This window comes from Pavona decussata, unplaced genomic scaffold, assembly GCF_977016875.1.
Source record: "Pavona decussata unplaced genomic scaffold, jaPavDecu1.1 SCAFFOLD_133, whole genome shotgun sequence".
NCBI classification, from domain to species: Eukaryota; Metazoa; Cnidaria; class Anthozoa; order Scleractinia; family Agariciidae; genus Pavona; species Pavona decussata.
Window position 1 is genome coordinate 2,245,032 of NW_028145546.1, and position 70,383 is coordinate 2,315,414.

Here is a 70,383-nt window from a genome sequence, read left to right on the forward strand (position 1 = left end):
GATCTGAACAGTGAAGATGCTCAGTCAGTGTAAATCAAATCATCTCAAGAGGAGTTGATTTTGTATTGGAAAATTAATTTTGCCAGGCTTGTTTTATTTTCCCTCTCAAAGTTACTAACATTATTCCATGATAAGAGATATTTTTTTCAGTGGATTCCTTATCCTTAACCTGGTGATCCTTAACCTCGCTGGTTCCACAGCATCACCATCAGTGCCGCAGGAACACGCGAGAGTTTTTGCCGAAAAAGTCAGTCGAACGGTGGTCTTGTGAAGGTAGCGCTGCTTAGTCTTATCAACAGAAGACTAGAACTACTGCCCTGTCTTAGCTTCTTCAGGTGTTCCTTCCTCACTGTGTGCAAAGAAAGTGCGACAAGCCCGAAATGTATCGGTGACTCGCTAGGGATCTACCTCTGGGGATTTAAAGAGCCGTGGAAAAGGACCACGTTTGGAGTAACCAATCAGCATACTCAGTCTTCGTCTGAATAAGAGTCTGGCGTCCACTGACAGAAGGTCAGTATTTTAAACTTGGATTTATGAACTGAGGGGGATTAATACGCAAATGAAAGGTTTTTTGGCCTATTTTTCTAGAAAAATAGCTGTGTCCTGTTCCATGATACTCAATCACGTGGTCGCTGCGATCGCAAGGCACGCTTGTATTTTAGCTCTTGGAGTGAACAGCAAGTGCAGAAATGAACTAAACAGAAAGTCACAAAGTATTGCTTGGATTTAAAATTTGTCCTTACCAACCCATGTTTGTAGAAAAATGCGATATTAATGTAATCTGAGGGCTTCAAGAGTGCTGCCCTTGAATATGGCTTACATCAATGTGCTAGAGAACGAACATTTTACGTCTTTGTAATTGTTTTCAAGTTGAACGGTAAGATCCCGTAGTACAGTACTGATGTTTAAGTTTGATTTTTCTCTTTATTGACTTGACACTAATACAACGTCACTTAAAACTGTTAAGGCCTTCGGGTTTGTTTGCGATTGTTGCAAGTCCTTTAATTTACAGAATGTGGGCGAACTAACTTGAACAATTAATATAAAACAAACTATCAAACCTTTTTGAAATTTTAATTTCAGCTGGTTGTTTATTATTATGTATTTATTTTTAAATCCTTTGACCGCTGGCAATTCGCAAGAATCATCTTAATGATGGAGGCGAATAAATTTGGTAATTAAAATTGAATCAAAATGGTAGCCTCTCGCGTGGCTCGTCACGCAATCTTTCATCCCCAACGCGAACGAGGGAAAGGAAAGATTGCGTGACAAGCCAAAAGAACCTCTACGAGGGAGGCTATACAAATGGCGGCTGAGTTGTTCAAGATAAATTTTCAGATAATGTTTTTAGACTCCAATATGCTGTTTTCAGAATGAAAACAAGCCTTTTTGAAACAGTAAATCGAAAAGAATAACTTCTAAAGAATACTCGCCAATTCATTTAAACAGTGGAAATTTGATAGTTCATGACAAAGATTTTACGCTTCCCGCTGTAGTAAGCTTATCTGATCGCAAATCATCACTAACACCTCTATTTTGAAAGTTATGTTTGTGGGATTCCACCTCACCAAAAATTACAGGTTTCATTGTCAAACCTAAACTTGACAATGATAAGTGTCACGTGCTTGAACGTAGTATAATCCCATCAGTCACACTTGATCATGACTCGTGCTTTACTTATCAAAAATGTCAACAACATTTGCACTAAACGTTCAAATTTTATACTGCAACATAACACACAATCTAAAAATAGCTCTTGGATGCTATGTGTGGCTATTTTTTGTAAAGTGGATTGACGTAAAACAAATTAAGTAGAGCAACCGACAAGCCGACCTATTTTTGAGAAAGTGAAGTGTTATTCACAATCAGATTTCTTGGTTCCTTGTGACTTACTGTTCTGTTGTTCTCTTCATTTATTGCATACTGCAGACCGAGCTTCAGATACACACAGACTCAACATTGGTTGACTTTCAGTATCGAGAATTATAGGACCCCAGGCAGACAAAATGGATCTACTGACACCCCTGCTTAAGGCAGCTGTCTAAAGGTACAGGCATGCATTAAACTTTTTTTTTAATTCTCCGATTTGATAAGCATTTTAAAATTGTTTCCTTAGCCATGGAATAATATTTGTGTCAAGATGTTGAATCAGTGTAAGTAGAATATACAGAATCATTAAGGGATTTTAGAATCACCTGTCTATGTCCTATTTCAAGACTGTATGTCAGATATATCACTAAATTTATTTTGTTCTGAACCCAATACAGTGTCAGTCCACATAGTATTTCAGATGTATGGGATAAATGCTCTAATGGTTTAAAAGACACACTTTAGTTTCTAAAATTACCTCTCTGCCAACTCCACCCTTTTTCAATAACAACAAAAAAACAAACAAACAAAATAATGGTCAAGCTGGGAATACTATTATACAGCCCACCAAACTCAAAATTGATTTCAAAAGTAGTTATGAGTTTTCGTCTCATGAATACCCGAATCATTTGTTTTGTTTTCTTCATGTTCACAGTGCCTGTCCTGCTGGTTTCCTGCTACTGATCTGTTTCCATTGTTTCCAGCGAAGGTAAGCTACTGCTGCATAGAGAATGACCTGGTGCCTATTTTTAGAAAGCCGATTAATACTAATCCACAAAATTAAAAGTTAACCGAGGTTTTCATCTTGCTCTTTAAAGTGGTAAATGGAAAGCTAATTTTAAGCTGTAATGTTAAAGAAAATTCTAAGTCAAAACTGCAGAACAGGATGTCATCCCAGAATCTTATCTAACTGCTCTCTTGTCATTTTGTTTCCAGTGTTGGTGCGAGATTTGGTATAAGCACTCGCCAAGTGAGGATTTTGGTGAAATGAAGAGCAACTTTCATCCTTGTCATGCAGTTTTCTATCCAAAGAGGTAAACGATGCAGTTTTACTGGAAATTAATAGGAATGAATTGCAATTAGTTTTCCCCTACCATAAGATGATTAAGTACATGTATGCCGTGCTGTTTTTTCAGACTGAAGTATTTAATGACACAAAATAAACAGGTTTAATTATCTTGTACACTAAACCTGCAGAAAACATTAATAACTGAAATGAAAATAGAAACAGGAAAAAAATCTGTTGTTTTAAATATCGCATCCGCTCCAGGACCAAAGTCTTCAATTTCATAACTTGTTAAAATGCATTTGCTGTAGATTTTAATTTCCCCCATTTCAAATGTTTTTTAGTTTCAGGTTCATGAATATCACGCGCTCATTTTATCATGGTGCCTATCCTGCTCATCATCTTCGACTGTCATTGGATCGCAGTCCTAACTTTTACAAACCGGTAAGCTATGCGTAATGTGAGGTGTATCATCAATGGTCAACACCGTCGTCATTTAGTATAATTATTAATAAGCTTGACAAGGATCAGTATGCCAATTTGGAGCTTCCAAGACGGCTTCAAAATGTATGATTTGGGTTCTTTCTGCAAGTAGGAAATCTTAATGAAGTGCAGTTAATGACTTGTATTTTTGCTTCTGGCTTCCATATTTCCTCATACATGTTACGTTGATACCACATCCGCGAACTTGAAACATGACACAACTTTAGATTTGATGATCATTCCATGGCGACAAGGGGCAGAATCTTATCTTTTTTGCCTTGAAATAACAAATTGTTCAGAATAATGTGATGAACATGTAGATATGTAAACTTGCAACTAATTTTTGCATTTTTGTCATTTGCTTTTAGTGCATGGAAGTCTATTAAAGCTACTGCAATCAGCATAGGAGAACATTTCAACTAGCTCCCACAAAAGTTGAGATATAGTGTTGACCAACAAAGCAGCATTAATCATCCCAGTTTAATGTAGGCGTCTGTTCTGAATCAAAAAGGTAAGCATCCTATGTAACTTAAAATTTCAATTCTTATAAGTGATCAGAAATCAAGATGTAGAAAACTCAGGAGTACCTTTCGAATGATTATGCCGCAAATTCCAGAGTCTCCTAAATATTTTATTAATACCCTATTGCAAATACAATGGCCGAAAGGACAAAAATTTCTACCCTGTGCCAAACCAATACTTTATTTGGGATTTTAGTTGAAAATTATATAGCAAAGAGCTTTACTTCATTTCAAAGGTGAGCAACTCAAAACCTCTTCCTTGCTAATGAATTTTATAGAAAGCTACAGTTCAAGGGTACTTAAATCACATTCTTTGATTTTAAAAAAAGGAATTCATTTCTTCACCTCTAAGAAGCAAGCAAGCAAGAAGTTGTTTCCACCATCACGATTCATGGATACGTAAAAAGACTATGTACATCGCTGAGGATAAAGAATGGGACTGGCCGATAAGATGTCTCCAAAAAGATATCAGTATAGCTTAATTATAACCCTTTCACTCCCCAGAACAATTAAGTTAAATCTCGAACAGCTTTGAGTCCTAATGGATAAACTGTGATGGTTCCAATATGGACTACAATAAAAGTTTCAATTTATTTGCTAAGGTTTTTCAGTAAGTGAGCGGCACAATAATGTTCCTTTCTTTTGAAACAAGGTGTTTTGGGGAGTAATGAGGTATTATTGATGGAAGTTTTTTTTATTTTGAAATGAATTGTGAAAGTAAGCAGACGGAATTGGGGCACAGCAAAGCAAAACAACTTGTATTCTATAAGCAACGTTTGTTAGTGACCATCTTTGCCACGATTATTACAGACAACCTAATTATCTGTACTCCAGTCTGACACTATTTGGAGATGCAAAAGATTTAGCAAATTAAAGAATGATACATGTATATGATTGATAGCCAATGCATTCACTGCCTGCATGTCTCTTCTACCAAAGAAGATAAAAAATATAGGGACTGTTTAATTATTATAAGTCACTTCAAAAATTAGAAAAAAAAATTTGTGCATCAGATTGCCTGTGCTTCAAGGAAATGCTAGTTTACCCTACTCACCCCTCCCCCACCCATATCCTGGACCGTTCATAATCATGAGATCATTGAGGCCATGTAAACATCATTAGCTGCTCCCTCAAGTTCCATCATAAGCTTTTGAACATGAGATCATATTATTTTATTTTCATTTTCTTTCAATCATGTGGTCATAATCCCTCGCCTTCATATTGCCAGTGGATTATTTCAAATGGATGATGCCGCTCTTTCATGCGTTGGACAATTCTACGGTTGTCATGATTGGAATGATCTGACCAACCGTTTTTACATGTTGAGCTATGAGGAAAATATGGGAGGCTTTTTAGATCTTGTGACTGAAGGGCTTATTGCAGAAAGGCCTTTACAGCATCATATTCATGTGTTCATGTACTTTACAAGGACATTTTGCTCTAACAGCCTTTCAGTTACATAACGTGTGTAAACACAGGTAAACTAGCAACTACTGAGTGAGATGGTTCCTCAAAATAGACTTTATTCGAGTTGGCATTATTCATTTTAATTCATGAGTTTTAGTCCCTCATAATCGTGCTCAATACAGGAATATGTTCATAGCCTCTCCTCCCTTGGCATTTCCTTGAGGTACTTGCAATCAAAGTGCTTCAGAACTTGTAGAATTTAATCTGGCGAATTCAGTAATTTTAGACTTGTAACCCATTGATTAATTAGACTGGCTTTGTATGCATAGGTTACCTTGATTATCAAATATTTTTTGCACATCAAATTGGACTAAATTGGTTTGGTCAGCAGCGGGTTTTAAATTTTTTTTTATTACCGTTAAGGTGTGGTCACTAACAAAGGTTTTACACAGAACTTCCCATAGTGATTAAGTTGACTCAAACTTTATTATAGTTGTCAAATTGAAATTCGGTTTGGATGTATTTTCGGGTTTTCAATTTGACTCTCAGGAATTAAAATTTCAAGTCATGACCAGCAGCCAATATGGAAATACATTTGTTCAAAGAGAGTAAATGTTATTGCTATTATTAACTTTTCTTTGTGATTATATTTCAAGATCATAAAATAATGTAAGTAGGTTAGTTGTACCCTTTCCTCAGGGTATTGTGCTGCTGCATTAGATGAGGAATACGTTTCCACATATTTTTTTGGCCACATCTAAAGAGTGGTTTTTCAGTGGTTTTTCGTATCTGGCGTAGCACAGGTTCTTTTCATAGAACCATTAGTGTTTTTTCTGTTCACATCTTAACGCTTGTATCAGGACGCTTGGATCACAAGACCGACTGACTAGTTTGAGTGTAGTCAGAATTACGTAATGGTATTCGCCGCATGGATTTCTTGTTGTGTATTAAAATAGATTTTTATTGTTTCCACGATGAAGACCAAGGTATGTTGAAGGCAATATGTTTTTTGGTTATTAAATTCTCAATGAAAAGGACGGGAACATTTTTGTACATAAAAATAGTACATTTCTAAACTAGGTTTTCCTTACTTGATATTGACTCAATCTACTGATAGAAAAAGACTTCCAAAAACTCACAGTTTTTGGATTTTTTCCTGCCTTTAAATTGAAAGTCAAATTCTTATTTGAAGTATGAGTGAAATGCAGTTTTGGATAGATGTTTCGTGACCTTGGAACACCTAAATTCTTCTTAATTTGCTTTTAATCTGAGCTGATCCTTAACCTTAACAAAGCTTGATAAACTAATCCAGGAGGGGTTCTGGGTGTTCCAAGCCAATAAATATTCACAAACGGAGCTTTACATGGAGCTTCAGTGCGAGACAAATGAACACTGTGAGGTTGGGGTAAGAAGTTAAAATCAGTAGGGTAGGAGTTAGAGGTTAGCCTTAGAGTTAGGGTTAGGGCTAGGAATTACGTCAGGATTTAGGGTTAGAAATATTAGGGTTTAGTAGTTATGGCATGAAGCTAGTGTTGCTAGGTTTAGATAACTGTCAGCGCAGTGTGCTTTGGTCTCGTACTGAGTTCCTTGAATTGCTTAGAACATTAATTAAAGAAACAACCGTGGTCATCAATAAAATTCAGTTAAAAATTCTAAAAAAATCAACAAAGTTGCTAGTAGTAAAACCTTTGATGGAGTTTTCATTGTATGAAACAAATTTAAAGATGCAATATAAAACAGAATTGGGGAGAAGTTTCATGTTTTTTTTTTAACCTGACATACTGCCTTCATTGTTATGTGTAATTAGCAAGTTCTTTCAGAGAAATTTTTGATATATTTGTTCATTAAAATAATTTCACTGGTCTTAGATTGTGAGCAAGTCGTCTTCTTTTCCTTACTTAGAATGAGCTGGCCTCACGAAACTGGGTGGGGGGAGATTGCTCACATCCCTCCTCCTTTTTTTGCCGAATTGCACAATTACTACATTTCGGCTTGCTTGTACTGGATCTTTGAGAATAAATGGTGACTGCTCGCTTGTAAACATATTGTATAAATAATAAACAATAAATGTATTTTTGTCTCGGCGGAACTAAAATGTAATGGCAATGACAGACTTTTAATTATTTACCCCACTGGATCAGTATGGAGTAAATGGACTCTTTGTGATAAACCAGATAGTTGTAAATTATCCATTTATCTACCTTAGTCCCCTAAAACTTTCAACTTTTGTTTTTGTTTTGAGATTTGCCTTGAAATAGCTTCAGACTTAATCATACCCAAACTACGTTGTGTTTTAATTGTGCCAAACACAGATGATGATGAAACTGATTTTGTCTTTCATTCCTTTACTTGCATGGTACAATGAGCGAGAATATGACATGTATTTTCTTACTGGTAACTCTTTCTCTCTACACCTTGGTTCAAGGAAGGTGGTTCTCACTTTTATGTCATAAAATCCGTAGACTTAGTCTCCAGTGTTTTGGTGATTCGTTCCTCTTTTGGATTTGGTTTATGCTGAGAAAGAAAAGGGTTGTAAGTGATGTAGTTACTGTTTATATTTCTCAATTGTAACTTTTAGTATTTGCTATATATGTACAAGCACTCGAGTCTAATTTTATAATTTAATTACCAATAGTGTATAAATAAAAGATGATTGATTGAATTGTAATAGTCTCCATATTTTTGTTGGGTAGTTGCAATCTTTAAACTTTTACTTCGTATAATGGTCGAGGGCCATATTTTTTATCAGTACTATGAACTACTTAGTGTTACCCTCTGTAATAAAGATTGATTGATTGATGGATATTGGACTGATAAACTCAGTGTCCCCTTTCCTTTATTATTTGCAGGCCACAAAAGAACGCCTTTAAGTACTCAGCACTCCTTTTGCTATTCAGCTTAGTCTTTCTTATTGGTATTGGATAATATCGACACCAAAACCTTGATAACACATTTTTCCACCCATTTACAGACCAATTTTGTATTTTTTTCTTCCAATCCGCCGTATTGAAAAAGGTGTGCATTTACCCATAATTCTTAGCACACGAAATCCCAAAATGAATATAAATATATGAAACATATTTTGAACTGCGGATGACTGATCAAAAAGAAAGATCAAAAATATAAAACACCATAAAGACGCATAGAAAAGTTCTAACATAGGGTACACAATGTTGTTGGTACAGGGACGAGTTTTGCACAAATTGATTGCTTTCAATGTGCCTCCTGGCTTTGCTTGGTTCGCAAGGTATTGTGGTAAAATGTAAAGCCGCCATTTTTCCGTCCAGTGGATTTTAAAACGTCACTACCAATCCATACCCATTTTCAGACAAAATTCGTAAATTGGTCACCAGTTTTTGACTAAACGGCTCAAAACCTATAAGAATTAGGGACGTCCCCCATACCTCCAGGCGAACTGGTTTAGGCTTCTTTTTTTTTCTTTTCTTTTTTTTTTTATTCGAGCTTCAAGCGCGTCGTGCAAAAAACGTGGGTTAAATAATTAGAACAACCCAAAAATATCAAGATATCTTGCTGATTTTATCTTGCAAAAAAGACCGGAGGCCAGATTTACGAAGCCTTTCAAAGTTACGATTTATCCTAAGTAAATATTGTTTCTCAACAATAGCCTATTGTTAACAAACAATGCTTACGATTATGGTTATGATTGTTTAATTATCGCTGGGTCTCTTGCATGATAAAATGGCTGATATCCCACTTGAACATTTTGTTAATTTATTTTGCAAAGGGCAAACGAACAAAGCAAATGAGTCGATTCATTGTGGATTAAGTCAGAAAAAATTCAGAAAACGCAACTTATGAAGAAATGCTGGCTGTACAGCTCGGGTTGTAAACCGTATATTTTTCAAAAAAAAACTGAATCATTGTGTAACGCAATTCCAGGGATTTGATTGGCTTAGCGGTCATGGTATATGAGCATTATACCATGGCCGAGAAGCAGTGACCATTTAATTGTCTTCTGGTTGTTCTTGCAAAGCGAAATCAGCAAGATCTAGCAATATTTCTCGATTGTTTTTACTAAAACGGGCGATTTTCAAGTCAAGCAATTAAGCTTTCCAAACGAACACAACGTTTCCTCCTCAGACTTCTTTGGCAGTAAATAGTAAACAAATGAGCGTGTGAATATTAAAAGAGAATCCGTATCGCAGCAAACACTCAGAGAAATTGTTTTGTCATTTCTTTCACAAGCTACTGACCAGAGTCTCTGACACTCCCGTTTTCGTGAACAAAGTCCGTTTCCCCCGCTATCTCGTTTAATTCAGTTGTAGAAACTTGCTGTGTTCTTGCATGACCAGCCCGCTGGTTTCTGACAAGGTATGATAAGATAGCTCGTCTAGCGAGGCTGAGAAGGTTTGTTCTTGTGCTGTAGGTGATCTTGAGAAGAACAAAAACCAAGCAAATACCTCCAACAATCACAAGAACATAATACCTACAGGAAATCAAACAGTGCGTTTTAGAAGTTTAATAGACACGATCAAAACCCCGGTATCATTTAGCAGAACATAATTGTGACCAATAACATTTATTTCACCAGAATGGCCAAGTCGCCCAAAATCATTCTCGGGAGAACTATACGCAGATTAGCAGATATTTCGTTTCGCCTGTTGCCTTTTTATATCAGGCTATTTCGCTTCTAGGTAAATAGCTTTGATGGACAAACCGTAAGAGAGACAAGGAAGCTTTGGAAATTGAACAGTAAAAAAGTTGAATCCAAGTCCCGGACTATGATTGTCAACAAGACAAACTACTGATTCTCGACACAAGCGGACGAAAACAACGCCGTTAAGAAATGCGCGCGTTTTGTTTCCATAGAGAAATATCAAAAGTTAGAGTGAAAAATCCTCCAACCAGATTGACTATTCAAGAAATATTAAACGAAACAGTGGGACTTCTTGATTCAGCATTACAACGAATTGAGTTTCTAACTAGTTGTAAAAAGAAAACAAAACAACAACTAACAAACTAACAAAAAAACAACAACAACAACAACAACAACAACAACAAAGGAAAAAAAAAGGAAAGGAAAAGACGTACCACTCCGTCTTGATCCAGGCCCACAGGCTGTCCATAGCCTCCCTGGAGAAAAGTCTTTTGAAGGCATCCCTGAGTTTGCGCAGTATATCATCGCTGTCCATAGTCACACAAATTCCAAACGAGTCACAATACCCGCTGTGAAGCTTGCAAGTGCTACCGGGACGTTTGAAAATTACTCGTCCCAGGAAATTTCGAGCTGAAGTGCATACACCCTGCAACGAAGGGCGCATAGTGGTTTCAGGACTGTGGGTTGTTGATTCATTTATATACTTATAAGCTCATTCACTAATCATTAGACGAAAGAAGTCTGGTAGCGAAATGTTAGCGAGGTTTTCGATTACGTGTTGTAAGAGTAAAACTAAATTAATCACTCTAACCAATCAACAAACGTAAACAACACAACGAGCCAATCAGAACTCGAGACAGGTACATGTAAATACGTCAAGGTCGTCAAACGCGGAAAAACGCGTATGCGTAGGTTGAGAAAGTGGCACAAGTTTTTTAAATCAATCAAAGAGCATAGTAAAGTAAAACAAAACTCGAACAACTTTCCACAGCTGTGTAGCAGTTCGTGATGCACACATTTGCAAAAAAGCCTGTACTGGTCGTTGGTGTTTGTTTGAGGTCGTTTTTCTTAAAAGGCAATCTAAACCTGAGTATTTGCGAAACTACTTGAGATTTTGGTTGATGAATTTTGTTGCTGTTCCTCGATTTTTTTCTCCTTAAGACCTTCTATCGTGCTGTCAATTTGAGGGACATTTTCAAAGGATGTTATAGCCTATGGACTCACGTGACTGGTGTTGCAGCACACATGGCATGTCTCATCTGTATCTTGGTGACATTCACATTCATTGAATCCATATAGCGCACATATTGGTCCAATACAGGCGCCGTCTAAGCACGTGTTGGATCCATGATTACAAGTCACGTTACTTGGTTTCGACTCCGCTGCAGGGCAACGCCCATTGCGACCAGTTTGACGAATTAAGGAAATCATCCAGCGTGTGTATAATTTAACTCGGAAATTACGTATACTCAGTTGTCTCCTGACACTCTTTCTTTAAAGCCTCCCCAAGCCTGAAAACGTTGTTGCCTAGGCATTTGAGTTTTTCTCTGAATGTTTTCTTGTTTGCACCCAATAACTCGGAACAGTAAGCGACGCAAACAAATGTTTCCTATGTGTTTCCTGGTATGGACACACGGAAAGTTTGTAACGGAAGGAACGTTTGCTTCAGAAAAGGAAAGACCTTTCTGAGTGTCTTCCAAACAATTGAAATATGTAAAAGTAAAAAAGTGAGCCAATTAGAAAGCAGCGTCAAGATGAAAGGATATTTGCAAGTCGTCTCTAGACTACATTCTGTTTCTGCTTGACACACGTGCGCTTGGGATTCTGGGATAAAGGTACAGTCTTCATTGCAACATGTTCCTGCCACGTGACTGAAAGTGAACAAAGGAAAACACTATGTTATTTAAACCATAAATTCTTTGTACTCCATTTCTGTATTCCAGAGAGGATTACTACACAACCCTAAACCAGTATTAAATACCATTATTGGTTATTGATCATCTGAGGGGAAGGGGGGCACCTTAATTCCCTAGGAAGTTTTTTGTTGTTGTTGTTGTTGCGCCATTTTTCTCGGAAAAGAGCACATTTGTCAACAGACCTGAAACAGGCTAAAGGTATTTGCCATTAACGATCATGAGCAATGGAGGGCACATTCCAACCCAAACTCACAAATTATCTCACCTGCACTGTCTTCCCGGTCTAACTGTACATCCAGGTATTCCCCGAGCGTCATCTCTCGCCACACAGCACCTGTCTTCGTCATCACACTCCTCAGGCCGCCCACAGTCGCACTCTTCACCTTCCTCAACAATCTTGTTGCCACAATACGAACCGTTGTTATGCTCTGACAAACACAACATACAAGTCAGTGCTGCTTTCTTCGAACTGATGCAGGCATCGGTGCAAAGTTTCCCGTCTAACGGCTGCACCACATATATTTTATGTCTTCACTCTAGCGAAAATAACTACCACCATTATGGACTTGTAACTGTACCTACTGCAATTTTAATCGGTTTCGTTTCATTTATTAAGTAGTTTTAAGGTGGCCGAACACAGTTTTCCAGTATACAGGTGTTAGTAAACATTATTTGAAAACTACATACTTCTGAGTACCCGAAATTAGCATGGTGCAAGATTAACTAAGAAGGAATAAATTTTGATACTTCTTGTTGAGTAAGGTGCCGTTGCCATGGCAACGCAGCAAACTATTGACCGCCCACAAAGAATGGTTTTCCTTAATTTTAAGAAAATGCACTCGTTAGATTTTTTTCCATTTTTTGTATCCAGAAAAACTCACAAAATACTGACTTAATGACGCTGCTTTCAAGTAATTTTAACAGAGGGATCTCCTTTAAATGTTGGTTTTGCACTTTAATGTTTTTTGGTTTTTTTTTGTAGGCGAGTTACGCTTTTAGAGCACTACTGTTTTGTCATATTTCACGAAATTCTAACGAGCGGTTCCTTAGAAAACAGTTCATTTCCATTAAAACAACCAGTCACAATTTTTTGGTCAAATGCGCATGTGTGACTTTCAATTAGGTTTTCACAAAGCTTGCAAAAAGGTTTAGCTCTTCGTAAACTCACTTTTTTTGTTCGGTGATAAATGAAGAAGGATTCACAAACGAGAAACTGAGGTATTTTAAGAGCTAAACTCACTAGCTTTTGTGATCCATTGGGTATAAAATCGAGGGATCGATGGTATTTGCTTACCACAACCCTAGCGCGCGCTCAATATCATCTCTAACAGAATCTGTAAAGCGCGCGCAAACTGTGTTCGGCCACTTTAAATTCACAACGCACCAGATGCCTTTACAGACATTCTTCGGAACGTAACATGTTTCTTCCCCACGAAAGTCTGATCAGTAGAGTGGTTGTTTTTGTTCCCCAAGACTGACCAATCACAGGCCGAATGACTGATTTTGTGAAATAGCACGAAACCTTGTACGGCAAAACATACTGTTTTCCACTTGATTCAAATGCACTTTGCGTTGATCTCTAACTCACTGGATATGATTATAGCTTTGAGAAATTACTTCCACTAAAGTCTAGAACGTACCTCATCAAGACAAAAAACACTGTTGGGCAGACGTTCACGAAGGAATGTGTGACAAGATCATCTTTGTTTTTAGTTTGAGAAATTAATAAATTTCAGCTCCTCGGTTAGCAGAAACGTGTTGTTCAGGGCGGGAAAAGAAAACATTAAAAAGGAAAGAATTAATTCAAAGCACCACACACGCTATCAAGAAAAAAGGCTCATTGCCATAGGTACATTACATCAGGATAAAAAAGGCTGAGAAATTTATTTCGCCGGGAAATTGAATGAACGTTCGATCCACCGAGTACATTAGTAAAAAATAAACTCATCAAGTGCACATCTATACTTCATTTAAGGACGGTGTCTACTAATAAGGAAGTATTGTTGTGTGGTCCATGACTATGCGGGAAAAGCAGATCTTAGCAAGAGCTATTGAAATCCAAAAAGAAAATTGGGGAAGCAGCGCATTTTTCGGAGACAATGAAGCGACAATTATTCTAAAAAACGGTAGAATACAAAGAAATGTATGGCGTTTTTCGTCAAAATTGAAACTTTATTATCTCTGAAAAATGCACGGTTACCCCAAATTTTCTTTTCGGATACCAAGAGCACTTGCTACGTTCTGCTTTCTCCGCTTAGCTTTAAACCGCGCAAAAATATGCACCACCCATAGAAAACCAGAGTATCTCCAGATGCGCAAAACGTATGCGCAGTAACAAAAGTAGGCACCGTCCTTAACAAACCTTTGTTACGATTTGTAACTTTCCTGTTTATTTGTTTTTTCATTTCTCTCTCATCATTTTGCAAACAAGGCAAACAACCTAAGACGTACGACCCTACCGATAAAACACGGTACTCCTTTAATGGCTATAACCGGCGCCATTTGATGCTTGCTGCACGGAGAAAACAGAAGATTGTTGGCTTTATTTCCATCGCTTGCTCGGGAATACATCACAAAGTTACCAGTATGTCCTCCTGGTGCACATAGCGCGGTATCGGGATCATGCTGTCAACGAGATCAAATTACAAAGGTTTCCAATATGCTGTCGTTAGATTATATTGAAGTACTGGCCAATGAAAACAAACGCGGGAAACTGCGCGGAAAACATCTGGGGTTTCACTTGTGCGATTATTGTCAATCATAGTTAATTCATGTTCTAAGTACAAGGGTAGTGCGTGATGGAAAACGGGCATTGTATTAGTTAAGATAGATCTTATACATGAAGTGTAAAAAAGAACTAGATCTTTGCCCTTTTCAACTGCACAAGAAAATATAACGCTTTTGAAACCTTCTTAACTATATCATTGACGTGTTTATTCCATGACAAGTTACTGGTAACAGTGATTACGTATATCGGGTTGGTCTGAGTTATATTTTTCTTGCAGTTTGAGGTCTAAAAATTATTTTGCAGCTCAAAAATCTTGTAAAATTTTTTTTTCGATTTTCATCGCTAATCGCTACACACTGTAGTGACTCATACCTCGGATCCAAAGCTATGCCCCAACTCGTGTATAACTGTAATCACAGAAGCTTTCCTGGGAACACTGACACCATAATTCTCAAAGCTCGCAACCGCCGTATTAAAGTTGAGAGCCTCGTTCTCCTCCTCAAAAAGGACCCTTTTGGAGCATATTCCGCCGGGTGTGTCCAGCTCAGGGTCTGCTACCCAGGCTAATCCTAAGGTTCCATCAGAAAAGTCCCTGTATGTGAACAGGAGAGCCAGGCAGTACTGATCGTGGTCAAGCGCGCTCCATTTAATAAGGTAAGGCATAATGTCGATATTGTCGGGACTTGCTAAAGAACCTGAGAAATAACACAACAAAAACATAATGACGTGCTTTAGGCCAAAACTTAGAGAAGAAAAGAAAAAGGAAACATTACCGATCAACTGACCACTCGACTCTTTGTTCAAAGAAAAAAAAAATTATTGATTCAAATGGGTCAAAAACGACGACTTCAAAATTAGGTCATTTTTGACCCAAACCCTGGACCTACCCCTTGGAAAAAAGTCCATTTTTAGACGGAGGACAAACATTCTTCAAAAAGCTTCCAATCGAATCAGTAAGTCCAAAAACGTCCCCTGAGACACTTTTTAGGCCTCCCAAGAGACCAGGGACAAAGAAATAGCCAACGAAAGATAAAGTCAGGGTTAGGGTCAAACAAAAAATTCTTTGTCAGGGCGTTACTTGCAGTTAACATTGATTCCCAAGGGAGTTTTACGACACGCAGAGATCCTTAGAGACATAAACAAGTGAAAAATGCCGACATCAAAATTTGCTCATTTTTTACCCAAAACAGTGGACTTACCCCTTGGAAAAAAGTAGATTTTAGGCTGCAAGTCATATATTCTTTTTAAAGCTTAAAATCGAATCAGTCTGTCCGAAAACGTCTCCTTAGACAATTGTTAGGACTCCCAAGGAATCAGGGACAAAAAAATTGCCCAAAAAAAGATGAAGTCAGGATGGGAGTTAAACCAAAAATTCTCTGTCAGGGCGTAATTTGAACTTAACAATGATTCCCAAGTGAGTTTTACGACAAGCCGAGATCTCTTCGGACATAAACAAGAGAAACATGCCGACTTGAGAAACGTTTTAGGTCTCTCAAGGGACCAGGGACAAAGAAAAAGCCCAGAAAAAATTGAGTCAGGATAAAGGCAAAATAGAAAATTCTTTCAATTCTTTGCCAAAGCGTTATTTGCACTTCGAAATCATTCCTAAGGGAGTTTTACGACACGCTGAGATCCCCAGGGACAAAAAGGAGTAAAAAAAAATGCCGACTTGAAAATTTGGTCATTTTTCACCCAAAATCGTCGGCTTACCCCTTGGCAAAAAGTCGATTTTTGGACAAAAAACACATATTCTTTTAAAGGCTTCCAATCGAATCAGTAGATTTGCAAACGTCCCCTGAGACACGTTGTAGGTCTCTCAAGGGACCAGGGACAAAGAAATAGCCCAGAAAAGATTGAGACAGGATAAAGACAAAAAGGAAAATTCTTTAGATTCTTTGCCAAGGCGTTATTTGCACTTCACAATCAATCCTAAGGGAGTTTTACGACACGTCGGGATCCCTAGGGACATAAAGGAGTGAAATATGTCGACTTGAAAATTTGGTCATTTTTGACACAAACCCGTGGGCTTACCCCTTACAAAAAGGTCGATTTTAAACGAAAAACCAAGTAGTCTTTTTAAAAAAGCTTCCAATTGACTCAGTAGATCCGAAAACATTCCCTAAGACACGTTTATTGTCTCCAAAGGAACCAGGGACAAAGAAATAGCCGAGAAAAAGATGGAGTCAGGATAAGGGCAAAAAAGAAAATTCTTTCAATTCTTTACCAGGGCGTTATTTGCACATTCCTATGAGAGCTTTACGAGACGCCGACATCCCTAGGGACATAAAGGAGTGAAAAATGCCTACTTGAAAATTCGGTCATTTTTGACCCACACGTTTTTTGGACGAAACGACACGCAGAGACCCCTAGGGACATAAACAAGTGAAAAATGCCGACATCAAAATTTGCTCATTTTTTTTACCCAAAACAGTGGACTTACCCCTTGGAAAAAAGTCGATTTTAGGCTGCAAGTCGAATCAGTCTGTCCGAAAACGTCTCCTTAGACAATTGTTAGGACTCCCAAGGGACCAGGGACAAAGAAATTGCACAAAAAAGATGAAGTCAGGATGGGAGTTAAACCAAAAATTCTCTGTCAGGGCGTAATTTGAACTTAACAATGATTCCCAAGGGCGTTTTACGACAACCCGAGATCCCTAGGGACATAAACAAGAGAAACATGCCTACTTGAGACACGTTTTAGGTCTCCCAAGGGACCAGAGACAAAGAAATAGCCCAGAAAAGATGGAGTCAGGATAAGGGCAAAAAAAAAATTCTTTCAATTCTTTGCCAGGGCGTTATATGCACTTCAAAATCATTCCTAAGGCAGTTTTACGACACGCCGAGATCCCTAGGGACATAAAGGAGTAAAAAATGCCGACTTTAAAATTTGGTCATTTTTCACCCAAAACCGTGGGCTTACCCCTTGGCAAAAAGTTGATTTTTTGACAAAAAACAAATATTTTTTTTAAAGCTTCCAATCGAATCAGAAGAACCGAAATTGTCCCCTAAGACACGTTTTAGGTCTCCCAACGGACCAGGGACAAAGAAAAAGCCCAGAAAACATGGAGTCAGGATAAGGGCAAAAAAGAAAATTCTTTTAATTCTTTGCCAGGGCGTTATATGAACTTAAAAATAATTGCTAAAGACGTTGAACGATACGCCCAGATCCCAACGGGCATGAAGTAGTCACAAATGCCGAATTAATAATTTGGTCATTTTTGACCCAAACCGTGGGCCTACCTCTTGGCAAAAACTCAATTTTTCGACAAAAAACAAATATTCTTTTAAAACCTTTCAATTGAGTCAGTAGATTTTAAAACGTATCCTGAGACACGTTGAAGGTCTCCCAAGGGACCAGGGAGAAAGAAATAGCCCCAAAAAGATGGAGTCAGGATAAGGGCAAAAAAGAAAATTCTTTCAATTCTTTGCCAGGGCGTTATATGCACTTCAAAATCATTCCTAAGGGAGTTTTAAGACACGCCGAGATCCCCAAAGACATAAAGTGGTCAAAAATGCTGAATTAAAAATTAGGTCATTTTTGACCAAAAACCGTGGCTAACCCCTTGACAAAAAGTCGATTTTTGGACAAAAAACAAATATTCTTTGAAAAGCTTCTAATGGAATCATAAGATCCTAAAACGTCCCCCGAGACACGTTTTAAGTTTCCCAAGGGACCAGGAACAAAGAAATAGGCCAAAAAAGATGGAGTCAGGATAAGGGCAAAAAAGAAAATTCTTTCAATTCTTTGCCAGGGCGTTATATGCACTTCAAAATCATTCCTAAGGGAGTTTTAAGACACGCCGAGATCCCCAAAGACATAAAGTGGTCAAAAATGCTGAATTAAAAATTAGGTCATTTTTGACCAAAAACCGTGGCTAACCCCTTGACAAAAAGTCGATTTTTGGACAAAAAACAAATATTCTTTGAAAAGCTTCTAATGGAATCATAAGATCCTAAAACGTCCCCCGAGACACGTTTTAAGTTTCCCAAGGGACCAGGAACAAAGAAATAGGCCAAAAAAGATGGAGTCAGGATAAGGGCAAAAAAGAAAATTCTTTCAATTCTTTGCCAGGGCGTTATATGCACTTCAAAATCATTCCTAAGGGAGTTTTAAGACACGCCGAGATCCCCAAAGACATAAAGTAGTCAAAAATGCCGAATTAAAAATTAGGTCATTTTTGACCAAAAACCGTGGCTAACCCCTTGACAAAAAGTCGATTTTTGGACAAAAAACAAATATTCTTTGAAAAGCTTCTAATGGAATCATAAGATCCTAAAACGTCCCCGAGACACGTTTTAAGTTTCCCAAGGGACCAGGAACAAAGAAATAGGCCAAAGAAGATGGAGTCAGGATAAGGGCAAAAAAGAAAATTCTTTCAATTCCTTGCCAGGGCGTTATATAAACTTCAAAATCATTCCTAAGGGAGTTTTACGACACGCAGAGATCCCTAAGGACATAAAGCAGTGAAAAATGCCGAATTGAAAATTTGGTCATATTTGACCCAAAATCGTGGGCTTACCCGTTGGCAAAAAGTCGATTTTTGAACAAAAAACAAATATTCTTTAACAAGTTTCCAATCAAATCAGTAGATCCAAAGACGTCCAATAAGACACGTTTTAGGTCTCCCGAGGGACCAGAGAGAAAATAAAAACCCAGAAAAGATGGAGTCAGGATAACGGCAAAAAGAAACTTCTTTCAATTCTTGGTCAGGGCGTTATATGCACCTGAAAATTATTCTTAACGGAGTTAAACGACACGCTGAGATCCCTAGGGACATAAACGAGTAAAAAATGCCGACTTAAAAATTTGGTCATTTTTGACCCAAGACAGTGGGCTTACCACCTGGCAAAAAGTTGATTTTTGGACGAACAACAAATATTCTTTTAAAAGCTTCCAATCTAATCAGTAGATCCGAAAACGTACCCTGAGACACGTTTTAGGTCTCCCAAGGGCCCAAGGAGAAAGAAATAGCCCAGAAAAGATAAAGTCAGGATAAGGGCAAAAAAGAAAATTCTTTTAATTCTTTGCCAGGGCGTTATATGCACTTCAAAATCATTCCTAAGGGAGTTTTACGACACGCCGAGATCCCTAGGGACATAAAGAAGTCAAAAATGCCGAAAATGAAAATTTGGTCATTTTTGACCGAGAATCGTGGGCTTACCCCTTGGCAAAAAGTCGATTTTTCGACAAAAAACAAGTATTCTTTTAAAAGCTTCTAATCGAATCAGTAGATCCAAAAACGTCCCCTGAGACACGTGTTAGGACTGCCTAGGGAAATAGCCCAGAGAAAATTGAGTCAGGATAAAGGCAAAGAAGAAAATTCTTTCATATCTTTGCCAGGGCGTTATATGCACTTGAAAATCATTCCTAAGGGAGTTTTACCACATACCGGGATCCCTAGGGACATAAAAGAGTCAAAAATGCCGACTAAAAAATTCGGTCATTTTTGACCCAAAACCGTGGGCTTACCTCTTGGCAAAAACTCAATTTTTCGACAAAAAACAAATATTCTTTAAAAACCTTTCAATCGAGTCAGTAGATTTGAAAACGTCCCCTGAAACACGTTTTAGGTCTCCCAAAAGAAGAGGGACAAGGAAATAGCCCAGAAAAGATTGAGTCAGGATAAGGGGAAAGAAGAAAATTCTTTCAATTCTTTGCCAGGGCGTTATATGCACTTCAAAATCATTCTTAAAGGATATTTACGACATGCCGAGATACCTAGGGACATTAAAGAGTGAAAAATGCCGAATTAAAAATTTCGTCAGTTTTGACCCAAAACCGTGGGCTTACCCCTTGGCAAAAAGTCGATTTTTGAACAAAAAACAAATATTCTTTTAAAAGCTTCCAATCGAATCAGAAGATCCAAAAACGTCTCCTGAGACACGTTTTAGGTCTCCCAAGGGACAAGGGACAAAAAAATAGCCCAGAAAAGATGGAGTTAGGTAAAGGGTAAAAAAGAAAATTCTTTCAATTCTTTGCCAGGGCGTTATATGCACTTCAAAATCATTCCTAAGGAAGTTTCACGACAGGCCGAGATCCTTAAGGACATGAAGAAGTCAAAAATGCCGACTTGAAAATTTGGTCGTTTTTTGCCCAAAACCGTGGGCTTATTACCTCTTGGAAAAAGTCGATTTTTGGACAAAAAAAAATATTCTTTTAAAAGCTTCCAATCAAATCAGTAGATCTTAAAACGTCCCCTAAGACACGTCTTAGGTCTCCCAAGGGACCAGGGACAAAGAAATAACCAAGAAAAGAGAGAGTCAGGATAAGGGCAAAAACGAAAATTCCTTTATATCTTTGCCAGGGCGCTATATGCACTCCAAAATCATTCCTAAAAAAGTTTTACAACACGCAGGGATCCCTAGGGACATAAAGGAGTCTAAAATGCCGACTTTAAAATTTGGTCGTTTTTGACCCATAACCATGGGCTTATTACCTCTTGGAAAAACGTCGATTTTTGGACAAAAAACAAATATTCTTTGAAAAGCTTCCAATCGAATCAGAAGAACCGAATTTGTCTCCTGAGACACGTTTAAGGTCTCCCAAGGGACAAGGGACAAAGAAATAGCCCAGAAAAGATGGAGTGAGGTAAAGAGTAAAAAAGAAAATTCTTTTAATTCTTTGCCAGGGCGTTATATGCACTTTAAAATAATTCCTAAGGGAGTTTTACGGCACGCCGAGATCCCTAGGGACATAAACGAGTACAAAATGCCGACTTGAAAATTTGGTCATTTTTGACTCAAGACCGTGGGCTTATCCTTTCGCAAAAAGTCGATTTTTGGACAAAAAACAAATATTCTTTTAAAAGCTTCTAATCTAATCAGTAGATCCAAAAACGTCCCGTGAGACACGTGTTAGGACTGCCAAGGGACCAGGGACAATGAAAAAGCCCAGTAAAGATGGAGTCAGGATAAAGGCAAAAAAAAAATTCTTTTAATTCCTTGCCAGGGCGTTATATCCACTTCAAAATCATTCCTAAGGGAGTTTTACGACACGCCAAGATCCCTAGGGACATAATGTAGTCAAAAATGCCGACTTAAAACTTTGGTCGATTTTGACCCAAAACCGTGGGCTTACCCCTTGGAAAAAAGGCGATTATTGCACCAAAAACAAATATTCTTTTAAAAGCGTCCACTCAAATTACTAGATCCGGAAACGTCCTCTAAGACACGTTTTAGGTCTCCCAAAGGACTGAGGACAAAGAAATACCCAAAAAAGATGGAGTCATGATAAGGGCAAAAAAGAAAATTCTTTCAATTCCTCACCAGGGCGTTATATGCACTTCAATATCATTCCTAAGGGAGTTTTACGACACGCCAAGATCCCAAGGGAAATGAAGAAGTCAAAAATGCCGACTTGAAAATTTGGTCATTTTTGACCCAAAATCGTGGGCTTACCCCTTGGTAAAAAGTCGATTTTTAGACAAAAAAACAAATATTCATTTTAAAGCTTCCAATCGAATCAGTAGATCCAAAAACGTCCCCTAAGACACGTTTTAGGTCTCCCAAAAGACCAGAGAGTAAATAAAGACCCAGAAAAGATGGAGTCATGATAAGGGCAAAAAAGAAAATTCTTTCAATTCTTAGCCAGGGCGTTATATACCCTTGGCAAAAAGTCGTTTTTTGGACAAAAAACAAATATTCCTTTAAAAGATTCTAATCGAATCAGTAGATCCGAAAACGTCCCCTGACAGACGTTTCAGGTCTCCCAACGGACAAGGGACAATGAAATAGCGCGGGTAAAGATGGAGTCAGAATAAAGGCAGAACAAAAAATTATTTCAATTCTTTGCCAGGGCGTTATATGCACTTCAAAATCACTTTCAAAAGAGATTTACGAAACGTTGAGATCCCTAGGGCCATACCAGAGTAAAAAATGCCGAATTGAAAATGTGGTCATTTTTGACCCAAAACTGTGGCCTAACCCCTTGGCAAAAAGTCGATTTTTGGACAAAAAAAGGAATATTTTTTTAAAAGCTTCCAATCGAATCAGGAGATCCGAAATTGTCTCCTAAGACACGTTTTAGGTCTCCCAAGGGTCCAGGGACAAAGAAAAAGCCAAGAAAAGATGGAGTCAGGTCAAGGGCAAAAAAGAAAATTCTTTTAATTCTTTGCCAGGGCGTTATATGCACCTCAAAATCTATCCTAAGGGAGTTTTACGACACGCCGAGATCCTTAGGGACATAAAGAACTCAAAAATGCCGACTTGAAAATTTGGTCATTTTTGACCCAAAATCGTGGGCTTACCCCTCGGTAAAAAGTCGATTTTTGGACAAAAAACACATATTCTTTTAAAAGCTTCCAATCAAATCAGTAGATCTAAAAACGTCCCCTAAGACACGTTTTAGGTCTCCCAAGGGACCAGGGACAAAGAAATAACCAAGAAAAGATAGAGTCAGGATAAGGGCAAAAAAGAAAATTCCTTTATATCTTTGCTAGGGCGCTATATGCACTCCAAAATCATTCCTAAAAGAGTTTTACAACACGCAGGGATCCCTAGGGACATAAAGGAGTCTAAAATGCCCACTTTAAAATTCGGTCGTTTTTGGCCCAAAACCGTGGGCTTATTATCTCTTGAAAAAAGTCGATTTTTGGACAAAAAACAAATATTCTTTTAAAACCTTTAATCGAATCAGTAGATCCGTAAACGTCTCCTGAGACACGTTTTAGGTCTCCCAAGAGACCAGGGAGAAAAAAATAGCCGAGAAAAGATGGAGTCAGGTTAAGGGCAAAAAAGAAACTTCTTTCAATTCCTTGTCAGGGCGTTATATGCACTTCAAAATTATTCCTAATGGAGTTAAACAACACGCCTAGATCTCTAAGGACATAAACGAGTAAGAAATGCAGACTTGAAAATTTGGTCATTTTTAACCAAAAACCGTGGGCTTACTCCTTGAAAAAAGGCAATTTTTGGACAAAAACAAATTTTCTTTTAAAACCTTCAAATCGAGACAGTAGATCCAAAAACGTTCCCTGAGACACGTTTTAGGTCTCCCAAGGGACGAGGGAAAATGAAATAGCCCAGTAAAGATGAAGTCAGGATAAAGGCAGAAAAAAAGATTCTTTCAATTCCTTGCCAGGGCGTTATATCCACTTCAAAATCATTCCTAAGGGAGTTTTACGACACGCCAAGATCCCTAGGGACATAATGTAGTCAAAAATGCCGACTTAAAACTTTGGTCGATTTTGACCCAAAACCGTGGGCTTACCCCTTGGAAAAAAGTCGATTATTGCACCAAAAACGAATATTCTTTTAAAAGCGTCCACTCAAATTACTAGATCCGGAAACGTCCTCTAAGACACGTTTTAGGTCTCCCAAAGGACTGAGGACAAAGAAATACCCAAAAAAGATGGAGTCATGATAAGGGCAAAAAAGAAAATTCTTTCAATTCCTCGCCAGGGCGTTATATGCACTTCAAAATCATTCCTAAGGGAGTTTTACGACACGCCGAGATCCCAAGGGAAATGAAGAAGTCAAAAATGCCGACTTGAAAATTTGGTCATTTTTGACCCAAAATCGTGGGCTTACCCCTTGGTAAAAAGTCGATTTTTAGACAAAAAACAAATATTCTTTTAAAAGCTTCCAATCGAATCAGTAGATCCAAAAACGTCCCCTAAGACACGTTTTAGGTCTCCCAAAGGACCAGAGAGAGAATAAAAACCCAGAAAAGATGGAGTCATGATAAGGGCAAAAAAGAAAGTTCTTACCCTTGCCCTTGAAAATAAAAACCCAGAAAAGATGGAGTCATGATAAGGGCAAAAAAGAAAATTCTTTCAATTCTTAGCCAGGGCGTTATATACCCTTGGCAAAAAGTCGTTTTTTGGACGAAAAACAAATATTCCTTTAAAAGCTTCTAGTCGAATCAGTACATCCGAAAACGTCCCCTGACAGACGTTTCAGGTCTCCCAAGGGACAAGGGACAATGAAATAGGGCGGGTAAAGATGGAGTCAGAATAAAGGGAGACAATAAAATTCTTTCAATTCTTTGCCAGGGCGTTATATGCACTTCAAAATCACTCTCAAAAGAGATTTACGAAACGTTGAGATCCCTAGGGACATACCAGAGTAAAAAAATGCCGAATTGAAAATGTGGTCATTTTTGACCCAAAACCGTGGCCTTAACCCTTGACAAAAAGTCGATTGTTGGACAAAAAAAGGAATATTTTTTTTAAAAGCTTCCAATCGAATCAGAAGATCCAAAATTGTCTCCTGACACACGTCTTAGGTCTCCCAAGGGTCAAGCGACAAAGAAAAAGCCAAGAAAAGATGGAGTCAGGTTAAGGGCAAAAAAGAAAATTCTTTTAATTCTTTGGCCAGGGCGTTATATGCACTTCAAAATCATTCCTAAGGGAGTTTTACGAAACGCCGAGATCCCAAGGGACATAAAAAAAGTCAAAAATGCCGACTTAAAAAGTTGGTTATTTTGACCCAAAATCTTGGGCTTACCTTTTGGCAAAAAGTCAATTTTTGGACGAAAAAGAAATATTCTTTTAAAAGCTTCCAATCGAATCATAAGATCCGAAAACTTCCCTTGAGACACGTTTTAGGTTTCCCAAGGGACCAGGGACAAAGAAATAGCCCAAAAAAAGATGGAGTCAGGATAAGGACAAAGAAAAAAATTCTTTCATATCTTTACCAGAACGTTATAAGCACTTCAAAATCATTCCTAAGGGAGTTTTACGACACACCGAGATCCCTAAGGACATAAAGAAGTCAAAAATGCCGACTTAAAAAGTTGATCATTTTGACCCAAAATCGTGGGCTTACCTCTTGGCAAAAAGTCGATTTTTGGACGAAAAACACATATTCTTTTAAAGGCTTCTAATCGAATCAGTAGATCCGAAAACTTCCCCTGAGACACGTTTTAAGACTCCCAAGGGACCAGGGACAATGAAATAGCCCAGAAAAGATGGAATTAGGATAAGGGCAAAGAAGAAAGTTCTTTCAATTCTTTGCCAGGGCGTTATATGCACTTTAAAATCATTCCTAAGGAAGTTTTACGACACGCCGAGATCCCAAGGGACATAAAAAAGTCAAAAATAACCAGTTGAAAATTTGGTCATTTTCACCCAAAATCGTGGGCTTACCTCTTGGCAAAAAGTCGATTTTTGGACGAAAAAAAAATATTCTTTTAAAAGCTTCTAATCGAATCAGTAGATCCAAAAACGTCCCCTGAGACAGGTTTTAGGACTCCCATGGGACCATGCACAAAGAAATAGCCCAGAAAAGATGGAGTCAGGATAAAGGTAAAAAAGAAAATTCTTTCTTATCTTTGCCAGAACGTTATATGCACTTCCAAATCATTTCTAAGGGAGTTTTAAGACACGCCGTGATCCCTAAGAACATAAAAAAGTGAAAAATGTTGAATTGAAAATTTGGTTATTTTTGACCCAAAATCGTGGGCTTACCCCTTGGCAAAGAGTCAATTTTTGGACAAAAAACAAATATTCTTTAAAAGCTGCCAATCAAATCAGTAGATCGGAAAACGTCCCCTGAGACACGTCTTAAGTCTCCCAAGGGACCAGGGACAAAGACATAGCCCAGAAAAGATGGAGTCAGGATAAGGGTTAAAAAAGGAAATTGTTTTAATGCTTTGCGAGGGCGTTATATGCACTTTAAAATCATTCCTAAGGGAGTTTTACGACACGCAGAGATCCCTAGGGACATAAAGGAGTCAAAAATGCCGAATTAAAAATCAGGTCATTTTTGATAAAACCGTGGGCTAACCCCTTGACAAAAACTCGATATTTGGACAAAAAAACAAATATTCTTTTAAAAGCTTCTAATCTAATCAGTAGATCCAAAAACGTCCCCTGAGACACGTGTTACGACTGCCAAGGGACCGGGGACAAAGAAATAGCCCAGAAAAAATTGAGTCAGGATAAGGGCAAAAAAGAAAATTCTTTCATTTCTTTGCCAGGGCGTTATATGCACTTCAAAATCATTCCTAGAGGAGTTTAACGACACAACGAGATCCCTAGGGACATAAAAGAGTCAAAAATGCCGACTTGAAAATTTGGTCATTTTTGACCTAAAACCGTGGGCTTACCTCTTGGCAGAAACTCAATTTTTCGACAAAAAACAAATATTCTTTTAAAACCTTTTAATCGAGTCAATAGATTTAAAAACGTCCCCTGAGACACGTTTTAGGTCTCCCAAGGGACAAGGGACAAAGAAATAGCCCAAAAAAGATGGAGTCAGGATAAGGAGAAAAAAGAAAATTCTTTCAATTCTTTGCCAGGGCCTTATATAAACTTCAAAATCATTCGTAAGGGAGTTCTACGACACGCCGAGATCCCTAGGGACATAAAGCAGTGAAAAATGCCGACTTGCAAATTTGGTCATTTTTTGACCCAAAATCGTGGGCTTACCCCTTAGCAAAAAGTCGATTTTTGGACAAAAAACAAATTTTCTTTTAAAAGCTTCCAATCGAATCAGTAGATCCAAAAACGTCCCCTAAGACACGTTTTAAATCTCCCGAGGAACCAGGGAAAAAAAAAAAAAACAGAAAAAGATGGAGTCAGGATAAGGGCAAAAAAGAAACTTCTTTCAATTCTTTGTCAGAACGTTATATGCACTTCAAAATTATTCTTAACGGAGTTGAACGACACGCTGAGATCCCTAGGGACATAAAGTAGTCAAAAATGCCGACTTGAAAATTTGGTCATTTTTGACCCAAGACCGTGGGCTTACCCTTTCGCAAAAAGTCGATTTTTGGACAAAAAACAAATATTCTTTTAAAAGCTTCTAATCTAATCAGTAGATCCAAAAACGTCCCCTGAGACACGTGTTAGGACTGCCAAGGGACCAGGGACAAAGAAAAAGCCTAAAAAAATTGAGTCAAGATAAGGGCAAAAAAGAAACTTCTTTCAATTCTTTGTCAGGGCGTTATATGCACTTTAAAATTATTCCTAACGGAGTTTGACAACACGCTAAGATCCCTAGAGACATAAAGGAGTCAAAAATGCCGACTTGAAAATTTGGTCATTTTTGACCCAAAACCGTGGGCTTACCTCTTGTCAAAAACTCAGTTTTTCGACAAAAAACAAATAATCGAGTCAGTAGATCTAAAAACGTCCCCTAAGACACGTTTTAGGTCTCCCAAGGTACCAGGGACAAACAAATAGCCTAGAAAAGATGGAGTCAGGATAAAGAAAAAAAAGAAAAATCTTTCAATTCTTTGCCAGGGCGTTATATGCACTTCAAAATCATTCCTAAAGGAGATTTACGACATGACGAGATCCCTAGAGACATAAAAAAACTGAAAATACCGAATTAAAAATTTGGTCATTTTTGACTCAAAACCGTGGGCTTACCCCTTGGCAAAAGTCGATTTTTGAACGAAAAACAAATATTATTTTAAAAGCTTCCTATCGAGTCCGAAGATCCGAAAACGTCTTTTAAGACACGTTTTAGGTCTCCCAAGGGACCAGGGACAAAGAAATAGCCCAGAAAAGATGAAGTCAGGATAAAGGAAAAAAAGAAAATTCTTTCAATTCTTTGCCAGGGCGTTATTTGCCCTTTAAAATTATTCCTAACGGAGTTTAACGACACGCTGTAATCCCTAGGGACATAAACGAGTAAAAAATGCCGACTTGAAAATTTTGTCATTTTTGACCCAAGACCGCGGGTTTAACCCTTGGCAAAAAGTCGAATTTTGGACAAAAAAAATATTCTTTTAAAAGCTTCTAATCGAGTCAGTAGATCCGAAAAGGTACCCTGACACACGTTTTAGGTCTCCAAAGGGACCAGGGACAAAGAAATAGCCAGGAAAAGATAAAGTCAGGATAAGGGCAAAAACGAAAATTCTTTTAATTTCTTGCCAGTGCGTTATATGCACTTCAAAATTATATCTAAGGGAGTTTTACGACACGCCGAGATCATTAAGAACATATAGGAGTGAAAAATGCGGAATTGAAAATGTGGTCATTTTTGACCCAAGACCGTGGGTTTTACCCCTTGGCAAAAAGTCGATTTTTTGACAAAAGACAAATATTCTTTTAAAACCTTCAAATCGAGACAGTAAATCCAAAAACGTTCTCTAAGACACGTTTTTAAGTCTCCCAAGGGACCAGGGACAATGAAATAGCCCAGTAAAGATGGAGTCAGGATAAGGGAAAAAAAGAAAATTCCTTTAATTCTTTGCCAGAACGTTATATGCACTTCAAAATCATTCCTAAGGGCATTTTACGACACACCGAGATCTCTAAGGACATAAAAAAGTCAAAAATGCCGACTTGAAAATTTGGTCATTTTTTGACCCAAGACCGTGGGCTTACCCCTTGGCAAGAGGTCGATTTTTGGACGAAAAACAAATATTCTTTTAAAAGCTTTTAATCAAAACAGTAGATCCGAAAACGTCCCCCAAGACATGTTTTAGGACTCCCAAGGGACCAGGGACAAAGAAATAGCCCAGAAAAGATGGAGTCAGAATAAGGGCAAAAAAGAAAATTCTTTCACATCTTTGCCAGAACGTTATATGCACTTCAAAGTCATTCCTAAGGGAGTTTTAGGACACGCCGTCATCATTAGGAACATAAAAGAGTGAAAAATGCCGAATTGAAAATTTGGTCATTTTTGAGCCAAAACCGTGGGCTTACCCCTTGGCAAAGAGTCAATTTTTGGACAAAAAACAAATATTCTTTTAAAAGCTGCCAATCGAATCAGTAGATCGAAAAACGTCCCGTAAGACACGTTTTTAAGTCTCCCAAGGGACCAGGGACAATGAAATAGCCCAGTAAAGATGGAGTCAGGATAAGGGAAAAAAAGAAAATTCCTTTAATTCTTTGCCAGAACGATATATGCACTTCAAAATCATTCCTAAGGGAGTTTTACGACACACCGAGATCCCTAAGGACATAAAGAAGTCAAAAATGTCGACTTGAAAATTTGGTCATTTTTGACCCAAGACCGTGGGCTTACCCTTTGGCAAAAGGTTGATATGTGGACGAAAAACAAATATTCTTTTAAAAGCTTCTAATCAAAACAGTAGATCCGAAAACGTCCCCCAAGACATGTTTTAGGACTCCCAAGGGACCAGGGACAAAGAAATAGCCCAGAAAAGATGGAGTCAGAATAAGGGCAAAAAAGAAAATTCTTTCACATCTTTGCCAGAACGTTATATGCACTTCAAAGTCATTCCTAAGGGAGTTTTAGGACAGGCCGTCATCATTAGGAACATAAAAGAGTGAAAAATGCCGAATTGAAAATTTGGTCATTTTTGACCCAAAACCGTGGGCTTACCCCTTGGCAAAGAGTCAATTTTCGGACAAAAAACAAATATTCTTTTAAAAGCTACCAATCGAATCAGTAGATCGAAAAACGTCCCGTGAGACACGTTTTAGGTCTCCCAAAGGACCAGGGACAAAGAAATAGCCCAGAAAAAATGGAGTCAGGATAAAAGCAAAAAGAAAATTCTTTCAATTCTTTGCCAGGGCGTTATATGCACTTCAAAATCATTCCTAAAGGAGATTTACGACATGACGAGATCCCTAGGGACATAAAAGACCGAAAAATGCCGAATTAAAAATTTGGTCATTTTTGACCCAAAACCGTGGGCTTACCCCTTGGCAAAAAGTCGATTTTTGAACGAAAAACAACTATTCTTTTAAAAGCTTCCAATCGAGTCTGAAGATCCGAAAACGTCTCCTGAGACACGTTTTAGGTCTCCCAAGGGACCAGGGACAAAGAAATGGCCCAGAAAAGATGAAGTCAGGATAAAGGAAAAAAAGAAAATTCTTTCAATTCTTTGCCAGGTTGTTATATGCACTTTAAAATTATTCCTAACGGAGTTTAACGACACGCTGAAATCCCTAGGGACATAAACAAGTAAAAAATGCCGACTTGAAAATTTTGTCATTTTTGACCCAAGACCGCGGGCTGAACCGTTGGCAAAAAGTCGATGTTTGGCCAAAAAAATATTCTTATAAAAGCTTCTAATCGAGTCATTAGATCCGAAAAGGTACACTGACACACGTTTTAGGTCTCCAAAGGGACCAGGGACAATGAAATAGCCCGGAAAAGATAAAGTCAGGATAAGGGCAAAAAAGATAATTTTTTTTAATTCTTTGCCAGGTCGTTATATGCACTTCAAAATTATATCTAAGGGAGTTTTACGACACGCCGAGATCATTAAGAACATATAGGAGTGAAAAATGCGGAATTGAAAATGTGGTCATTTTTGACCCAAGACCGTGGGTTTTACCCCTTGGCAAAAAGTCGATTTTTGGACGAAAAACAAATATTCTTTTAAAAGCTTCTAATCGAAACAGTAGATCCGAAAACGTCCCCTAAGACACGTTTTAGGACTCCCAAGGGACCAGGGAAAAAGAAATAGCCCAGAAAAGATGAAGCCAGAATAAGGGTAAAAAAGAAAATTCTTTCATATCTTTGCCAGAACGTTATATGCACTTCAAAGTCATTCCTAAGGGAGTTTAAGGACACGCCGTCATCACTACGAACATAAAAGAGTGAAAAATGCCGAATTGAAATTTGGTCATTTTTGACCCAAAACCGTGGGCTTACCCCTTGGCAAAGAGTCAATTTTTGGAAAAAAAACAAATATTCTTTTAAAAGCTGCCAATCAGATCAGTAGATCGGAAAACGTCACCTGAGACACGTTTTAGGTCTCCCAAGGGACCAGGGACAAAGAAATAGCCCAGAAAAAATGGAGTCAGGATAAAAACAAAAAAGATCCCTAGGCACATAAAAGAGTGAAAATGCCGAATTAAAAATTTGGACATTTTTGACCCAAAACCGTGGGCTTACCCCTTGGCAAAAAGTCGATTTTTTGACAAAAAACAAATAATCTTTTAAAACCTTCAAATCGAGACAGTAAATCCGAAAACGTTCCCTAAGACACGTTTTAAGTCTCCCAAGGGACCAGGGACAATGAAATAGCCCAGTTAAGATGGAGTCAGGATAAAGGAAAATAGAAAATTCTTTTAATTCTTTGCCAGGGCGTTATATGCACTTAAAAATCATTCCTAAAGGAGATTTACGAAACGCCAAGATCCCTGGAGACATAAAAGAGTTAAAAATGCCAAATGGAAAATTTGGTCATTTTTGACTCAAAACCGTGGGTTTACCCCTTGGAAAAAAGTCGATTTTTAGACAAAAAAACAAATATTGTTTTAAAAGCTTCCAATTGCATCAGAAGAACTGAAAACGTCTCCTAGGACACGTTTTAAGTCTCCCAAGGGACCAGGGACAAAGAAATAGCCCAGAAAAGATCGAGTCAGGATAAGGGTAAAAAAGGGTAAACAATTGTTTTAATTCTTTGCGAGGGCGTTATATGCACTTTAAAATAATTCCTAAGGGAGTTTTACGACACGCGGAGATCCCTAGGGACATAAAGTAGTCAAAAATACGGAATTAAAAATCCAGTCATTTTTGACCAAAAACCGTGAGCTAACCCCTTGACAAAAACTCGATATTTGGACAAAAAAACAAATATTCTTTTAAAAGCTCCCAATCGAATCATAAGATCCGAAAACTTCCCTTGAGACACGTTTTAGGTTTTCCAAGGGACCAGGGACAAAGAAATAGCCCAGAAAAGATGGAGTCAGGATAAGGGCAAAAAAGAAAATTCTTTCAATTCTTTGCCAGGGCGTTATGTAAACTTCAAAATCATTCGTAAGGGAGTTTTACGACACGCCGAGATCCCTAGGGACATAAAGCAGTGAAAAATAGCGACTTGAAAATTTGGTCATTTTTGACCCAAAATTGTGGGCTTACCCCTTGGCAAAAAGTCGATTTTTAGACAAAAAACAAATATTCTTTTAAAAGCTTCCACTCGAATCATTAGATCCGGAAACGTCTCTTAAGGGAACAAGGACAAAGAAATAGCCCAAAAAAAATGGAGTCAGGATAAGGGCAAAAAAGAAAATTCTTTTAATTCTTCGCAAGCGCGTTATATGCATTTCAAAATCATTCTTAAGGGAGTTTTACGACACGCCGAGATCCTTAGGGACACGAAGAAGTCAAAAATGCCGACTTGAAAATTTGGTCATTTTTGACCCAAAATAGTGGGCTTACCCCTTGGCAAAAAGTCGATTTTTTGACAAAAAACAAATATTCTTTTAAAACGTTCAAATCGAAACAGTAAATCCGAAAACGTTCCCTAAGACACGTTTTAAGTCTCCCAAGGGACCAGGGACAATAAAATAGCCCAGTAAACATGGAGTCAGGATAAAGGGAAAAAAGAAAATTCTCTCAATTCTTTGCCAGGGCGTTATATGCACTTCAAAATCATTGTTAAGGGAGTTTTACGACACGCCAAGATCCCTAGGGACATTAAGTAGTCAAAAATGTCGATTTGAAAATTTGGTCGATTTTGACCCAAAACTGTGGGCTTACCCCTTGGAAAAAAGTCGATTTTTGGACCACAAACAAATATTCTTTTGAAGGCTTCTAATCGAATCAGTAGATTAAAAAACGTCCCCTGAGACACGTTTTAAGTCTCCCAAGGGACCAGGACAAAGAAATAGCCCAGAAAAGATGGAGTCAGGATAAGGACATAAAAAGAAAAATCTTTCAATTCTTTGCGAGGGCGTTATATGCACTTCAACATCATTCCTAAGGGAGTTTTACGAGAGACCGAGATCCCTAAGGACATGAGGAAGTCAAAAATGTCGACTTGATAATTTAGTCAATTTTGACCCAAGACCGTGGGCCTAACCCTTGGCAAAAAGTCGATTTTTGGACGAAAAAGAAATATTCTTTTAAAAGCTTCTAATCGAGACAGTAGATCCGAAAAGGTACCCTAAGACACGTTTTAAGTCTCCCAAAAGACCAGGGACAATGAAATAGCCCAGTAAAGATGGAGTCAGGATAAGGGCAAAAAAGAAACTTCTTTCAATTCTTTGCCAGGGCGTTATATGCACTTCAAAATCATTCCTAACGGAGTTTAACGACACGCTTAGATCCCTAGGGACATAAACGAGTAAAAAATGCTGACTTGAAAATTTGGTCATTTTTGACCCAAGACCGTGGGCTTACCTTTTGGAAAAAAGTCAATTTTTGGACGACAAACAAATATTCTCTTAAAAGCTTCTAATCGAATCAGTAGATCCAAAAACGTCCCTTGAGACACGTTTTAGGTCTCCCAAGGGACCAGGGACAACGAAATAGCCAAGAAAAGATGGAGTCAGGATAAGGGCAAAAAAGAGAAATCTTTCAATTCTTTGCCAGGGCGTTATATGCACTTCAAAATCATTCCTAAGGGAGTTTTACGACACACCGAGATCCCTAAGGACATGAAGAAGTCAAAAATGCTGACTTGAAAATTTGGTGATTTTTGACCCAAAATCGTGGGCTTACCCCCTGGCAAAAAGTCGATTTTTGGACGAAAAACAAATATTCTTTTAAAAGCTTCTCATCGAATCAGTAGATCCGAAAACGTCCCATGACACACGTTTAAGGACTCCCAAGGGACCAGGGACAAAGAAATAGCCCAGAAAAGATGGAGGCAGGATAAGGGCAAAAAAGAAAATTCTTTCAATTCTCTGCCAGGGCGTTGTACGTACTTTAAAATCATTCGTAAGGGAGTTTTACGACACGCCGGGATCCCTAGGGACATTAAAAGAGTCAAAAATGCCTACTTGAAAATTTGTTCATTTTTGACCCAAAACTGTGGGCTTACCCCTTGGCAAAAAGTCGATTTTTGAACAAAAAACAAATATTCTTTTAAAAGCTTCCAATAGAATTAGATGTTCCGAAAACGTCTCTTGAGACACTTTTTAGGTCTCCCAAGGGACAAGGGAGAAACAAATAGCCCAGAAAAGATGGAGTCAGGATAAGAGCAAAAAAGAAAATTCTTGCAATTCTTTTCCAGGGCGTTATATGCACTTCAAAATCATACCTAAAAGAGTTTTCTGACACAACGAGATCCCTAGGGACATAAAGGAGTCAAAAATGCCGAATTGAAAATTTGGTCATTTTTGACCCAAAACCATGGGCTTACCCCTTAGCAAAAATTCTTTCAATTCTTTGCCAGGGCGTTATATGCACTTCAAAATCATTCCTAAGGCCCGGTTCATACGTCGAACTTTACATGAGCCAACGTAATACCTATTAAGGTCGACCCAAATAATTAAGTTCGGCAGTTGATTCAGACGTCGAACCTAACTGAAGTCGAACTTAATTAAAGCTTAAGTGAGAAAGTAGATTTTCGTGGTCAGCGGCTGTTGTTTTTTCTGAACAAGATTCAAAATGGCGGGAAAGATGAGTTCTGACATGGAAAAGCTTGTTTGGTAAAATGGAATTGGGGGTGGTCAATAACTTAATTTAGTATTAGTTTTTATTGATATTTCTTATAATTCTTTGTAGTTATTATATTTTATATAAAAGTTTTACATTCATGTAAAGCGCTTTTGATCATTTTAATGTTAAAAGGCCCTATATTAAGTGAATAAATTATTATTATTATTATTATTATTATTATTATAATTATTATTATGAAGGCAGGCCAAACACAGCTCCTATTGGTCGAGGTAGGAAGGATACGACCTTCAATATTAATTTTCTCTTACGAGTACGTCTTTCAAAGATTTCCCTTTTCTGTACGAAAGTAGGGAAGGGTCTTTATAGATCTCTCTTAGCAGAGGCTGATTTTCTATCAAGTGCCATTTACTCATCTGAATGGTTTTAGGTAAGGCACAGGAGGGCGATATTCCGTAACAAACGGCAAAATGTTTTTGCGCGTTTTTTTGTTTGTTTTGTAGTGCCGACATTCTTTCGCTGAAATTGACCTCTGAGAGAGTTTTATCTATAGTGTTATCAAGGTAACCTCTGTAGCGTAATCTCTGTTTGAATAGAGTAATGTTTTCTTCAAACTTCGTTTTTGAAGATTTTGTTCTGAGAAGTCTTGACGCTTCGCCTTTGATATAGCCTGTATTGGAAAGTTTCTGTCGGTTCGAAGTGTGTGTGCACATTAAGAATAGATTCTTTTTTTTAAATCTTTCGCATCTCAGACAAGTATGTTTAGCTGTTTCTAAACAAGAAGAACAAGCACATTCCTCCTTTCCCGCCATCTTGTTCACAATGAAGTCCTTTGCGCATGCCAAGTCGATGGAACGCGCAGACCTCTGGGATAGATATAATTTATATCATTTATGCGTAACGTATGCATTTGGTTGGGCTCATGTAAAGTTCGACGTATGAATCGAAGTCGAACTTTTGCCGTTCTATTCGACTGGCGCAGTCGAATAGAATGGCGGGTCGACCCAAATACAAATCTGGCGATCCTAACTGATTCATACGTCGATCTTTACATGCGCCGAACCAAATGATTAGGTTCGGCTCATGTAAAGTTCGACGTATGAACTGGGCCTAAGGGAGTTTTACGACACGCCAAGATCCCTAGGGATATAAAGTAGTCAAAAATGCCGACTTGAAAATTTGATCGTTTTTGACCCAAAACCGTGGGCTAACCCGTTGGAAAAAAGTCGATTTTTGGACGAAAAACATTTATTCTTTGAAAAGTTTCTACTCGAATTACTAGATCCGGAAACGTTCCCTAAGACACGTTTAAGGTCTCCCAAGGGACCAGGGACAAAGAAATAACCCAGAAAAAATGGAGTCAGGATAAGGGCGAAAAAGAAAAATCTTTCAATTCTTTGCCAGGGCGTTATATGCACTTCAAAATCATTCCTAACGGAGTTTTACGACACGCCGAGATCCCTAGGGAACTAAAGAAGTCTTAAATCTCGACTTAAAAATTTGGTCGTTTTTGACCCAAAATTGTGGGCTAACCCCTTGGGAAAAAGTCGATTTTAGGACAAAAAACAAATATTCTTTTAAAAGCTTCCAATCGAATCAGTAGATTCGAAAATGTCCCCTGAGACACGTTTTAGGTCTCCCAAGGGACCAGGGACAAAGAAATAGCCCAGTAAAGATGGAATCAGGATAAGGGCAAAAAAGAAAGTTCTTTCATATCTTTGCAGGGGGCGTTATATGCACTTCAAAATCATTCCTAAGGGAGTTTTACGACACGCCGAGATCCCTAGGGACATAAAGGAGTGAAAAATTCCGACTTGAAAATTTGGTCATTTTTGACCCAAAACCGTGGGCTTATCCCTCGGCAAAAAGTCGATTTTTGGACGAAAATCAAATATTCTTTTAAAAGCTTCTAATAAAATCAGTAGATCCGAAAACGTCCCATAAATAAGTGAAAAATGGCGACTTCAAAATTTGGTCATTTTTGGCCGAGAACCATGGACCTACTCCTTAGAAAAAAGTTGATTTTAATTCTTTTAAAAGCTTCCAATCAAATCAGAGTGCTCCAAAACGTCCCCCGAGACACTTTTTGGTCCTCTTTAGAGACCAGGCACAAAGAAATAGCCCGCAAAAGATCAAGTCAGGGTGACAGTTAAACAGAAAATTCTTTTTCAGGGCGTTATTTGCACTTTAAAATGAGTTTTACGACACAAGGAGATCCCTAGGGACATAAATAAGTGAAGAATGTGGAGTTCAAAAAATGTGGTCATTTTTGGCCAAAAACCTTGGAAAAAAGTTTATTTTTGGACGAAATACAGATATTTTTTTTAAAGCGTAAAGTCGAATCAGTGTGGCCGAAAACGACATATGAGACACCTTTTAGGCCCCTCAAGTGACAAGGGACAAAGAAATAGCGCACAAAAAGTCAAGGTGATAGTTAAACAGAAAATGCTTTGTCAGGGGGTTGTGTGCACTTAAAAATGATTCCTAAGGGAGTTTTACGACATGCCGAGATCCCTAGGGACATAAACAAGTGATAAATGCCGTCTTCAATATTTGATCATTTTTGGCCAAAAATCATGGACTTTCCACTTGGAAAAAAGTAGATTTTTGGACGAAATACAACTATTCTTTTAAAAGCTTCTAATCGAATCAGTGTGTTCCAAAACGTCCCCTGAGACACTTTTCAGCGTGGTTTCAACAACAAAACGAATTTCAGAGAAAAATTGAAGAAATGACATTGTAGGAACTAAACAAGTGTCTCGAAAAGTTTTATTTGTGTGCAAGAAAGCGAGACGGAACTTTCTATAATAGGAAATCGCTTAACGCGTGGCGCGCGAGATTTTAAAATTTCATACCATTTGTCGGTATTTGTCGGTAACTATGGATTTTGGCCTAATTTTCATTCTAATACTATACACTTTCGTTTTTGGTCCAGTTTTTAAGGAAATACTATAGACTGTGGTTTTTGGCGTAAGTTTCATCCTAACAATACACCCTTTGGTTTTAGGACTAATTACCATCCTAATACTATACACTTTTGACGTTTTTGATTTTGGCCTTGCTTTAATCCTTATACTATGTACTTTGGTGTTTGGCCTAATTTTCATCCTTATACGATATACTTTTAGTTTTTGGCCTAATTTTCATTCTCCTAACACTTTATGCTTTACATTTCAGCCTAGGTTTCTTCCTTATAGTATACACTCTGGCTTTTGGCCACATTTTCATCCTTATACTCTGATGTGCTTCACTTAAACACTGTAGCTATAACTTCAATTTCTGGAGCCGTTGGTAACTGGAAATGTCCATAACCTCGAACATATTCTTGGCTTCCTAGGTGCAAATTTTGAACCTTGTTAACTAGTTAGTAAAACTCGGGTGAAAACGACACCTCGGCAGTTGAGCGTTATTCGACCGGCCCGATTTCGCGAATTATGTTTCGTTTCCTTTGAGATTTCTAAAAATCAGATTGCATCCACTATCACTCAATGCTGCTATTCTGAATAGTTTTAGTAGTTTAGGTCGTAAAAGTAATTTGATCAAGATATTAGTTTTGTATCTAGATCTTTGGTCTTCTTTTAACAAATGGATAAGGGCTTAGTTTCAAAATTAAGTGTGGTGCTGAGGCGGTGGGAAGTTGAAACACATGGTTTATCAACAGTGTTGATAAATATTACCTGACTACTACATATGTACTGAATTAATCGATGATGTAATGATGTTACATGATGCATGTAATACGATAGCTTGATTTAATAAAATAAAATGATTCTATCAGAGAACTAAACAACCAACGGTTAAGAGATTGGAGTACTCTTTACGAGTACGATTTTTACGATTCATATTCACATTCATTGAAAAAACTCCGAACAGTACCACTTACCTTCGGCTGTTTCGTCCTTAAACACTGTTACTGCTGCTATGACAACGCCAATGCCATCGCCAGGTCCTCCATCCTGGTCAAAGTCCGTTGCTCTGAAAGCCTTGTCAGCCATTCCTACGTGGTACACCATTTCTGCAACAGTGGCACTCTCTGAACCTGCGCCAACGTGCTCCAAAAATAAATGATCAGCGGAAATATGTACTGCGCATGTATTGAGGTTCGATTTTTTGGAACCGCTACGTCGGATTCGTTTGCTGGTGGCCTGTGGAAGTAAAACATTATGGTGTGTATTTATGATTTAAGGTAAACAGTGCCGGATGTTGAGAAGACCCAGGGAGCAAAATAGCTTTTTTTTAGATAATTTCTTAAGTTTTTAACTTGATATTCTAATCCTTCTTTTAAACATTATTCATTGTAAAGCACCATGGGCAAGTATTGATTTGTCGCTATGTAAGTATATGGTGTTATTCTTATTAAAGCTAAGAGAACAACATGAATATGAAGCTGGTGTAAAGGGAGGGAAAAGTCTTGAGGGCCAAACACGATTGGTGTTCCTTCAATTTTGATTTGTTGGAAAAGTAGCGCGCTAGCTTTGATTGGTCAGAGCTGCCAGCAAGACTGAAGACTGCAAAAAGATCTGAGAACAATTCCTTACTCAGTCACTCCCCATATATAAACTAGCACTTTCCGATGGAAACTGGTTTCCTTAGCAAGAACGTCTCTTAAAAAGAGAAAAACTGTAGCTTAAATTACCTGAACTGTTGAGTGATGTAGATCTTTAAAGCGAGCCATTTTTCTTTGAATTTTTGAGAAGTCAAACTGAACGCTTGAAGCCGGAAATATAATTGAATGGAACTTAGACGTTTTCAAACCAGTGTACCGCTGAGCAGGCTCAAGGTGGAAAGTTTGTCCAAACGCAGAGAAACTGCCGTCAAATTGTCCATTTATTATGTGACCCATTACGAAGGAATCTGGATCGCCTGAGAAATATAAAAGATGTAATCAAATGGTGTAGAAAACTTTTATAAACACAGCCAACAACCCTCTGAATTTACAGGGTAGCCACGGCACTTAAAATATATCCAAGGAGCTTGACGCGTACCGTGTCAACCGCGGGAAACCTCGAAGCCGGTGACAAGCAGGAAAACATTTCACTTATTCCAAGCACGGCAGAACATGCAGCCAATAAAAGGGACGAGAAAAACATGCAACAGGTACCAAGCGGACAAAATCAAACATGCACAAATTTTTACAGTCCAGATAAATGAAGTATCAAAAAAAATATATTGAACTGTCGAAATTCTTTTGAAGAAAAAAACAAAACAAAAAAAAAAAAAAAAAAACCTTTTTGCATTCAGATTTTTTTCAACATATATAAATTAATCTGACAAAGTTGAACTCTTCAACGATAAAAAAAAAAAACTGAAAGAATAGACCCACACCTTTCACGCTATCATATTTGCCGTGCAAAAGAATGACAAATGTGGTTGTCTCATTGAGGCTGAAATGTTCTCGCCCGAATGCTGGTGCCGTAGTCAAATGTGTGATCTTGTAGTGCAGTTGGGTTCAATAGTCAGTAGCCCGTGAAAAATTGTTGGACAAAGTTACGATGAGCAAATTTGTCCATTTTCTAATGTCACTTCAGCGACTGTCCAAAATAACTGGCAACGGATGTTCGAAATGTGCCCAAGGTGATGTCCCAAGTTTTCTGCCGGCAGTTTAAGGTCCCAAAGAAAGTGGTCTGAAAACTTTTAAAGTTAACAGTCACAGCACTGCGATCAGTGTACCTTGCACAGTTCCTGTGTACGCAGTTCTTGTCTCATACTCAGTGGCTTCCTCAGCATTGCTGATTAGGATTCGAAACTTTGTGTCATTCGTGAACAACTTCTTATGCTGCTTCAGCATCAGGTAAAAATTCCTATCAGAGGCGATGACGAAGAACGGATAACTGTCTGAATTGACGTATTTACAACTACGTGCTACTGAGTAACAGGCTCATATCTTATTATTGTAATCTTGTCCACAGGCAGCCCAAGCTCATGTTACGAAATAAACGTGACTGGTAGCGGTCAGTACCGAGCGTATTGTGTTACATTTGAATTTATATAGGTTTATATGGGAAACCAACGGCTTGTTGGATGTCAAAGAAACGATAACTCCCCGAAATCGCTTCCAATCGACTTAAAAAACAGACAAGCAACAAAGAATACAACAACGAGTCAAGGTAAGTCAATTTTATTGAGAAATCGTTCAAATTTCTACGGTTTTAAACAAAGCCGTTGGTTTCCCATATAAACCTATATAAATTCAAATGTAACACAATACGCCCGGTACTGATCGCTACCAGTCACGTTTATTTCTTAACATGAGCTTGGGTCGCCTGTGTCTTGTCAAATGAAAAAGTAACAATCCCGAATTTGGGAGGAGGGGTACTCAAAGTTCCCCCGGGGCTGAATTCACCCCATTCCCTTTCACCTTCCAACTTTTACCGGAATGATATTCCCTTTAAATACACCTTTCTTATAGCTCAAAGAAGCCAAAGAGATAGGAATATCCCTTGCATTATTAGTACAGCAGAGCTATTAACACGGCAGCATGAGTAATATTTGCATTGTATATTGTAATTTCTGACGTTTGGCTCAGTTTTCAGATTACCCTTCTTAAGCATTTAATTTCTACCGCTTCGGTTCACAGTCTATATTTGTGACCCTTTAAAATATTAGACTGCTAATTTCGCCAGCATTTCGCGTTCTACGGGGATGAAAAAGGCATCCCTTTTGGGTGAAGCGTGAAGTACCTCCACAGGGTATAAATAGATAACTATTGAAACGGTTTGTGGTCTCTTTTTCTCCCATAGGGTCTCAAAAGAACTAATAGCATTAGAATGTGTGGTTGCCAAAACGTCAAAGAAATAAGTATAAAACTATGATAAAGTTACAGTGATACAAGAAGCAACATCTGGATTAGGAATAGCTAAGTCCAAAGACCACTGCAGGGCTGATTGAACAACGTCTCTTGTTTTCTTTTCTTTGTACGATATCTTGGCCACCCAGACCGGTCTTCTCATTATAGTAAAATTTTCATATTATACCAGTACACAGTTTTGCAATATACACTTAGGGTCGAAATACCTCCCTTGGTGAGTAGAAGCGTTGCGCGACGACTTCGTGACGAAACGATTGACAGCAGTAAAGGAGACAAGGAGCAGGGGCTAAAGTTGTATACCTCTTAACCAATCCAGACGTCATTCTTTTGCGGTTCTTTTACAGAAAATCTGTTAGAACACGTTGCATTTTGAGGTATATTAATGACAAATTCGTCGCTCCAACAGCAATCATTGGGCCTGGTTACGAGATTTCATCTGATACATACCTCTGAAAGGCGCTAAATTTGATAGTGACAAACTTGTGCGGGAAATCCATTGCACTGAGATGTTGCTGGTGTATATTGCCAACATCGTAGTCAACAGCCTCGTAATATTTGATCTTCTGAAAGCCAAACCCTGTGAAATGAGAGATGTTACTGATCAAATTTACAAGGTAAAAAAAATTGACAAGTTTACGCCAGCAAGTGATGGCGCAAACTGTTTCATGATCGTCGATTTTATGTGAAAAGCGCGCAGAATACACTAGAGTGTGAAGCTCAAAATGCCTTTGCTTAGAGGGAAAAGCCTATGATTATTTTGTTTTCATAAAGCAGAAGGGAAAATGAATTGAGAAATTGGGTAACATGCAATAAATAACTGTTAAAAGTAAGAAATGCGAAATGTTCAGTACTCACGTTTGATGAACTTGTGTTTATTTTGGTTTCCCATTGATCCTGCTTCCAATATAAAGCATAAAATCCAACAGAAGACAACTGATTGGAAAAAGCAGTCTTCAAATAAGTTCATTGCCTTTAAAAAGAATGTTTAAACGATTGAATGTTTTCCTGAACAAGCTAATGAAACGGATCTGCCTCCTCTGTAAATCGATCGTCAAACGTGAGGGACTGAGCATGAGCTCACCATCGGAGGGTGTCAGCGGTGATAACCAAAAGGAAAGGAGCGGTTCCTAAGCAATATGGTGGATGAACCTTCGACTTTGAGCGTTTTGCAGATGTCTGCGAATTTGTTTATGGCTTTCATTTGTTTTTTTTGTCTCAGAGCTAGCTTCAGACTAATTTTGTGAGGGCCAATTGTTAAGCCATAAGCCAGCAAGTGATCTGATGGTCCTGACCATCAAAAAAGCCCTTAGCGAACTTTGGAACTCATTTAGAGCAGCTGGCATTTAGAGAGTTAGAGATGGAAGTGCTACGAGTTTAAGGTTAAATAACGAAATTACCGAAAACGACTATGGCGGAGAAAACTGATTGGGCTAACCTGTCGAAAAAGGAGCTACAGGAAATGCTGCGAAGACAGGAAAAGTTACTGGCTAATAAGTAAGCTTCTTCATTGCCTTTGCAATTTGATCTGTTCGCTGGTCTGATAATGAAGCAAGTTGATCTGTTCGCTGGTCTGATAATGAAGGTCGAAAAAAGAACTTTTTTGGGAGCTTCTCGATATGTCAACCGTGGAATCAAATACAGCAACAACACCTTGATCTTTCGTCCACGTTATGTCTTTCACCCCCCCCCCCCCCCCCTTTTCCCTTATGTTAGACTACTGTATGAATATTCATAGAATGCTGGGCCATGGTTGTTGTCATAGGTTCTAGTCAAATTCCCCTGTATACAGAGATGGATATGCCAGGAAAATAGAAGGGTGGGGGGGGGGAAGGGGGGTTGATAATTGTTGGAACCATCTAATATGTAAAACTGGTTTTAATACTGCTGTTATATAATTTTCGCTTATAATTTCTTACAAAATACAGGACGCTCCTACAAAGCCTCCCAGACAGAGGAGACAAGGTGATAGCAACAGTGGCAAAACTCCAAGAGTTAATTGCAAGAAAGGAACAACTTGAAGACACTGTTGCTCAGTTTGAGAGGATGACGGTGTCACGACTTGTTGAGAGAACACAACTTAATATTTTAGACAGTGATGACAGTGATGATGACAATCCAGTTGTTGGTGCAGAGCTGCATAAAGAAACTGATAGTGAACATAAGAAGACTGCAGTAAATAGCTTTAACAAATCAGAAAATAAACAAACTAGTCAGACTTCAGGCAGAAAATGGAATTATGAGTCATCAGCAACACCTCCAGTATACAACTTCGAGGTAGTAAAACATTTTTTTGACTATTTCACAGTTGAGAGCTTTGTGATGTACCACTGCCTCTTGACTAGCCTGTGTAAGAAACATTTCGTGGGCTGCGTACAAGTTGGGAGGAGATTGACACCTCCTGTGTCTTAGTAATTGTGTCCAAAAAGCTGTCTTCTTGTACCCAGACGTCTCTCTGCTAAAACATAATAGACGTGCAAGGGACAAAGGGAATGTGAATAAAGGGGAGACGGCGTCTCGTCTCCTTTCTTTTTTCTTCCCTTGGGCCCTTATGCTTCGCGCTCATCACCAGTGGCTTGCGCTTAGCGCTCGTCAAGCGAAATGCCCGAGGGGGAGGCTGTCCAAAGAGCAAAAATGTAAACAACTCCTCAGAAACACTCGCTACACTGGCTGCCACTTGCAGGAGTTTTTGTCAATTAATGCTTTGTGACAACATTTTGACAACTTTCTCTGTCCTGTCTTTGCATGGCTGAGAAAGTCTTGGGTAAGATATCAAGATCTTGAATTTAGACCAGCATGTCAGGGGATTTGTCACCTTGTGTTCATCTTTTTTTGAAAGTTCTGCAAATAATGTAAATTTTTGCAATCCTCTATTATTTAATTCCTAACAGCTCAAAATTCCCTGCTTTATATTGATTATTGGTTTATTGAATTTAACGTTGAATTTAACGTTAATGTTGCAACATGCAACACCCTTTCGGCCAGACCTATTGAAATGGTTGTCTCTTAAGCAATTTCCCAATAAAATTGTGGGCGAATTTTTCATCAAATAATGGATTCAGTGTCCAAGGTATGCCCAAACAGCCTATGATCTAAAAGCTTGCTGTTCATCAACATAAAACCCTCCAGATTGCTGCTGAAAATGTTGTTTTACAGACTGTTATCAGTTTTCTCCTTCTTTCCTAATGCGTACTGTAACTTTCAAGAAAGGAACTGCAAGTAGTCCAGTCCCTTGTGATGAACTCCTGACCCACCAGCATGCACTTAATCTAACATCTGAACAGTTTTTTCCCTTTTTCTGATGGGAAAGTTGCTACTTATGGACGAAATGTGGATACTTTTTCAATGCAAGGGAATGCTTTTGGACATTAACTGCATTCTACATAACAACATTCTGTGCCTTTTTTCCTCAGAAATCAAAGTCAGTTTCATTAGATGAATCCTTTAAGCTTTTACAAGAACAAGAAAAAAGATACAAGGTGGGGAAGAGACTCTTTTGCAGCGTACTGCTAGGTGTAGGTAGAGCCACTTGTTAATACAATGCAAAATGTTTTCTTTGTAGGATCTGCAAGCTCATCATGCAACTCTCAAGTTAAAAGAACAAGGCTTGTTCGCTAGAACAGACCACATGATACCTCAGGTTGTACAGAATCCTCTTCAGTATCCTTTTTATATTCTCATTCCATGAAATAACTTATTGTAACTGCAGTTAAGAGTTTCTTCAATTGTCGAACCAAATGTATGCTGGCTTAATAACTTTAGATAAGCATGGGTTTGCAAATATTTGAATAAAACTGCATAAATTCATTTATTTATAAATTTGTGTCAAAAACAAACATGATAGAACACTGCTTATCATTAGAATCCAAACAGGCTTGGCATTTCCTTAAGGATTGTCAAGGTGAATATCCCTGCTAAAGGCGCAGGTTGGAAAAACATGTTAGAAAGTGAGGAGCAACTCAAAGTGTGTACAGAAAACATCCATACCCCACTCCCTCCCCCAACAGAAATTTATCTGAGATCACCCTACCCCTCTTGAAATTCAAATCTCACTTCTTACCTTCCTTTAAATTGTTTGATCTTTGAGACCCTGCCTCCCAACTTCCCACCTGGAATTTCCAATCCCTTTTGTTGGGGTATGGATATTTCCCGGAACTACATGTTAAAGATTTTCCACACAATAAATTTCACCATTCATATCAATAACACAGTGTCTTTGTAAGATCTTTGACTTTATTTACAAGATACAGAGAGGCTTTGCAGGATGACAGTCCAAGTGACGACAGTGAGCAAGAGGAAAATGAGACAAGACCCACTGAAATGGATAGCGATGATGATGATGATGACAATGATAATTAGAATAAGCTAAAGCCATACAAGCGTATTTTGCAGAAAGTACAATTTAGACGGTAAAACATTTGAAAATGACAAATAAAAAAGGTGCAAGGATGCTACCTGATATTAACTTAACACTTGCTGTAAAAGTATTTGATTTTGAGTCATTACAACATTATAATGATGGTTATTTGGCCTGAGAAAATATATTTTGCATTGGGCAACATTGTGAATAAATGGGGTCAGGTTTAATAACCAGTTAACTTGCAGGTTTCTTGTTTATGCTCATGTTGTTCATGCAAACCAACAGCCTTTAGTCCGGACACAAGACACTGTTGATGTACATTGTAGGCGATGTCGTGAATGCCTTTAGTACATACGAAATATGTCATGTTGAAACGTACATGTACATGTATGTATTTAAGTGGAGCAATTACCAGAAGATTGTAAAATTATTTTACAAGCTAATTGCTCCACTTGCAGTCATCTTTCCAGCTCCTTCAGTCTCAACATCTTGTGTTGTTCTAATTTCTATGCTTGCTGGCTCCATCTTGGTGCTTGATGGTGGTTTTCTGATTGGCTTTTTACTGTTTCCAGCAATAATCAAACTTCCTGGGACATTTACATAAAGGCGAACCCTAAAGGAAAGATACAAACACTTCAGAAACAATAAAACCTGTTACCAAATTTCTAGGAAAAACTCAATATTTTTCCATTTTTGTCAACTGTTAGCAAATATTTAAATTCAATAGTTTAGGAGCTGTAATAAACATTGTTCAACTTGTCATTTGCTCTAAGAGCATCATCATTAAGAGAGCTCATATTTTATTTGGCAAACTAGTTACTGAAATATTCAATCAGTTTATAGTTTAACAAATCAATTTTTATCTGTTGTCAAACAGTTAATATTTATTAATTTAAATTTTTACAAACCAGAAGACAAGGGAATAGAAGCTGGGAGGACAACAATGACAATGTTTGCAAGACAGGAGGGGAAAAAAGAAGGAAAAAATGCCACCTCTTGTTAGTGGCTGTTTCTCTTGACTGACCACTTGTTACAATGTGTAATTCCAGAAAATACCCACTCCCCCCTCTGAAGGAAAATCAAAGGGGATTCCCAAATCCAAAGACTGGATACCATGAAGCTAAATTGAAATTTCCAGAGGAGGGTCCCCAATAGGGTTCTTCAATCCCGCCATCCCGGACAAAATTTCCCCTCCATCCCGTAATCCCGACTGCTGTTTTAGCCCAATCCCGATCCCGGTCAGCTCATAATTTTTTTCACACCCCTTATTTCGACGAAAAAGGCATTTTCAGTTGGATGTGAATTGACACTGCAAATCTGAGCAACGTCTCAGGGAGCACAAAGAAATCTTACTGTAAAGACATAGGACCCGTAAATTTATTTCTCGTCCAGGACAATGACAGCTAGATTTTCATTGTACATTTTTGACATCAGACTTCCCGGATCTCATTTCTTTATAGTAACACTTCCCGCATCTCGCTTCGTAAAATCTTAAAATCCCGGGTCCCGTCCATAATTCTAATCCCGAATACTGTCGCTCTTTTCCGCTAAAATTCCGAATCCCGACCCTAAAAAAAGCCAAATTCCTGGATCCCGAAAAACCTATTGGGGACCCTCCCAGAGGGGTGGGGTCTTAACCCCTCAAAATTTAATGGAATGGGTGGGGTCAGGATGGGGGGGGGGGGGGGGTGGATATTACCTGGAAGCACACCACATCAAATTTCTTTTCCTTTCTTTTTTTAGGTCAAATCACCATCTCACATAAGCAGCCACATTCCACTGCAATTTGGATGGTTGATGGTTGGTTGCGAGAGTTTCAACTTTATTTGAAGCCATTACCTGACTTTCTGTCAAGGGTTTAAAAAAATAATATATAGCTTCTCAAACAGAGTTTTGAAAATCAAAAATCTCTTTTGACACCATGTTGGTTTTGCTGTGTCTCTGTATTGACATTTTAAGGAGAAATTGCAAGTTGATCAGTCTTGAGGAGGGAAAGAAGATACTACTAAGAAAACATAGAATACTAACAAAAAGATGGATCACACAAGTGCTGGTTTTCCTTTCTTGTTAGAATGAGCAACAACACAAGGAGATACAACGGTGTCTAAAGTGGGGAGGGTTGGTTGCTGGTCTTTAACCCTACAGCACAAGAAAATCAACAAACAATTTTACAACCAGCCTACACTGTCACAGTGACTGTGTAACGTACTTGAAAGCACATTTATACATGTATGAATTGGTCAGCTAACACTTTACTTTAATTTTGACAGTTAAGAGCTTTTAACATGTAAATAATTAATTTATAATTTTCATTGGTTTAATACATTTTACCAAGCTTTGTGTTAGGGCTTTTAACATACCAAAGAAATAATTGACAAAACTGCAATCAGGAGCAATAGTCTTGGACACCTGATTGCATTCCTTTATGTTAGGACAAGAGGTTGACGTAAAAAGAGCTGTGCTAAAATTTTATGTTTTGAGTTTTGCCGTGAATCATTTGAATTTTGGCAGTGATGTCAGTCATGCTGCACATTTTGTTTCATCAAAACTTGTAGCAAATTCTCCATGACAAAGGCATTTTCCAGGAAATGGAAAACAGTGCTATGTTATGAAAAAAAAAAAAAACAATATGAAGTGATCCAGAAAAACTCAAAACTCAAAATGACACATGCCCATTTTCCCACCGATAATTTTTCTATATTTTATATTATTTGTTTAAGGTTATATAATTTTAGTATTTATACAAAATGGTCCATAAATTATTCTGCTAGGTTCACCATGTATTAAGTTATCATAAACAGCATAGCTGGGGTAGTTGGTCTCCAGTCACAGTTATCCAATTTACAGTACTGCAACTTTGTACAATCAGATAGTTGGGATTGGATACCTATCAAATGAGGTACATTGTATTTTATCCCTGGTGATCATTTCCTTTACTCTCACATGCCCTGCATGTTTGACACACTGTAAGGGGAATTTAGATCCTGATCGTTATTGGGGCTTAAAGGGTTAACTGGCCAGTTAAGGTGGCTGGTACTGGTTTCCAGAACTTGTCCTTTGAAGGATCAATACTACCACTCTTTATCAGTTGATACAACAAATTGGTATCGAACAAACACTTAATCATCGGTGAACAAGTTATGTTTTTTTTTTCAATGTAATGGGTTACCATAGCAACAGTATAACCTAGCACCTTTATTTTTAACTTCAAGTGGTTATAACATAAAAAACAAGCTCAGCAATCCCCATTTTTATTATGGAACCACGATCAGCATGCTCAGATACAACTTTGCGCAAAGTTTAAAAAAACTTACACGAAGGGGTTTAGAATTTTCCAGCAAGTAAAGTGTAAGTCAACTATATGAACATGACTATAGAAAGAGTTATGAGATTTTGTTACGTTTCTGTTGAAATATCATCTGGTTCAAGACAGAAGCCGACCATGGTTGTCTGGCCAGCCACTTTCTGAACAGTCATTGATGTATACATGTAAGGATAGAGTACAGTGCAGTTATACTAAACCTGTCTTTAAGCTGCTCCACAAGGTATGCAAACTTTCTGTACTGCAAAGCACCAAATTCCTATCAAAACAAGATGGTTGAATTTTACAAAACTGAAATTTTACTTGTAAAAACAGGACTTGAGATTTCAACCAAACTAATCTAGAAAAAGGCATTCATTTGAAAAGAGCCAGAACACCAAAAGCTTTAAACAAACATGAAATTATTTTTTTCATTACCTTTGTTTCAAATCTTGCATGTTCATACATATCTGAGACCTCATTAATGGTGTCATTTCCACCACGTATCACATTGTATGGTGGCTTTTGTAGAGACTTGAGGTGTTCCCTGACAGACTGTTTCTTTTTGCGACTGTACTTGAAGTCAATTGTACATAGAAGATCATCTGTGCCAGCAAATTAATGTCACAAAAACAAATAATTTTAACAACATATTAGAAATAAAAGATTAAACTGACTAAGGTTGGATTGAAAGTTTGCATTTCTTTCGTGAACTGACTAGTCTAGCAAGCCATTTTTGACAAATGGAAAGCAGCCACATCCTAATATTTTTTTCACCCTTTCATTATAATAGAAAAACTATTTTGAGCCCTGTTTGCTAAGAATTTATAAGTTTGTTGATGCAAATATTGTTTGACTTGCCATTTAAACAACAACGACAACAACAACAACAAAAAGCCCTTATAAATTCAATCTATCGAAAAATGGCAGAGCAGGAAAAATGTAAGGAAGAAACTCAGTACTTTCTGTACACACCTAGTTCTGTCATTTTGTCCATGGCTTTCATTCTGTACTTGTAGCTTCTGGTATATTGATCTTTTGGAAAAAATGTCCACTAGTCAGTTGGGTATTAGACATTCAAATATCAATGATACTTGTATCCATGACCAAATACAGTATATCCTGCTTCTGTCCCTGGTTGGGATGGGGGACTCCTGTATATTACACAATGTAGCTATACACTCGATTGCAAAAACGTTGACACCTAAAAAGCATAAACCGTGAATGATGAGACCTAACAGATTTGTGGGTAGTTTTTAAACAATAACCTCATTTCCATAATTATTGATTTTCCATAATCAATAATTTACCATTTTCGTTCTTTAGTAATAAAATATACAGTGCTGACTTAATTCTTCCGATTAATTTTCCACCAAATACTGCTTAAGTTCATTGCCCGTTTTGAACTTAGGCAAATCACGAATTGTATATCACTCAAATTGGCCCTTGTTAGCCAACTTCGACAGTTTAAGGAAAGCTTAGACAGTTTCCATCATTTACCATGTGCAACTAATTTTGGTCATCAGCCATCACACGAGAATAGAATATTATGCAAATAAATTTAGTACACTTATACCCATAAAGCCATTGGGTCTCATCGTTCACGGTTTATGCCTTTTAGGTGTCAACGTTTTTGTAATCGAGTGTATACAGCAGTACGTGTTTCCCCAAGTAGTTATTATATAGTTTGTGACCTGTTTTGAGTCGCAGGTTTTCTGCCCTCTGGCTGAAAGTACATGAAGTATGCTCCTCACAAGATGACTGATGAAAGGAGAGAAGTTCCCGAAAATATCATTTAACATAATTATGTACCCATGGACCCTTTCGGATTTGCAAACACCACATCTGAAAATGTAAGTCCACCTCTACATTGAGCACCTTCCTGTGTACCACCAAGCCTAGGTTTGGACCCTCCACTACTACTACTACTAATAAAATTTTTATTATAATAGTTTTAGCTTAACAGGGCGGAGCCTTGCAATTGGGCCTTTATGTCCCGTTCGCACCTATCCTCTTGGAATCATAACGTTTTTCATTGTATCAATTATCTGTGCATTGTGTTGTAATTTGTATTAATTTTAGTTGTTTGAAATCTCATTTATAGTTTTAACTTATACCCAATAAAGGTGTATAAAAAACCCCAAGCATTTTGAGAGGACTATGCCCAGTTTAAATGCTCTAAAGTACCTGATGGAGATTCGAAGTTAGTTGTACCATCTAAAGGTTTGTTGAACTGTTCTGATAGCATTCTTGGCTCCATCCTTAGTTGTGAAATCCTCTGCAACTGAGCGGAGATATTTCTCCCTATACTCTGATTAAAAAGACACAAAGTCTAAGATGTCATTGTCCTCAAGGTGAGAGCATACGACACACAAGATTGCTACATGTATATGCACAAGTTAAAGAAACATGGAAGGAAATGTCACTGTTTGGACATGATAGGCATCAGCGTACGGGGCGGGGGGGCTGGGGGGGCTGCAGCCCCCCCTGTCGGAAAAAAAAATAGTATTATTCGGGCAAAACGGATGTACCGTTAGGGCAAAGACATAGTAAAAATATTCTATTTTTTAATAACTTGATTTGGGTCGTGCTACAATCGTGGACAAAACGGTTAAGAAAACGTACCCTTCTAAGCGTTTTTACAAGTAAACAATCGAACGACAATATTTTTCCCGCCCCCCTCCCACCAACTCAATGTTGTTTGGTGGGTCACGAACAGTTTCCCGGCAATCAGCACTTCCCAAATCAACATTGTATAGGGGGAGGGGGGGGGGGGGGGGGAGGGAGAAGTAACTTGTAGAAATTCGAGGGGAGGAATAGGAAATAATTGTTTTTGGTGGGCAGCGTTCAGATTTCTTAACCAGAATTGTCCACGATTGTAGAGCAAGTGCCGAGGATAATGGAAGGCGTGGTCACTTTATCAAAGGATCGCGATCTCAAGACCTACAACGAAAGTAATTCACTTCTCCACTCAATTTGTGACTTTAAGTTTGTTTATGGCTTGATGGTTTTGAAGCTCATCTTATCCAACACTGATAATTTGAGTAGATATCTACAGGGAGAACAGATGGATGTCATCACTGCCAAGAAGACTGCTGATGCTGTCGTTAAGACACTGAGCAATTGTCGCAATGAAGAGAGCTTCACTCAGATGTGGTCACATGCTGATGTTATAGGGCAAAAAATCTGAATAGGAATCAAGAGTACGAAATTTGCCTTCAGAGATGCCAAGGTGCCACGAACCAGACCATCATGCCGACTTCAGGGCCTTACTGGTAAGACACCTGCTGCAGCAAACGACAGCTCACAACAGACAGCAAAAGACCACTTTCGTATTACCGGTTATTACACAAGTATTGACAAAGTCGTCACTGTAAACTTCAATCAAGGTTTGAGGGCAATGACCAGGAGGTTTTGTGCGCACTGGGCGAAATCGTATTCAGCCGTTCTCCAAGCATCAACAACATCCAAACTGTATCAAATTTCTATGGCGTGGATAGTGAAGGGAGTGCTATAAAGTGAGAAGTCAATCTTTGAAATCTACGACTCCGGGGACCCATGCCAGAGAAAAAACGCACCCGTGATGGTAAAGACCATGCATCAAAATGGTCTCCATGACATTTTACCTGTTCTATATAAAGTTGCCTCCATCCTGGCCACAATTCCTGCAACCTCGTGCTCTGCTGAAAGGTCTTTCAGCGCTCTTTGCCGCATCAAGACATTTTAATTTAAGATCCACAATGGGACAAGAAAGACCGACTTAGCAGTATCGCCGTTATTAACATTGAAAGAAAGTATGCAAACAAGACAATGCAGAATTACATACAAAGGATTATTGACATATTTGGGTCTCGAAGTAATCGTTCTTCATACTTCTTTTAGAGCTCAAATGGGTACGTTTTATCTCTCGCTTCATGGTTTTGTATTTTAGAAATGTTGATCTCGATTTACCGAAAATAATTGCACTATTTTGAATGCCCGTGCTCTCACGGTATGGCGAAGAAAACTTGACGTCACGAAAGAATCATCTTGTGCATCTGTGACCAACAAGTTTCATTCGGGCAAATTATGTTCAGCCCCCCCAACAAAATTTTTCTCGTACGCCGATGATGATAGGGGATCTATCTTAACCAAGATCTGAGTAACCAAAATACAACATAAAAACAAAAAACTAATGCTGTTGGTATTTGCTTTTATTCTTATGATTTTATCAAGTTTAAGCTGCCTGAGATTTAAGAATAGATGACTAAGTGTGGTTGTAAAAGCATATGGAAAAAATGAAGACACAAGAGCCTGCCTACAGGTATGAATACAAATAAATTTGTTATCAATGATCTACATGTTTATTGGCACTTATTTTAAGCAACACAGCAAAAATAAATAGACGCAAATGCAAAGATTCCTAAAACATAAAAGATCATATCCATGGACTAACATCTGTGACAATTTAAAAATGGAATGGATCTCTGCTCTTGTTCAGGCCTGCTCCCTGTTATTACAATTATTATGCAAGAATCTTGATGCAAAAGTACTATCCCCCTCAAATGTACTGGTAGTTAGTGATTTTTCCATACACAGACAATGATTTCTCACTTAGTTCACACTTATTTTTCCCAAGACCCCTTTGCACTAAGCTCATTCTGCTTACTACATGTACAACAAAATATTTTGGAAGGGCTAAACTACACTGTGTAGAAAGTTGTGTGGTATGTGAACCATACCATCCCCTACGCCGTCATTTCAGCTTACCCTTGGAGCGTCACTACCAACAGGGGAATGTGGTCCTCTTTTTGATAGCAGTAACATCCTCAGTATTTGTCGCTTCACTATTATGACAATAAGAAGTCCAATCTGGAATGAATTGCATTGATAAATAGAAAAATTAATTACTGTAGCAGGTTGCATGGAACATTGTCATAAGTTTTAACCTAAGACAATGATAAAAGACAATGATAAAAGATATGTCCCAGCTGCAATTCTAAATACTACGTTTTACTAGATATTTTAAGCAGTTGATTGATTTACTGAGCGCTACACAATCCAATCACTCACTGGATTAGGATGTTTAGAACGAGACCAGTAGAGATCTAATTTTCAAAGAAGCCAAAGAAGCCGACAAAAACATATGCGAACAGGACTATTCTTTTAAAGGCATAAACCTACCGATATGGTGAAGATAATAGTCATAACCAGCCCAACTCCACCAAATTTCTTCAGAAGTTTTGCATCAGTGCTGCTCACTGAGTCCGCCATCTTGAATCTTGGGCCTGACTCAGGTAGTTCTTTTTCAATCGTTTATGGCAAATGTTTAGAACATTTTGTCGATAGCTAAACCTATAAACATTTACATTCTTACATTTTCAAAAGCAAAATCGAAAAAAATCTGTCTTCATGGTCAAATTTGAGCATAAAAATTGATACCATACAATTCTGCATGTCGCCAGAAACGCCCGCGATACATTACATGTATATTTTTGGTAAGTACTTCATGTCAAGCAATCATATAGTTGTCTATATACTTCTCTCATCCTTACTTGAAGTGCTTTGCTTACTTAAGATGCTTTGCTTGCTTGACATGCTTTGCTTACTTGCGGTGCTTTGCTTTCGTGAGGTGCTTTGCTTACTTGAGATGCTTTGCTTGCTTGACGTGCTTTGCTTGCTCGAGGTGCTTTGCTTGCTCGAGGTGCTTTGCTTACTTGAGGTGCTTTCCTTACTTGAGATGCTTTGCTTACTTGAGATGCTTTCCTTACTTGAGATCCTTTACTTGCTTGAGATGCTTTGCTTACTTGAGAATGCTTTGCTTTCGTGAGGTGCTTTGCTTAATTGAGATGCTTTGCTTGCTTGAGGTGCTTTGCTTGCTTGAGGTGCTTTGCTTGCTCGAGGTGCTTTGCTTGCTTGAGGTGCATTTCTTGCTGTGAGGTGCTTTGCTTACTTGAGATGCTTAGCTTACTTGAGATGCTTTGCTTGCTCGAAGTGCTTTGCTTACTTGAGGAGCTTTGCTTGCTTGACGTGCTTTGCTTGCTTGAGGTGCTTTTCTTGCTGTGAGGTGCTTTGCTTACTTGAGATGCTTTGCTTACTTGAGATGCTTAGCTTACTTCACATACTTTGCTTGCTCGAAGTGCTTTGCTTACTTGAGGTGCTTTTCTTGCTGTGAGGTGCTTTGCTTACTTGAGATGCTTAGCTTACTTGAGATGCTTTGCTTGCTCGAAGTGCTTTGCTTACTTGAGATGCTTTGCCTACTTCACATGCTTTGCCTACTTGAGGTGCTTTGCTTGCTTGAGATGCTTAGCTTACTTGAGGTGCTTTGCCTACTTGAGGAGCTTTGCTTGCTTGAGATGCTTACCTTACTTGAGGTGCTTTGCTTACTTGAGATGCTTAGCTTACTTGAGGTGCTTTGCTTACTTGAGATGCTCAGGTTACTTGAGGTGCTTCGCTTACTTGAGGTGCTTTGCTTACTTGAGATGCTTAGCTTACTTGAGATGCTTTGCTTGCTCGAAGTGCTTTGCTTACTTGAGATGCTTTGCCTACTTGAGATCCTTTGCCTACTTGAGGTGCTTTGCTTACTTGAGATGCTTTGCTTACTTGAGGTGCTTTGCTTACTTGAGGTGCTTTGCTTACTTGAGGTGCTTTGCTTACTTGAGGTGCTTTGCTTGCTTGAGGTGCTTTCCTTACTTAAGGTGCTTTGCTTACTTGAGGTGCTTTGCCTATTTGAGATGCTTTGCCTACTTGAGATGCTTTGCTTGCTCGAAGTTCTTTGCTTACTTGAGGTGCTTTGCCTACTTGAGGTGCTTTGCTTGCTTGCGATGCTTTGCTTGCTCGAAGTGCTTTGCTTACTTGAGGTGCTTTGCTTACTTGAGATGCTTTGCCTTCTTGAGATGCTTTGCCTACTTGAGATGCTTTGCCTACTTGAGGTGCTTTGCTTACTTGAGGTGCTTTGCTTACTTGAGGTGCTTTGCTTACTTGAGATAATTTGCTTACTTGAGATGCTTTGCTTGCTTGAGATGCTTTGCCTACTTGAGGTGCTTTGCTTACTTGTGATGCTTTGCTTACTTGAGATGCTTTGCTTGCTTGAGATGCTTTGCCTACTTGAGGTGCTTTGCTTACTTGAGGTGCTTTGCTTGCTCGAACTGCTTTGCTTACTTGAGATGCTTTGCCTACTTGAGGTGCTTTGCTTACTTCAGATGCTTTGCTTACTTGAGGTGCTTTGCTTACTTGAGGTGCTTTGCTCTCTTGAGATGCTTTGCCTACTTGAGGTGCTTTGCTTGCTCAAAGTGCTTTGCTTAATTGAGATGCTTTGCCTACTTGAGGTGCTTTGCTTACTTGAGATGCTTTGCTTACTTGAGTGCTTTGCCTACTTGAGATGCTTTGCCTACTTGAGGTGCTTTGCTTACTTGAGATGCTTTGCTTACTTGAGGTGCTTTGCTTACTTGAGGTGCTTTGCTTGCTTGAGATGCTTTGCTTGCTTGAGGTGCTTTGCTTGCTTGAGGTGCTTTGCTTACTTGAGATGCTTTGCTTGCTTGAGATGCTTTGCTTACTTGAGGTGCTTTGCTTACTTGTGATGTTTTGCTTACTTGAGGTGCTTTGCTTACTTGAGATGCTTTGCTTGCTTGAGGTGCTTTGCTTACTTGAGATGCTTTGCTTACTTGAGATGCTTTGCCTACTTGAGGTGCTTTGCTTACTTGAGGTGCTTTGCTTACTTGAGATGCTTTGCTTACTTGAGATGCTTTGCTTACTTGAGGAGCTTTGCTTGCTTGAGATGCTTTGCTTACTTGAGATGCTTTGCCTACTTGAGATGCTTTGCCTACTTGAGGTGCTTTGCCCACTTGAGGTGCTTTGCCTGCTTGAGATGTTTTGCTTACTTGAGATACTTTGCCTACTTGAGATGCTTAGCTTACTTGAGGTGCTTTGCTCCTTGAGGGGCTTTGCCTTCTTGAGGTGCTTTGCCTGCTTGAGATGCTTTGCTTACTTGAGATGCTTTGCCTACTTGAGATGCTTAGCTTACTTGAGGTGCTTTGCTTGCTTGAGGTGCTTTGCCTTCTTGAGGTGCTTTGCCTGCTTGAGATGCTTAGCTTACTTGAGGTGCTTTGCTTACTTGAGATGCTTTGCCTACTTGAAATGCTTTGCTTACTTGAGGTGCTTTGCTTGCTCGAGGTGCTTTGCTTACTTGAGGTGCTGTGCTTGCTCGAGGTGCTTTGCTTACTTGAGGTGCTTTGCTTACTTGAGATGCTTTGCTTGCTAGGGGTGCTTTGCCTACTTGAGATGCTTTGCTTACTTGAGGTTCTTTGCTTGCTTGAGGTGCTTTGCTTACTTGAGGTACTTTGCTTACTTGAGGTGCTTTGCTTGCTCGAGGTTCTTTGCCTACTTGAGATGCTCTGCTTACTTGAGGTGCTTTGCTTACTTGAGATGCTTTGCTTACTTGAGGTGCTTTGCTTACTTGAGGTGCTTTGCTTGCTCGAGGTGCTTTGCCTACTTGAGATGCTTTGCTTACTTGAGGTGCTTTGCTTACTTGAGATGCTTTGCTTACTTGAGGTGCTTTGCTTACTTGAGATGCTTTGCTTACTTGAGGTGCTTTGCTTACTTGAGGTGCTTTGCTTGCTCGAGGTGCTTTGCCTACTTGAGATGCTTTGCTTACTTGAGGTGCTTTGCTTACTTGAAGTGCTTTGCTTACTTGAGGTGCTTTGCCTACTTGACATGCTTTGCTTACTTGAGATGCTTTGCTTAGTTGAGGTGCTTTGCTTACTTTAGATGCTTTGCTTGCTTGAGGTGCTTTGCTTACTTGAGATGCTTTGCTTGGTTGAGGTGCTTTGCTTACTTGAGATGCTTTGCTTACTTGAGATGCTTTGCCTACTTGAGATGCTTTGCTTACTTGAGGTGCTTTGCTTACTTGAGGTGCTGTGCCTTCTTGAGGTGCTTTGCTTACTTGAGATGCTTTGCCTACTTGAGATGCTTAGCTTACTTGAGGTGCTTTGCTTGCTTGAGGTGGTTTGCCTTCTTGAGGAGCTTTGCCTGCTTGAGATGCTTTGCTTACTTGAGGTGCTTTGCTTACTTGAGATGCTTTGCTTACTTGAGATGCTTTGCCTACTTGAGATGCTTAGCTTACTTGAGGTGCTTTGCTTGCTTGAGGTGGTTTGCCTTCTTGAGGTGCTTTGCCTGCTTGAGATGCTTTGCTTACTTGAGGTGCTTTGCTTACTTGAGATGCTTTGCCTACTTGAGATGCTTTGCTTACTTGAGGTGCTTTGCTTACTTGAGGTGCTTTGCTTACTTGAGATGCTTTGCTTACTTGAGGTGCTTTGCTTGCTTGAGGTGCTTTGCTTACTTGAGGTGCTTTGCTTACTTGAGGTGCTTTGCGTGCTCGAGGTGCTTTGTTTGCCTGAGATGCTTTGCTTACTTGAGATGCTTTGCTTACTTGAGGTGCTTTGCTTACTTTAGATGCTTTGCTTGCTGGAGGTGCTTTGCTTAGTTGAGATGCTTTGCTTGGTTGAGGTGCTTTGCTTACTTGAGATGCTTTGCTTACTTGTGATGCTTTGCTTACTTGAGGTGCTTTGCTTACTTGAGGTACTTTGCTTACTTGAGGTGCTTTGCTTGCTCGAGGTTCTTTGCCTACTTGAGATGCTCTGCTTACTTGAGGTGCTTTGCTTACTTGAGATGCTTTGCTTACTTGAGGTGCTTTGCTTGCTCGAGGTGCTTTGCCTACTTGAGATGCTTTGCTTACTTGAGGTGCTTTGCTTACTTGAGATGCTTTGCTTACTTGAGGTGCTTTGCTTACTTGAGATGCTTTGCTTACTTGAGGTGCTTTGCTTACTTGAGGTGCTTTGCTTGCTCGAGGTGCTTTGCCTACTTGAGATGCTTTGCTTACTTGAGGTGCTTTGCTTACTTGAAGTGCTTTGCTTACTTGAGATGCTTTGCCTACTTGACATGCTTTGCTTACTTGAGGTGCTTTGCCTACTTGAGATGCTTTGCTTACTTGAGGTGCTTTGCTTACTTGAGGTGCTTTGCTTACTTGAGGTGCTTTGCGTGCTCGAGGTGCTTTGTTTGCCTGAGATGCTTTGCTTACTTGAGGTGCTTTGCTTACTTTAGACGCTTTGCTTGGTTGAGGTGCTTTGTTTACTTGAGATGCTTTGCTTACTTGTGATGCTTTGCTTACTTGAGGTGCTTTGCTTACTTTAGATGCTTTGCTTACTTGAGATGCTTTGCTTACTTGAGGTGCTTTGCTTACTTGAGGTGCTTTGCCTTCTTGAGGTGCTTTGCTTACTTGAGATGCTTTGCCTACTTGAGATGCTTAGCTTACTTGAGGTGCTTTGCTTGCTTGAGGTGGTTTGCCTTCTTGAGGTGCTTTGCCTGCTTGAGGTGCTTTGCTTACTTGAAGTGCTTTTCTTACTTGAGATGCTTTGCTTACTTGAGATGCTTTGCCTACTTGAGATGCTTAGCTTACTTGAGGTGCTTTGCTTGCTTGAGGTGGTTTGCCTTCTTGAGGTGCTTTGCCTGCTTGAGATGCTTTGCTTACTTGAGGTGCTTTGCTTACTTGAGATGCTTTGCCTACTTGAGATGCTTTGCTTACTTGAGGTGCTTTGCTTGCTCGAGGTGCTTTGCTTACTTGAGATGCTTTGCTTACTTGTGATGCTTTGCTTACTTGAGGTGCTTTGCTTACTTTAGATGCTTTGCTTACTTGAGATGCTTTGCTTACTTGAGGTGCTTTGCTTACTTTAGATGCTTTGCTTGCTTGAGGTGCTTTGCTTACTTGAGATGCTTTGCTTGGTTGAGGTGCTTTGCTTACTTGAGATGCTTTGCTTACTTGAGGTGCTTTGCTTACTTGAGGTGCTTTGCCTTCTTGAGGTGCTTTGCTTACTTGAGATGCTTTGCCTACTTGAGATGCTTAGCTTACTTGAGGTGCTTTGCTTACTTGTGATGCTTTGTTTACTTGAGGTGCTTGGCTTACTTTAGATGCTTTGCTTACTTGAGATGCTTTGCTTACTTGAGGTGCTTTGCCTTCTTGAGGTGCTTTGCTTACTTGAGATGCTTTGCCTACTTGAGATGCTTAGCTTACTTGAGGTGCTTTGCTTACTTGTGATGCTTTGCTTACTTGAGGTGCTTTGCTTACTTTAGATGCTTTGCTTACTTGAGATGCTTTGCTTACTTTAGAGGCTTTGCTTGCTTGAGGTGCTTTGCTTACTTCAGATGCTTTGCTTACTTGAGGTGCTTTGCTTACTTGAGATGCTTTGCTTACTTGAGGTGCTTTGCTTACTTGAGGTGCTTTGCTTACTTGAGGTGCTTTGCTTACTTGAGGTGCTTTGCTTACTTGAGATGCTTTGCTTACTTGTGATGCTTTGCTTACTTGAGGTGCTTTGCTTACTTTAGATGCTTTGCTTACTTGAGATGCTTTGCTTAGTTGAGGTGCTTTGCTTACTTTAGATGCTTTGCTTGCTTGAGGTGCTTTGCTTACTTGAGATGCTTTGCTTGGTTGAGGTGCTTTGCTTACTTGAGATGCTTTGCTTACTTGAGATGCTTTGCCTACTTGAGATGCTTTGCTTACTTGAGGTGCTTTGCTTACTTGAGGTGCTGTGCCTTCTTGAGGTGCTTTGCTTACTTGAGATGCTTTGCCTACTTGAGATGCTTAGCTTACTTGTGGTGCTTTGCTTGCTTGAGGTGGTTTGCCTTCTTGAGGAGCTTTGCCTGCTTGAGATGCTTTGCTTACTTGAGGTGCTTTGCTTACTTGAGATGCTTTGCTTACTTGAGATGCTTTGCCTACTTGAGATGCTTAGCTTACTTGAGGTGCTTTGCTTGCTTGAGGTGGTTTGCCTTCTTGAGGTGCTTTGCCTGCTTGAGATGCTTTGCTTACTTGAGGTGCTTTGCTTACTTGAGATGCTTTGCCTACTTGAGATGCTTTGCTTACTTGAGGTGCTTTGCTTACTTGAGGTGCTTTGCTTACTTGAGATGCTTTGCTTACTTGAGGTGCTTTGCTTGCTTGAGGTGCTTTGCTTACTTGAGGTGCTTTGCTTACTTGAGGTGCTTTGCGTGCTCGAGGTGCTTTGTTTGCCTGAGATGCTTTGCTTACTTGAGATGCTTTGCTTACTTGAGGTGCTTTGCTTACTTTAGATGCTTTGCTTGCTGGAGGTGCTTTGCTTAGTTGAGATGCTTTGCTTGGTTGAGGTGCTTTGCTTACTTGAGATGCTTTGCTTACTTGTGATGCTTTGCTTACTTGAGGTGCTTTGCTTACTTTAAATGCTTTGCTTGCTTGAGGTGCTTTGCTTACTTTAGAGACTTTGCTTGCTTGAGGTGCTTTGCTTACTAGAGATGCTTTGCTTACTTGAGGTGGTTTGCTTACTTGAGATGCTTAGCTTACTTGAGATGCTTTGCTTACTTTAGATGCTTTGCTTACTTGAGGTGCTTTGCTTACTTGAGATGCTTTGCTTGCTTGAGGTGCTTTGCTTACTTGAGATGCTTGCTTGGTTGAGATGCTTTGCTTACTTTAGATGCTTTGCTTACTTCAGGTGCTTTGCTTACTTTAGATGCTTTGCTTGCTTGAGGTGCTTTGCTTACTTTAGATGCTTTGCTTGCTTGAGGTGCTTTGCTTACTAGAGATGCTTTGCTTACTTGAGGTGGTTTGCTTACTTGAGATGCTTAGCTTACTTGAGATGCTTTGCTTACTTTAGATGCTTTGCTTACTTGAGGTGCTTTGCTTACTTGAGATGCTTTGCTTGCTTGAGGTGCTTTGCTTACTTGAGATGCTTTGCTTACTTGTGATGCTTTGCTTACTTGAGGTGCTTTGCTTACTTTAGATGCTTTGCTTACTTGAGATGCTTTGCTTACTTGAGGTGCTTTGCTTACTTTAGATGCTTTGCTTGCTTGAGGTGCTTTGCTTACTTGAGATGCTTTGCTTGGTTGAGGTGCTTTGCTTACTTGAGATGCTTTGCTTACTTGAGGTGCTTTGCTTACTTGAGGTGCTTTGCCTTCTTGAGGTGCTTTGCTTACTTGAGATGCTTTGCCTACTTGAGATGCTTAGCTTACTTGAGGTGCTTTGCTTACTTGTGATGCTTTGTTTACTTGAGGTGCTTGGCTTACTTTAGATGCTTTGCTTACTTGAGATGCTTTGCTTACTTGAGGTGCTTTGCCTTCTTGAGGTGCTTTGCTTACTTGAGATGCTTTGCCTACTTGAGATGCTTAGCTTACTTGAGGTGCTTTGCTTACTTGTGATGCTTTGCTTACTTGAGGTGCTTTGCTTACTTTAGATGCTTTGCTTACTTGAGATGCTTTGCTTACTTTAGATGCTTTGCTTGCTTGAGGTGCTTTGCTTACTTCAGATGCTTTGCTTACTTGAGGTGCTTTGCTTACTTGAGATGCTTTGCTTACTTGAGGTGCTTTGCTTACTTGAGGTGCTTTGCTTACTTGAGGTGCTTTGCTTACTTGAGGTGCTTTGCTTACTTGAGATGCTTTGCTTACTTGTGATGCTTTGCTTACTTGAGGTGCTTTGCTTACTTTAGATGCTTTGCTTACTTGAGATGCTTTGCTTAGTTGAGGTGCTTTGCTTACTTTAGATGCTTTGCTTGCTTGAGGTGCTTTGCTTACTTGAGATGCTTTGCTTGGTTGAGGTGCTTTGCTTACTTGAGATGCTTTGCTTACTTGAGATGCTTTGCCTACTTGAGATGCTTTGCTTACTTGAGGTGCTTTGCTTACTTGAGGTGCTGTGCCTTCTTGAGGTGCTTTGCTTACTTGAGATGCTTTGCCTACTTGAGATGCTTAGCTTACTTGAGGTGCTTTGCTTGCTTGAGGTGGTTTGCCTTCTTGAGGAGCTTTGCCTGCTTGAGATGCTTTGCTTACTTGAGGTGCTTTGCTTACTTGAGATGCTTTGCTTACTTGAGATGCTTTGCCTACTTGAGATGCTTAGGTTACTTGAGGTGCTTTGCTTGCTTGAGGTGGTTTGCCTTCTTGAGGTGTTTTGCCTGCTTGAGATGCTTTGCTTACTTGAGGTGCTTTGCTTACTTGAGATGCTTTGCCTACTTGAGATGCTTTGCTTACTTGAGGTGCTTTGCTTACTTGAGGTGCTTTGCTTACTTGAGATGCTTTGCTTACTTGAGGTGCTTTGCTTGCTTGAGGTGCTTTGCTTACTTGAGGTGCTTTGCTTACTTGAGGTGCTTTGCGTGCTCGAGGTGCTTTGTTTGCCTGAGATGCTTTGCTTACTTGAGATGCTTTGCTTACTTGAGGTGCTTTGCTTACTTTAGATGCTTTGCTTGCTGGAGGTGCTTTGCTTAGTTGAGATGCTTTGCTTGGTTGAGGTGCTTTGCTTACTTGAGATGCTTTGCTTACTTGTGATGCTTTGCTTACTTGAGGTGCTTTGCTTACTTTAGATGCTTTGCTTGCTTTAGGTGCTTTGCTTACTTTAGATGCTTTGCTTGCTTGAGGTGCTTTGGTTACTAGAGATGCTTTGCTTACTTGAGGTGGTTTGCTTACTTGAGATGCTTAGCTTACTTGAGATGCTTTGCTTACTTTAGATGCTTTGCTTACTTGAGGTGCTTTGCTTACTTGAGATGCTTTGCTTGCTTGAGGTGCTTTGCTTACTTGAGATGCTTGCTTGGTTGAGATGCTTTGCTTACTTTAGATGCTTTGCTTACTTCAGGTGCTTTGCTTACTTTAGATGCTTTGCTTGCTTGAGGTGCTTTGCTTACTTTAGATGCTTTGCTTGCTTGAGGTGCTTTGCTTACTAGAGATGCTTTGCTTACTTGAGGTGGTTTGCTTACTTGAGATGCTTAGCTTACTTGAGATGCTTTGCTTACTTTAGATGCTTTGCTTACTTGAGGTGCTTTGCTTACTTGAGATGCTTTGCTTGCTTGAGGTGCTTTGCTTACTTGAGATGCTTGCTTGGTTGAGATGCTTTGCTTACTTTAGATGCTTTGCTTACTTCAGGTGCTTTGCTTACTTTAGATGCTTTGCTTACTTGAGGTGCTTTGCTTACTTGTGATGCTTTGCTGGTTGTAATACATGGGCGTACGTTACATGTTTCTGCCTTACAAATACAGCGGTCAAGTATTACTTTAATTTTCCCGACTTTGCTTGGACGTGGTGTAATGGTCCATTTGCGAATGCGAATCTTTCTTTTAAATAGAGTTAAACATGCAAATGAACACGCTGTTATCAAGTTCGTCCATTGAAGGTTACAAAATGGTAATGAGGAGAGCTCGATTATTGAAGAACGAAAAAGCAACTTCCACACTGTTTTTGTAACCAGCTTGAACATTAACAGCGTATTAAACAAATTTTAGTGCCAACTAAAATTGCTGAATGGTTCGTTTAGAGAGCAAATAATAATAACTGTTATTTATTATTATTATTATTATTATTATTATTATTATTATTATTATTATTATTTTATTTGAAAGCAAAATTGACAGTTCGTATTCTTATGACCAGTTTAGACTACAAGGAAAAGCATTTGTATCGTGAGACAGACCCACACTGAGAGGGAGGTGTACTCATTGCATATTTTTCTAGAGCTACAAGATCATCACTGGAAACTATTGTTGTTGAATGTACGATAGAGAGGAAAGAAATATTATGCTTAGCGCTTTACAGGCCACCTAGATAACTGACAGGGAACACTGGATTGAAATACCTGCAGAATGTAGAGGAAGAAATAAACGTCCGTTTTGGTGGGCGTGTCTTCAAAACAGGCCGGTAGCAGTGGGAGGGGCATGACCCCCCCCCCCCCCCCTCCCCAAGAAATTTTTGGAAGTTAAAAAAACAATGAGCCAAAAATTATAAAAAAAAAATAAATAAATAAATAAAACAAATTAATTTTCTCAATCAGTCTTGAACTCTGACGCTGCAAGTGCCTTTTCACAACCTTCAATAATTTGTTTACTACAGTCGAAGCTCTCCTGAGCGGACACCCTCGGAACGCGAAAAAAGTGTCTGTAAATGGAGCTGGACGCTTAGGAAAATGGTTCTCGTAAGCAGCCACTAGAGTTATAGGGGATCTCTTGAGGGGATAAATGGCCGCTTACGAAGGTTGCCCAGCTAACAATTAATGCAGTACCGTATTGGAAATACAAAAAAATACCGCTGTATTAAATTACATTTTTGTTTTATTGCGCCCTTTACTGTTCAACCCTACAATATAATGACGTTATTTCGTTGTGTAAAGTGATGTAAGGGTGGCGAAACCGTTATTTCCTAATGTGTAACGTGATCTAAGGTTGGCGAAAGGTAACTATTTGACTATGCTACTATTGTAGCATTTTTTGAATGACCATTCAAAACCCTTTGATTTGGTCAGTAGCCGCGAAACATTGTGTTGCAGAGCATCGAGTGGTTTGAAGGGAATAAAAATCTTCCGTGCCAGTCCTAATTGGGCGGTGAACTGAACAGACTGAACCAAATTCAACATGAACGGCGAGCATAACGATAAAATTTATTGATTCATGTTTACATTTCTAGACACTGCATGGTGTTACAAAAGGAAAATGTTCCTGTCCGGATACTGATCTATTACAAAGTAATGGTTTTCATAAACATTATAACGGCACTTAACGGCACCAGAATATATCTGCATAATTCCTTGGCAAAGCTAAAAAGGATTGAGAAATGTACACACTCCCACAAAACAAAACTTTTATGGATTGCATTCAAGTTTCTACGCCAAAAAAACGATAACCTCACTTTATGGAATCATTAATATTTTTTTCAAAATATCGAGAGTGTATAGTTTTCGCCGAGTTAGAAGAAAGCAAACTTTTTTTTACTTACACTAGAAAAACTGCGAGAGTTAACTCTGCCATTCCACTTTCCCTCGTGTAATTACTACCTCTCTACCGTTTTAAGGAAGGAGGACGTGAAAGAATCTTTTTTTCCTTTTTAAATTTGATACACTGGTACTCTTGGGTTGGCTATAAGTGCCAAAGGTTTTTTTGCAACTAAAACAACGGCAGCTTTCGGCACAACCTTGTCCACTAGCAAAACATTGACATTTTGTGTTTCTCTCGCCCTTGATGTCAACACAGGACTCAAATCCTCTTGTAGCTTGACTTACTTCACTTCACCTGAAGGGACAAACTGTTGTCAAGTCTATAAGGCTACACTGAGACCAATTTGAGTATTTTAGTCAATGATGAATATTTTTATTTTATTTTTTAGTACGATGATTGATGCTATGATATCCCTTACCATTCTGTAAAGGAATTAAACAAGAACAACAAACATCAATTATCTTCATCCTCTCTTGCAACAATTTATTCTAGGCGGGAAAAGACACTACAATATTTATTACCCACAATCAGTTAATTCGAGGTGAGTAACACTGATAACTGAACCGATCTACAATGCTCACAAAGAAAAAAATGCTCACAAAGAAAAAAAACATTTAACAACGATACATTAAGTTCATTAAAACAAAGAAAAACATACAATCTTAACATTACCTATTATATTTAGACGATATTTTCGAAAAAAAAGGGTTGTTACAAGCTAACTATTATATATGTAGTTTATGTAGTTTAAGCGTGAAAAGTGTAATACTTCTTGAAAGCAGTGTTTAAGCTAGCAACCGTCACAAGAAGCAGTAAGCTTTTCAAACAGTAGCAATTGAGAAATTCACTTCCTACAAATGTTAAAAAATTTGGCTCTGAACTGTGTAAGAAATCTACTTGATGAGGCAGCTCTTAGCTTGAACTAGCTAGATAACAGCCCATCCACACAAATTCTACTTTTTATTTTTATTTTTAATTAATTACAATGTTGCAGTATGAAGAAGTAAGCAGGATTAGATCTGGGTCGTTTGTTTCGGTACCATCCTCTAGCAAGTGCTTGATTACTTTTTTCTTTGCAGGCAGCTCGATTTTCTAGGTTTAGAAAATATCTTGATTTTTTTCTCCCTTTTCATACCACCTAATTTTGCTTCTTAATATCGTTCCCTTAATTTTATGCTCTATAGTCTTGTTCAATTCAGCTTTTAACTCTTACAACTCAAGTAAGAAATTCGGGTTGTTGCGAATTCTGTGAGTTCGCTAGCATTTCATTTATTTGGTTCTGCAGCTCCTTCTCGCGCGATCTTTGTTTTGACGCTTTATTTTTTGCGAAAGCGATAGTCCATTTTGATAAGTTCTCAGATTAGCCGGTAGTTCTCAACGTCTTTGTATTTAACCTTTGCCAATTTAACACATTCGCAAATGCCATTCACATACTCATTGTCTTTTTCCAGAATCCTGGTCTTCTGAATTAACATGCATTACAACTGCCAAGCGATCAGTGTTAGGAGCGAACAGTAACACGCATTGTTTGGAAATGTTCAATAACCTTTTTAATATCCAGAAGTAATAAAGACGACATTGCACCTTCATCGCCTTATCTCGACGCGAAAAAACTTGTTTGTCACCGTTTTTTCGGGGCTTGAGCCCCCCAGAATTATTGGAAGTCACAAAACAGTTTGCCAAAAAACAAATAATTAAACCAAGTTAATGTGCAGCAATTAGTCTTAAACTCTGACGCTGCAAATGCCTTTTCACAGCCCTATAAAAATGTGTTTACTACCTTCGCTAACAGTTTGTTTTTATATACAACAACAACAACAACAAAGGTACTCCTACCTTGTGAATCGGAAATAACAACCAAAATGAATCGAAATCAACCAATCTTAAGCCCTAAAAGCTGTTACAATAAATTACTTGCTTTCTAAGGCATGTTCTCATTTATAGCAACACAAATGTCCTCAGGCCTCCTTAGTGTATAACAATTTACGGTGTTCGCACGTTGTCGAAAGACACACAAATATGTCCTCTCAAGAGCCAGAGAAGATATTCTCCCACAGTCGGATTCTTGCTGCCCGAGCAAGCAAAGGATCTCAAGTAAGCAAAGCATCACGAGTAAGCAAAGCACCTCAAGCAAGCAAAGCACCTCAAGCAAGCAAAGCACCTCAAGTAAGCAAAGCATCTCAAGTAAGCAAAGCACCTCGAGCAAGCAAAGCACCTCAAGCAAGCAAAGCACCTCGAGCAAGCAAAGCACCTCAAGTAAGCAAAGCACCTCAAGCAAGCAAAGCACCTCAAGCAAGCAAAGCACCTCAAGCAAGCGAAGCACCTCAAGCAAGCAAAGCACCTCAAGTAAGCAAAGCACTTCAAGTAAGCAAAGCACGTCAAGTAGGCAAAGCATCTCAAGTAAGCAAGGCACCTCAAGCAAGCGAAGCACCTCAAGTAAGCAAAGCACCTCAAGCAAGCAAAGCATCTCAAGTAAGCAAAGCATCTCAAGCAAGCGAAGCACCTCAAGTAAGCAAAGCACCTCAAGCAAGCAAAGCACCTCAAGCAAGCGAAGCATCTCAAGTAAGCAAAGCACCTCAAGCAAGCTAAGCAGCTCAAGTAAGCAAAGCACCTCAAGCAAGCGAAGCACCTCAAGCAAGCAAAGCACCTCACAGAAAGCAAAGGACCTCAAGTGAGCAAAGCACCTCAAGCGAGCGAAGCACCTCAAGTAAGCAAAGCACCTCACAGCAAGCAAAGGACCTCAAGTAAGCAAAGCACCTCAAGCAAGCGAAGCACCTCAAGCAAGCGAAGTACCTCAAGTAAGCAAAGCACCTTAAGTAAGCAAAGCATTTCAAGCAAGCAAAGCACCTCAAGTAAGCAAAGCACCTCAAGCAAGCAAAGCACCTCAAGTAAGCAAAGCACCTCAAGCACGCAAAGTACCTCAAGTAAGCAAAGCACCTCAAGCAAGCGAAGCACCTCAAGCAAGCAAAGCACCGCAAGTAAGCAAAGCACCTCACAACAAGAAAAGCACCTCAAGCAAGCAAAGCACCTCAAGCAAGCAAAGCACCTCAAGCAAGCGAAGCACCTCAAGCAAGCAAAGAACCTCAAGCAAGCAAAGCATCTCAAGTAAGCAAAGCACCTCAAGCAAGCAAAGCACCTCAAGCAAGCAAAGCACCTCAAGCAAGCAAAGCACCTCAAGTAAGCGAAGCACCTCAAGTAAGCAAAGCACCTCAAGTAAGCAAAGCACCTCAAGCAAGCAAAGCATCACAAGTAAGCAAAGCACCTCAAGTAAGCAAAGCACCACAAGCAAGCAAAGCACCTCACGAAAGCAAAGCATCTCAAGCAAGCAAAGCACCTCAAGTAAGCAAAGCACCTCAAGTAAGCAAAGCACCTCAAGCAAGTGAAGCACCTCAAGCAAGCAAAGCACCTCAAGTAAGCAAAGCACCTCAAGTAAGCAAAGCACCTCAAGCAAGTGAAGCACCTCAAGCAAGCAAGGCATCTCAAGCAAGCAAAGCACCTGAAGTAAGCAAAGCACCTCAAGCACGCAAAGCACCTCAAGTAAGCAAAGCACTTCAAGCAAAAGAAGCACCTCTAGCAAGCGAAGCACCTCAAGTAAGCAAAGCACCTCACGGCAAGCAAAGCACCTCAAGTAAGCAAAGCACCTCAAGCAAGCAAAGCACCTCAAGCAAGCAAAGCACCTCAAGCAAGCAAAGCACCTCAAGCAAGCAAAGCACCTCAAGCAAGCAAAGCACCTCAAGTAAGCAAAGCACCTCAAGTAAGCAAAGCATCACAAGTAAGCAAAGCATCTAAAGTAAGCGAAGCACCTCAAGGAAGCAAAGCACCTCAAGTAAGCAAAGCACCTCAAGTAAGCAAAGCACCTCAAGTAAGCAAAGCATCTCAAGTAAGCAAAGCACCTCAAGTAAGCAAAGCATCTCAAGTAAGCAAAGCACCTCAAGTAAGCAAAGCATCTCAAGTAAGCAAAGCACCTCAAGTAAGCAAAGCATCTCAAGTAAGCAAAGCATCTCAAGTAAGCAAAGCACCTCAAGTAAGCAAAGCATCTCAAGTAAGCAAAGCATCTAAAGTAAGCAAAGCATCTCAAGTAAGCAAAGCACCTCAAGTAAGAAAAGCATCTCAAGTAAGCAAAGCACCTCAAGTAAGCAAAGCACCTCAAGTAAGCAAAGCATCTCAAGTAAGCAAAGCATCTAAAGTAAGCAAAGCATCTCAAGTAAGCAAAGCACCTCAAGTAAGAAAAGCACCTCAAGTAAGCAAAGCACCTCAAGTAAGCAAAGCATCTAAAGTAAGCAAAGCATCTCAAGTAAGCAAAGCATCACAAGTAAGCAAAGCACCTCAAGCAAGCAAAGCATCTAAAGTAAGCAAAGCATCTCAAGTAAGCAAAGCACCTCAAGTAAGCAAAGCATCTAAAGTAAGCAAAGC

At 39.0% G+C, this 70,383-nt stretch overlaps 3 protein-coding genes and 1 long non-coding RNA gene across 6 annotated transcripts; 2 read left to right on the forward strand and 2 right to left on the reverse strand.

The window, feature by feature from the left end:
- The first annotated feature begins 1,917 nt into the window (after nt 1-1,917).
- Nucleotides 1,918-7,948, forward strand: LOC146468181 (uncharacterized). The gene is made up of 6 exons (XR_014867529.1): nt 1,918-2,047; nt 2,525-2,578; nt 2,806-2,903; nt 3,220-3,319; nt 3,727-3,869; nt 4,209-7,948. It is a non-coding gene; the product is annotated as an uncharacterized LOC146468181 (long non-coding RNA).
- LOC146468182 (disintegrin and metalloproteinase domain-containing protein 10-like) lies at nt 7,693-42,671 on the reverse strand. 2 transcript variants are annotated; one of them, XM_085124684.1, is made up of 13 exons: nt 42,432-42,671; nt 42,024-42,153; nt 40,439-40,569; nt 39,405-39,631; nt 38,652-38,913; nt 14,921-15,243; nt 14,280-14,445; nt 12,086-12,248; nt 11,671-11,775; nt 11,129-11,312; nt 10,339-10,550; nt 9,501-9,733; nt 7,693-7,800 (listed from the first exon to the last, which is right to left on the reverse strand). In XM_085124684.1, exons 1-13 carry the CDS (start codon nt 42,541-42,543, stop codon nt 7,796-7,798), a joined length of 2,253 nt encoding a protein of 750 aa, XP_084980810.1. In that variant the 5' UTR covers nt 42,544-42,671; the 3' UTR covers nt 7,693-7,795. The 2 variants fall into 2 exon arrangements, with proteins under 2 accessions (XP_084980810.1, XP_084980809.1); XM_085124683.1 differs by lacking the exon at nt 7,693-7,800 and having other exon boundaries at nt 8,072-9,733.
- A 27-nt stretch (nt 42,672-42,698) lies between these two features.
- Nucleotides 42,699-46,046, forward strand: LOC146468183 (uncharacterized). Its single transcript, XM_085124687.1, has 5 exons — nt 42,699-43,070; nt 43,502-43,850; nt 44,987-45,052; nt 45,136-45,233; nt 45,818-46,046. The coding sequence occupies exons 1-5, from the start codon at nt 42,985-42,987 to the stop codon at nt 45,930-45,932; spliced, it is 714 nt and encodes a 237-aa protein (XP_084980813.1). The 5' UTR covers nt 42,699-42,984; the 3' UTR covers nt 45,933-46,046.
- LOC146468184 (lipid transport auxiliary protein 1-like) lies at nt 45,773-54,683 on the reverse strand. Of its 2 annotated transcripts, XM_085124686.1 has the most exons (8): nt 54,398-54,683; nt 53,984-54,085; nt 51,422-51,545; nt 50,210-50,269; nt 49,673-49,839; nt 49,456-49,514; nt 47,962-48,072; nt 45,773-46,546 (listed from the first exon to the last, which is right to left on the reverse strand). In XM_085124686.1, the coding sequence occupies exons 1-7, from the start codon at nt 54,485-54,487 to the stop codon at nt 47,973-47,975; spliced, it is 702 nt and encodes a 233-aa protein (XP_084980812.1). In that variant the 5' UTR covers nt 54,488-54,683; the 3' UTR covers nt 45,773-46,546; nt 47,962-47,972. The 2 variants fall into 2 exon arrangements, with proteins under 2 accessions (XP_084980812.1, XP_084980811.1); XM_085124685.1 differs by lacking the exon at nt 47,962-48,072.
- Nucleotides 54,684-70,383: the final 15,700 nt, after the last annotated feature.

What these genes read in the sequence shown, in the direction of transcription:
- LOC146468182 (XM_085124683.1), bottom strand. Translation starts at nt 42,543, where the DNA reads ATGAACTTATTTGAAGACTGCTTTTTCCAATCAGTTGTCTTCTGTTGG. An exon ending in GGCATAGCTTTGGATCCGAG is followed by an intron (nt 14,446 to 14,920) that starts GTATGAGTCACT and finishes TCTCGTTGACAG; the next exon opens with CATGATCCCGATACCGCGCT. An exon ending in AGACCGGGAAGACAGTGCAG is followed by an intron (nt 11,776 to 12,085) that starts GTGAGATAATTT and finishes GTTCACTTTCAG; the next exon opens with TCACGTGGCAGGAACATGTT.
- LOC146468183 (XM_085124687.1), top strand. Translation starts at nt 42,985, where the DNA reads ATGGCGGAGAAAACTGATTGGGCTAACCTGTCGAAAAAGGAGCTACAG. An exon ending in GAAAAGTTACTGGCTAATAA is followed by an intron (nt 43,071 to 43,501) that starts GTAAGCTTCTTC and finishes TACAAAATACAG; the next exon opens with GACGCTCCTACAAAGCCTCC. An exon ending in CTCCAGTATACAACTTCGAG is followed by an intron (nt 43,851 to 44,986) that starts GTAGTAAAACAT and finishes TTTTTTCCTCAG; the next exon opens with AAATCAAAGTCAGTTTCATT.
- LOC146468184 (XM_085124685.1), bottom strand. Translation starts at nt 54,487, where the DNA reads ATGGCGGACTCAGTGAGCAGCACTGATGCAAAACTTCTGAAGAAATTT. An exon ending in CTATTATCTTCACCATATCG is followed by an intron (nt 54,086 to 54,397) that starts GTAGGTTTATGC and finishes AATTCATTCCAG; the next exon opens with ATTGGACTTCTTATTGTCAT. An exon ending in ATGCAAGATTTGAAACAAAG is followed by an intron (nt 49,515 to 49,672) that starts GTAATGAAAAAA and finishes TTGTTTTGATAG; the next exon opens with GAATTTGGTGCTTTGCAGTA.